Source organism: Drosophila innubila, assembly GCF_004354385.1.
Source record: "Drosophila innubila isolate TH190305 chromosome 3L unlocalized genomic scaffold, UK_Dinn_1.0 0_D_3L, whole genome shotgun sequence".
Classification (NCBI taxonomy): Eukaryota; Metazoa; Arthropoda; class Insecta; order Diptera; family Drosophilidae; genus Drosophila; species Drosophila innubila.
Window position 1 is genome coordinate 15,076,898 of NW_022995376.1, and position 67,815 is coordinate 15,144,712.

The following is a 67,815-nucleotide window of genomic DNA, read 5'->3' on the forward strand; positions in this document are numbered from 1 at the left end:
GTGGGCGGGACGGCAGCGCAGCGAGAAGGGACAAGGCCAGAGCCGCACCTCCGCTGTGTGGAAGGAGGCGGCCACCGAGATGGGTCTGACGCCAAGTAAGTAATATCAAGACTCTACAACATGGGTCGAATTCTACAAGTGACTTAGGCAACAACATCAGCAATTATTTGTTTTTGCAATTGCTATGAGCAGATTCATAAATTATAGTATTTGTGTTCAGCACCTCGACTCGAAGCAGCGCATTTGCTGTGTTTCTTTTTGTTAGGAGCATCATTTTATTTTAATTTTTAGTAGACACTTTTCGAATAGTCCAACTTCTTTATTAATTACCCGAGCAGCATAGATAGAAAGTCATTCATGGTATATAAAGGGCAGAGTATCTATCTATCCCTATGTATCTCAGACTTGTAATCTCTCCGTTGAAGTTACTAAAGAGAACTCTTTGAGTAGTCTAATACTCCTTTAGTACTCACTCCAGCTCATATATTTTATCTGCAGCTCTTATGCAGACTCGTTGGTCGATCATCAAGCAGCGTTATGTGGACGAGCTGCAGAAGGAGCGACATTCTCAATATGGACAGCAGGGATTTCGCTCCAATTGGGAGCACTTTGAGCGCATGTCCTTCATGCGGGAGATGCTGCTGAGAAAGGTGGACGAGCGGGAGCAGACACGGGAGCACATCCAGGAGATGGTCAGTGAGCAGCAGCAACAGCAGCAGCATCATCATCCACATCCACATCCTCATTCACATTCGCATTCGCATCCTCATCATCATCAACAGCAGCAGACGGGAGCTGGACACGGTCATGCCCAGCATTTGCAACTGTATCGACCTCCAGGGCTGGCGGAGCATGCGCAGGACATGCCAATTGGATTGGTGCAACATCAGCTGCCCCATCATGGCGCCCTACATACGCATCATCATCATCATCCGTTGCACGCAGGTGTTAGGCGACGTGTCAAGCAAGAATCGGATCTTGAATGGGATCCCTTCGAGATGATACTCCATGTGCAGGGAAATGGCGAACCGGCGGCCAACTGAAGCAAGACTGAGACCACTGTGAGAATGCAAAAGCGAATGGGTAGAGAGAGAAAGAGACAGCCTAGGTCTACACTATAAATATACACACATACATATACTTATATATTTATATAACAATATATCGCCAGATGTAAAACTAACTTTATTACAATCCAATTTGTAATTCCAATTTACCACTTTGCTATCGAAATAAACATCACATAAAATGCACTGGCAACTCTTTCACTGGGGATGTTCCAAAATCTATAAGCTCCAACATAAAGGGATGTTTCTTTTGACTGAAAAAAATTTTAATTTAAGCTTAAATTTTTTTTAGGATTCGATTTTAAATGATCGAATATGTAACTCATATTTATTTTAAGCGATTATGTAAATTTTAGGTCATTCTAAAATCGCCTTGTAAACACTTTTCTCCCATTTAAACGTTTCAAAGAATGCGTTTCAATATGGTAACTAAATGTATGCTATTTTTTGAACAGTGTGTGCAGCATTTGTCGATTGCCAAAATCAGAAACATGTTTTGCCTGCCACTTTGCACTTGCCACTACATTTCCTGCCTCTCCCACATTTACTTTCCCCAGCTTACCCCACATTCCCTCACTTGGCGGCCTCACATAATCGTAACTCGTGTAAAATTTCCACTTTTGTGGCGAGAATCTGGAGCTGAAGCTGATGCTGAAGCTGATGCTGATGCTGAGCTGTAGTTGACTGTGGCACGCGTTATTCCAATCACGTGCCACACAGCACAAAACTTTTGAAACTGTAAAGCGTTTATCAAAATACCCCCCATTCCCACCGTCACCATGAGCAGGCAAGGACTCCCTCCCTCCTCGTTACCCACTAAAGCACTCATCAGGCGAACATAATTGGTTGGCTTGTCAGCCGAAGGATTCCGCAGTCATTTGGCAGCAGCTTCTGCTTCAGCCTCAGCTTCGGAACTACCACTTGAAAAAGGGGGGTAATAGAGGAAAGGAAAATGGCGGTACTTTTCGGTATCTTCAATAATAAATGCATTTCACTGTCGAATTTGCCGCATTCTGCACAACACACGTGCCTTAAATAATTCACATCGCATTTAGCGGCGTTTTTGCCGGAGCTCTAATGGCCCCAGCGATTTGGTGGAAAGCAGCATGCGATTGGGTTTCGCTATGGTGGAAAGGGGGCGTGGCACAACGCCAGGTAAGTGGAAAGTAGTTGGCTACGTTTTTAGTTCTATGGCGAAAATTTGCCTAAAAACCCCAAAAGTAGTTTTGCCTCAACTTTTATGCTCTGTGCATTTATCAACGCCATCTCCCAAAAAACGAGATGCGACATGGAACGACTCCACGAAACACTACAGCAGCCCCTAAGGGGGGAAACGGTGAAGGGGTAAGTAAGGTGGGGGAAGGGAGGGTAGGTAAAACTTTACTATAGGTGTATGTGTGTATGTGGGTGTGCCCGATGATGGAGCGTTATTTAAATGGTATTCGGATGCGTGCGTGCGAAAATGTTAGTTGCGTTTCCTTAAAACTGCCAAGAAAAATGGCCAGAACCGAGATAAGCTAAGATTTCTTACCCCAACAGCATGCTTAATATGCGGAGCGTAAAGTAAAAGCCATGTTTTGCGCTCTAAGATGGCCTAAAAAATAGTTCACAGACTGGTTTAGCAGTGGTTCCATGGAAATGTCATTTGTAGATTTGCTTAAAGAGGATATAATATATGTAATGATATAATATATCTAGCTTTTAGTCTACATTCTTTGGCATTTATATAATATTTGGTTGATAATTTCACATGTAAGATACATTTATGGTAAGATTATTTCATAAAAAAAATTTAATTAATTTTCCTCAATTATCCATTAATAATATTTAATTAAATTAGAAGCTTTATAAGAAAATATGATTTTGAATCTATAATTAAAATCAAATTTAAATAATTTTAATTGTAGTCCAATCAAATATTAAATGCATAAATGCGAAATAAATTTGAGGTTTATCTAAATTATTATCTATGCTGAGGCCAATACTAACTTTTCTCTTTGGGGGCATCTTAATAGCTTTGTAGTGGAACGTGCCACAGTGAAAACTTTGCATGCCTAAATGCTTGGGAGGTGCTTTCTTTCCGCAGGAAATCCCAAACACACACACACACACACACACACACATACCTACACCCACATAGATACACACTCATACATATGATAAGACTGCTTATGTGAATTATCGCACATTTTCTGGTATTGCGAGCGAATCTCTTGCCATCCACGTGCTTCGCGTTCCACGCTCCACGTTAGCCCAAAAAACTAGGAAAACTTGTCTAAAAGTGAGCGCTACTCATATCTCTCAGGGGGGAAGGGGCCAGAGGGAAGGGGGGAGAACGATGGCGGCGCATGAAAAACTTTTAAATTTACTTTTGCCAAGAGTTTTTCCGGCACCGTGCGCCTTTGCCACGCCCTTGCGCCTATGCATATTCATTTCAAAAACCCACACATACACTTACAAGTTTTCTTTTAAAGTTTATACCTCCCCTCCTTCACCCTTTCCATGTCCTATCAACAATCAGCGTGTTGTGCGTTGCCCAAAACTCAGGTCGGTTCTCGGCTTCGGCTTCGGTTCGGTTCGATTCGGTTGAGTTTTTTGGGGTTAGATGTTTGGGAGTTTTTTTTCCTGGTGGCAACACTTAATAGAGCTTCCAAAAATTTGTGTGTACGTCTTTCAGGTTGCATTGCTGGCGTTACATGTGCTACAAATTTGCCACTCCCCCTCCCGCCCACATCTCCAGCACATCTCCCCCCAGGGACTTGCCGGGAGCAGTGTGCCTCGAACCCAGGACCTTAACCAAAACCAAAACCAAGCCAATTCCAATTCCCCCAGCTGCCAGACAACAAGGTTTTTTAGGCTCCCTCTATGTCTGTGTCTATGAGCTGACTACAGTGGGAAGCATCAAACAAAATTGTGTAAAAAAATCTTCTAGTTTTTTTTTAAGTTTGTAAATACATTTAAGACTTCTTTAAAATTAATTATTTATTGCTGTCATCCATAAAATAAACCATAATTCTTTATTTACATACATGATAATATCAAAGCTTTTATTATTTAATTTTTTTGTGATGTAGTACTTAAAAACTTATTAAAAACTTATTGCATTTTGGAAATGTTTTCTTTAAAAACTATACTGATTATTATAAGTATTAATCTATTTTCCAATTTAAGTATAAACCTTTTGGTTTCGAAAAATTTTTAAATATGGCAAATATGTTTGTTCCAAATTATTGAAAATGTTGTTGGTTATTTTGTCAATTTGTGCCACTGTGCAACTGACAGCGTCTTCTGGTTTTTGTCCTCGTCTCCTTTCCATTGCATTGGGAAATTGTTTGCTGTAAAATGTTGCTCCACGTATCCTGCAGCAATTCGTAAACTAATTCTACATACGTGCCCCTGTCAGTTGCGTCTCCCCTTCACCTTCCCCTTTCCCTCCCCCTCCACCGCCTATTACCTTTAACTGGCGTGTGTGCGTCATGTTTTGATTGCGTTTGCCGTTGTCGTGTATACGGATACATTTTCTTCATTTTCTTTTTTTTTTTTTTTGCTAATATATAATTGCATTTGCACCTCAAGAACTCACTGACAGATGGCCAGGGACGTCGTAGAGGGGAAAGGAGGTGGGCTAGTTGAGCGGGTAAGGGCTTAGACGGGGGACACAATTCAATTTGGCCGCGTATCCGTTTTGGGCAAACTGGGAAAGGGAAATTATGGAATGGGGCCTGTTGGGCCTGCCAGTGTCTGTTTTGTAATTCCATTTCTGATTTCATATTTCGCTGTCAGTGCGAAATGATTCAATTTTCTAGATTTTGTTGAGCCTCAACCAATTTGCGTGTCGGGAGCATTGCACGAATATTTGACGGATGCAACAATTTTGATATTGTGCAACAACAACATCGAAAGCTAAACAATTTGCAATTTGGCTAACGTAAATGATAGCCAAAAATGTATGATTGAGGCCAAAGGAAAAAAGTTTATTCTAAATGCAATTTCATATCTGATCAAAAATACGCCCTGATTATGATAAATGATTAGCAAAGGAGTATCTATACCAAATTTCAGCAGTCACACGAATGTGCATAATATATTAAAGTCCTGTTATGAGCGTTATATAAAAGAAATACTTTAGTCAACTCAATAAAATGATTTCCTGAAGACGACAAAAGACTCTATAGAGAATATCTATAATATATATATAACATTCAAGCTATAAAACCCAGTGACTGACAAGCATAAAAATAGAAAACTCACATTTACAGGCTTTTATGATCGTTAGGTAAAAGGAATAAACTAAATGCGCCCTGGTATACAAGACCTAATTCCAAATAACCACCGAATATGATAATAAATTAGCTACGCAGAAACTATAACAAATTTCAACAGTCTGACTGAAATGACAGACAGACGGACAGACGGACAAAGTGTCAGGTGAGAGATGACAGATAAATCTCATGTTATGTATTCATAATGCTCGTACATATTTGTAAATACAATGAAAGCGAGTATACAATGTATTCATTTGGCATGTGAATGGCATTCAGTGTAAGTCGTAAGTCGTAAACGCATTTTAAGTACCCGGCTAATTTCAACTATCCAATTCCCATGCAAATATGCACATTGCGCAGTCTTAAGTAGTTGCATTCAGCGAGAACGAGAGGAGGAGAGGAAGAAAACGAGTCTTGGTGGCTGTTTTCCCTGTTTTCGACATCCTTGAAGTCGTTAATGCCGGAAGTGTCCTTCGTCCTTCGTCCTCGGCCTCGTCGTTGTCCTCGCACGTGTGCCGGCATAAAATAATGCGACATTTTTATGGCCCAAACGAGTGTCAGACGAGGCAACTTAAAGCGCTGCCTTCAAATTTATGAATGAATTTCAGGGTAGTTTAGGAGTCGTCGCGAGTCGCAAGTCTGAAGTCTGAAGTCTGAATAGGGGAATCAAGAGCCAGGAGTCAGCAGTCGGTTGGGTAAGGTCATAATTCAGCCTCAGTGAGGTGTTTCTCTAATTTCTTTTTGGCCAAAAACTACACTTTTCGCTCTTTGCATAGTAAAAATGCCCAGGTAAAATTTATGGTTCAACGTGCGGCAAACGGTGCAGCTAATCCCAGAATGAATGAATTGCCCACTTGAATTGTAAATGGTGTTCTGTCCTCTCAGTACTGCAGTTCTGAAAATTTCGACTGCAATACCAAATCCATTAATATTTATGAATGACTCTATCAATATGCTAGATACTCGTAGCTACAGTAGAAGTGGGAGCACATTTCAAACCAAAGTGTACAAGATAATTTTAGGAAACTCTACACTGATAAAAAAATAATCTAAAATCAAGATTTTGGACTCATAACTAAGCAGTATTGTCTTAAAAAATGCGTCGAGAACATATAATTCTTAGATTAAGAAAACACATCTTGGTTTTGAGAACATTTTAAATAAGTCCAAGTTCTTATTTTAAGAATAAATGTTCTTAAAATTAAAAAATAAAAAAATTAAAAATGATTTTTTATATTTATAATTTTAATTTTGACTTCTATACATTTTATTCTGACTTTGATAGTTTTATTAATTTTATTTTTATTTGTTACGAGTGGGATTCGAGCCGGCGCCTACTGCTTCACAAATTAAGCGGTTTCTCTAACCAGAGCGCCACGGGTCAACATTTGTCTTATATGAAATAGTACATATTTATACTTTCCTAACAATTGAAAATTTGTATTCTTGTATTAAGAACTTTAATTTTTTAGATTTATATTCTTAGTAGTAGTAATATGGTCTTAAAATGTTCTTATTTTAAGAACAAAATTTTTTAAGATGAATGTTCCTGATTTTAGGAGTTGGTCTTTCTTTTCAGGGTATATTAAGATAGATATAGCAGATCTGATGAATACATATCTACAATTTCATACCTAACATATAGTACATGAAAACATAACTGAATAATTTCAGTTTCTTAGCTGATTGTAAATCTACCTTAATCTTTAATCTAAATACTACCAACCAAAGATAACAGTTATCGCAAATTTGACTTGAACTCTAAAAGTTTCCTTATTTGAGTTGGTCAAATAATAAATAAAAGAGTGGAAGAAAGCAGATAATCAACATTTTGTAGGCGTCGTCACAGTGTTTTGGTTTTACTCGGTTTCGGGTTGACTTAATTTGTAGGGATTGGGGGTTTGGGATTTTTGGTTTGGGCCTTGTCTAGGCAGCGTTTAGTTATTGGGTTCGTTTCTTTTCATTCTTTGCTTCTGTTTATTTGATTGTCATTATTTTGTGTAAATATTGACGCTCTTGTCATGCCCAGTAGCACTCAACGTTAATTGATTTCGAATTGGAAGCCACTCTTATTGTTATTATAGCAATACTCCCCCGCTTCAGCACTCTATAACGAATCCATATTCAATACAATGCCACACGCTAAAAACACACCTCGGCACTTGCATAAATAAACAACACGCAGACCAGCAGAAAAGTTGAAAAGCAGAAAAAGCATTCACAAATACACTCAAACTCGCACTCCACTCGCACTCACATTCAATTACCATAGATAAGCCACAGTTACAGTCAAAGCAGAAGTCTCTTCCGAGTCAGGTTCATCAATCTGTATACTATATAATACCCCTATCTATTTATATGTCTCTCTCACTGTCATTTATCAACAACTTTTAATTGTTGTCTACATTTAGTTCAGAAATTGAACAAATTATTTTTACATTATATACAAGATTTTTTACAATTTTATTATATGTAGTGATATTCGATTATCTATGAAAATATTTTTTTGAAAGCTCTAACTATTTTTATGAAACTTGGTACAATTATTTACTACAACGTTTACTATTTTTTTTTTTTACTACAAAATAAGCAAAAAATAATTGTTAATAAATTAAAAATGTTTAAAACCAAAGTCAAAAAAAGTTGTTTCAACACTTTAATTTATATTCTATCCACTGAATCTAGTAAAGAGCTCAATTTAACTTCTCTTATAAAGAAGCAAAATATAAAACCAAACGCAAACAAATCCTTAAGCCTTTTTATAAATAATAGCGGACAGCTGTAAATATGTGCAGATTGAGTTAAAGATACAGATACAGACTGGAGGTGAGGCTACAGATAGAGTTACACATAGGCAGCATTAAATGATTATACAAGTATAAATATTTGTCAATGTTTTCATATGTGTCTTATCAATGTGCAAACACTTTAACCATGGCCCATAGTGTCGGGGTTGAGGTTCCAGATGAGGTTTTCAGTGTGCTTACGGTATCAGACTTATTCTGGCTGCCTAGGGGGGATTTATCTTATCTAAACCAATGGGCCAGGTCTTGTCGCTGTGCTATCATTTCTTCTCCTCTTTGTTGTCTTTTCTGTTTGCTCAATTAATACGAACTTTAATTGAAAAACAATGCAATTAACTAAATCAGTTAAGCACGTCGCAGTCGTCGCATTCTTCTGGCGCCCCTAGATAAACTCGGTAGCACCTCAGCGGGTTCTCGCTTCCAAATACTGTTACGCATTCGGTAGCTGCAAATGGTATCATTTCGATATCACACCGACTAAGAAATGCTCTGTACTTAAACTTATCTGAAGCATAAAATATGTATAACAAAAAATGTTTTCTATTATACAGATTTAATTTAAGCAGCAGTTTTATTTATTTTTATTTAGCTAAGTATTATCAAAGATATATTTTGAAATTTTACATTAATTTCTAAGCATTTTTTGTCAAAATATCTCTGAAATATCAAAAAAACTTAAGTAAGCATTAAAAAATGTCCCAAATTAAATCCATGTATCTTAAACTAAAATAATCTGTTTAAGTTTAATTTATTAATTTCTACTATTTCTACTTCTGCTTAATAAGATTTTAAAGATTTTGGCAGCTCTCAAACGTTGAATGCTAGAGCATTTAAAAATTCTTATTCTTACCCGAGCGAGTAAACTGAGATACAGATACATTTTGTGTGTATTTCTCTGCTCTTGCTTCTTCTTCTACTTAACGTGCTTGTGCATATGTTGTTGTTGTTTGTCGTTGTTGTTGTTTTTGTTGTTGGCTATTTGCTTTCAGTGTTTTTATCTAAATTACTTTTAATCGCCATTTAATGTTTTTGTTTTTCTTGTTTTTCAGTTTCAGTTTCATGTTTTATGGTCGCGTCTTTTGGGCGGTTTCTAATCTAATTGCAAAATGTAAGCACCAAACGCACATATGTGTGTGTGTGTGTGTGTGTGTGTATGTGTGAGTGTAAGCTTGAATGTTTGTGCACATATCAAGGCCTACCTCCACATCCTCCCCCCGCAATCTTGCCTCCCTTGGTGCTGTAAATAGATTGCTCGCTATCTGAAAAAAAGTTGTTTTGCTCTGCAAATTGTATAAACAATTATAAACAAACAGGCAAAAGCGTTTTTATCTTGGCCTAGTTCAACTATAGATATCATTTGAAAATCCCGAAACAAAATAACAACAATTAGCAATCTCCTCCCCTCCCTTTATCATCAACATTTCCCTGCACACCGTTTCCCATTTGAAGTGTGCCAAATTCATTTAAAAGTTACTTATTATTTCTAGCTGTTTTTCTTTCGTTTTCCTGTAAACAAAGTCATACATTATGAACATTCGTCTTTAGTCCCCGCTCCTGATTCTTCCTCCTACGCCCTCTAACTATAATTGCGTCGACATTTTGTTAGCGACTTTTTTTTTAAGTTCTATTGACGCATTTGCGATTGTGGATCGCGCCTCATTCGTATCTGTAAATGGGCCATAATTATACATATACCAATAATTCACATCCGTTGACCAAATCTTTAAATTATTATGCACTTTTTACGTCAGATAGAATTTAACGAGAGAAATCAATCAAAATAATAATCTGTATTATTATCTCTGTTCCTAATTTTACTTTGTCATAACTGACAAACTATTTGAGTCTGTATCTGTCGTAATTTAACTTATTATTTTAGAAATTATTTCTCATTCAGCTTTACCTCCAAATATATCTTAAGCTAAAAGACTTTTTAAATCTCATTCTCATTTGAATTATGTTGTCTAAACAACGATATTAACCAGCTTAACCTTCACCATACCTAACCTTACTTTATTAAGCCATTGTCAGGGTCTTGTGTTTTTAATTACCTAACTTGATCTGATTTGATGGAATAAATTAAACGAATCTCATAATTTTAATTGCTCCGAAAAATAGATTAAAGATAAGATTTGATATAAATAGATTAAATGTAAGAGCTTATGCTAATTATAATCAATTAATATTCCATTAATGGATACTGACTAGAAAACAAGATCTTCACAATAAATATCATTATCTCTATTTAGGAATGATAATCCATTAATAATGTTATTAATACACATTCAACTGAAATTATAACAAACAATGAGACAATCTTTATTAACAAAACAAAATTACTTGATCATTAAAGTAGAGTTCGATGACACTTTTAAGTATTTACATATATAAAAAAATGAATTTTTAAAACCTTTATTTAAAATGTATTTTTAAATTTCACTTTTAGACCCGTTTGTTTTTCTGATGAAAACAAGAAAATTCAAAATCGATTGGCGCATGAAACTAATTAATTTACAGACAACGTATCTCTTTGTCTATGAAACCCAAAACAGTTCCCAAGAGTTTTAACAACAACAATAACAATAACAATGGGCTTTGCTGTTTGTTTAGTTAATCCAAAAGCTGGTTTACAAACCAGGCGCCAAACATGGCATACGAATTAATTGTCTCGATGTTTGTATTTAAATTTTAAAAAATTCAATTTTTTATTTTCTCTTATAAGCCCAGAGGCTTATACAAACAGGAACAGAGGCTATTGGGTTTGTGACATTATCTTTCCGCTCGCATTTACAACAAGATGAGGGACTAGAAGAGTTAAAGCAACCGAATTGAATGAAACATTATCCCAAAATTTTTTATTTAATTCTATTTAGTATTTATTTTTTAATTTTGTTATTTACTGTTAAGTGATTGAATTGAATGACATTTACTGGGCATTTAGAAGTTGAGCTTTATTTTTTATATCATTTTTTATTATTATAACATTGCAACAAACAAAACAAAAATTAAATTAACATACGCCCCGATGCGAACGTGAGGCAAAACAAAAGCCAATTTGTTGTTATTCTTGTGACATCAGCGGTAATCGAGACTGAACCACTGTGCATCCCTGTGTGGAGGTCGAGCGATAGAGATGGCATCTGCAAATGGGATCCACTGCTCTCCCATTTTTATGAATCGTTATGAAAGCTCAGCTGCTGTTGCTTTGTCTGCTAGTTATTGAGCCTGTCTCATTCTCTCTTCAATCTCAAAGAAAACGGATCGTAAACGACACTTGGAATCCACCCCCACTGCCCGCCTGTGTTACCTTCCACAGTATAAGCTCAGAAACAGGGCGCAGCTGTGTATTCTTTATGTGTGTGTGCGTGTGTTAGATAAGTAGGCTGTGCGGGTATTTAAATGTAAATTAGTTGGGGAGCAAAAATGCATAAGTAACAAAAACAACAACAAAGTGCACAGTGTTAAAACTAATCGAATTTTAGACAGTTAGGCAATAAAAAAAGGCCGCAGATACCCAGTATTTGTAACTGAAGTCCTTATGCCACAAACCCCATTTATTTTCTTGGAAATAAATAAGTTATATTAACAATAATGCTCAACATAGTAAAATTTTCTAAATTCAAATTATTCTAACTTGAGCACACATATAACCGAAGCTATCCGATTCCTTCTGACGATGCGTTACACACAAATCGCATTATAAACGCTGCTGCCTGAGAAATCATTCCCATTTTCAATTCCTTTTCAACTATTGTTTTTTTTTTGCTTTTGTTTCATCATGCGTCGACCAAGTGGCTGTGGCTGCTGTAAGCTTCATGTATAAAACTACTCACAGTGGCACTTAGCTTATTTGACCCCGTACACTTTGAATTTTTTTTTTTTATAATATATATAAAATAAATAAAATATGAAATTATATTTTCTCCCCATCAAAAGATTAATTCATTAAACATATGTAATATGTAAGTGTAGTGAGGGAAATAAGCCAAGAACCACTGTACATAGTATGTATGCACATGTGTACAGCTTTGGAAGCTTTAACAGATCGTTGCGTTGCGTCGCGTCGCAAAAACAATGCACGAGCACTCAACGAGTGGGTTGTGGATTGTGTGGACTGAGAACAGCGACGCGACGCGACAGCGCTGCTCGAGCGTAGGAGGTGTTGGCGCGTGTGTCAGCATATTGAATAGGTCGACCCCCAGCTTTGGGCATGACAACAATAACAATAGCAACAACAATGATGACAACAACAGCAACAGCCACAGCAAGTAGAAGATGAAGCATAGGCAACAAACAACGCGATCTGTTCGCAGACCCAAGACGAAAACGTAAAGCGATAAGTGACAGCCTGTCGACCCACCCGCTCCCACCCGCTCTCCATCTCCACCGCTCACACTCGCGCTCTTCGATCTCTGCCTTTTTCCATACGTCTCTGCCGGGCGTGACGAATTTAGCTGGGCGCGCATATTGCGTCGCTTTATGTTTTGTTTATAATTTCATCTAATATGCATAGACAGAGCGTACAAACAACAGCATGGAACATTTGGGCACTGTTATTTGTATACCCTGGAATCAATATTAATAGATTTAAAAGCTGTGGTACTCAATAAGTTTGGTAAGAGTTTCTCTTAAAAAATTAATATTTTTTTAATTATTTCTGGTTATTATTGAAGTCTTATTTAATTAAAACAAAGCAAATCAAATAATTGACTTCAAAATAATGATTTTTAAACCAAATAAGGTCTACAAAAATCCTTTTTATAAACACTTCATATTCTACCGATATTTCTTGTGCCAGGTATTTAAAATAGTCAGCAGATTCTCTTCTACTCGATGTACTTAAGATACAAAAACAGCTTAAGCAAGTTTTTTAAATATAACCTCGAAGTTTACAGAGCTGGTCTGACATACCCCATGCGAGGGTATAGAAAAACAATTCAAAATAATCGTAGATACACATACACTATAAGTGTATAGCTATGTTGTGCCATTTGCCCCATACCGCTATTAGTGGGTCTAAGGCCCCCCAATGCCTTCTCTAGCCTAACTTATGGGGAAAAGTGGAGAGGGTAGAGGGCTCTACTATTTGTAAACAAAACGCGCAGCGTACGCCGCTTGAATTTGAATTTTTGCCGAGTTTCGTGTTGAACGCGATTTCAAAATCGCTTTCAAAGTCGCTTCACTCGTTCAACCAGTCTATTTGTCCAAGTGTCCGATTTATTTGCGATTTCTGATGTCGTCCCACTTCGTTCCGAAAAGTATTCATAACAATATTGTACAATCCTCATATCATAAATATCATTTTATTACATTTTACATTTTCTATCGTCTCATTTGCATTCGAGCTTTGTTTGCATTTAATTAACCATAAGTATATTTTTTTAACTTTTTGATTTTTTTACCCAAAGCAAAACCAAATAAATATGGCTATTTCAGTAATATGCCCAAAAACGGTCAAAACGACATTGATTTAATATCTCGCACCTTCATATAAGGAAAGATTTTGTTTTTGCTTAACTTGCCAGACAGTGCTTTAACATCTGATTTTCAGGGATAGGTTTAGCTCAGATTTATGAAAATGCTACTAAATATACACTGTGATCCATAATATTCCTAATACAAATAAATCTTTATTTACGCCTTTTAATAACAATATGAAATAACTATCTCTATACTATATACATAAGTAGGTTGTTTTCGTGCCACAAATAACTGAATTGCTAAGTAAAATTAAACAAATAAACATATTTTTGTTTTGATACATTTTTAAGACTCGCATTTGTATTCCATGCTCAATCTTATTCATTCATTGATTCATTTGTTCATTCATATCGTGTTGTTTATTTTCCAAAACCAAAATCCCTTTTTTTTTACTTTTCAAGTTTTATTTATTTATGCAAAATTTTTGTTTTGCATGCCAACTAAAATTACAACCCAATGCAAAAATGCTAGAAAAGATCAAATTAAATAAAATAGTTACTAAAATTTAAATAATATTACGCGACTAGATTAACATGATTACATAAAAAAAATCATAATAAAGAACCTGAATGAATATTTTATTTATATATATTTCAAATTTTTTTATACTAACATTTTAATTTGTTCCACTGTCAGTCAATATGAAACTGCCAAAAGTGTGCCAAATCTATTAAATTTCAACTGTTGATAAACAAGAATGAATACAAAAAGGAAAAGAAGAAGCAAAATTAGAATTAGAAGAAAATGAGAAAGGGGGGAAGCAGGAGGAGGAGGCTGAGAGAAAAACAACACAAATTGCGCTTTATTTAAGTACAAAAACAACAAGAGATTCCTCACTGACCGCAGAGCAAGGGGCAAATCAACTTGGGGAATAAATTTAAAACCGCACTAAAATAATTCTCATTTGTCGGCGATTTGGCTAAAATCAACTTATTGTTCGGTAGTTGTGGCGCCACGTTTGTAGGAAGGGGGCAACAACTGCTGCACTACACATACACCCCCGTGCTCTCTGTTCAGTTGCCCAATTCAATATTTTCTACTAGCAATTTTCTGTTTACCCCAAACGACGTCCAACAAATTCTGCGTCGTCAAAATCGAAGAAAGCCACAGAAAAGTTTTGTTTTTATTGATTGCCGACCTCAAAATTAGTTCAGAACGCTATTTAAAAATCTCAGATCGTTGCCAAAACCAAAGAACCTATAAGATTCATATAAAAGACTATAGCCTACTATTTAAAACTTGGTACAATGCCTATTTCAATTTATATTTAAATAAAATAGTGAAATAAAAGGCAAGTGCAGTTCTTGTCAAGTTTATTGACATACAGGGCATCTGCAAGTCAATCAACTGCATACTTGTAACACATCCGATTATTTTAGTTTGTGTTTTCTTTATTTTCGGTACCAACCCACGGAAGTATCCACAATTCAGTGGGTGGTCGTTAATTTTCATCTATTTTTGAGCGCCATGCAAATCGCTTTTCTCACATTTGACATTTGTGTGAAAATTATTCGAAATCTGTTTACATTTTCTGCAACTCTGTGTGAATGCCACAATGTGTATGCGAAACGCAATGTTGGATGGAATAGCAAAGAAAATATGTTCTTCTATAACAAATAAGTCTTTTAATAAAATCTAAGAACAGGCAATAATTTAAATACTATTTATTAATTTCCTTTATACTTATATTAAATATGGTAAGGCTATAATTTATAATGAATTTATTATTTAGAAAACCATAGAGGTTATATAAAGATAATTATACTTAACAAGAAAATATCATCAAAAGGAAATCAAGAAACGGAAAATGAGCAAATTAAGTTATTGGATGATTGATTACATATATAGATCTTTACTTGAGTCAACTGGCGAATGAATTGGAATTTCAATTGCAAATCATATCACAATTATATTATTTACTCATATTCAATTTCATTGCACATTTCCTGTTGTCTTTTTCTCAAGTTTTTCAAAACAAACAATAGTATGCACTTGGTGATCGCATAGACAGATAATAGACTGAAGATCGCTTGAATGCAATTTCAAATGTCTATTGAATGATGGATCGAAAGAATAGACCATTATAGAGGAGTAAGAGAAATAGATGAGTAGAGGAAAAGAGATCGGCTTTCGTGTAGCTCACAAGTGTTTGGCAACCTGATCAAGGGCTTATCTCGCCGATCGGCAGGCACAGTCAGTCAGGCAGGAGTCAGGCCATTTGTCATGGGGGATCAGGGCTCTATAGGATACTAAGGCCTGTAAAACTCAACAATCATTGCATTGTTGTCATAAATTACACTTCAATTGTTAAACAGGTCTTGGGATAGGTACAGGGATTGGGATTGGAATTGGGATTCGGATTTGTTATGTGTAATCATCGTATTTTTTAATTTACAAGTCCCACATGGGCCAAGGAGAGAAGCGTCTGAAAAGTGTCAAAAATATCAAATGTCCTTTTGTGCCTTGAGTCCTGTAGTCGATTACTACACGCTCCTTGCATTTCTATAGAGTCTAGGTACAACTAGAGAAAGGTGGAGAAAGGCAGATAGAGAGAGGTAAAGATCTGTCTACCTGCCAGGCATAATTAATTTAATCATTGCTCATTGCACACACACAAAGAGCACGAAGAACCCGAGTGTGGCACAAGTGTACCCATTGTATGTGCAACCTTCTTCTGACGTGCCCCAGACCCACGACAAGAAAAAACAAAAAGGTACAAAAAAAAAAACAAAAACTACAATCTCTGGCTAACAAGCAAAGCAAAGAACCGGCTACAGTCCCTCCCTGTACCTGTACAGTATTCTTACAGACGTGGGCAAAATAATAAGAACATCTTCGCATAATAATAATAATTGCTAGAGCTTAATGCAATGGAGTATCCTGGAAGAAATGTTAAGAAACATGTAAATAATACTAGGAACAAAAACAATGCATTATGACAAGGAAAAGAGTAACCTGAAAAATATTCTTTTCAGAAGCCGCTTATATATAGCTTCTATTAAGTTCAGATTCGTCAAAATGATGGAAAATAATGAGGAAGTATCTTCATATTAAATATTAAAAATAATAAAGCTGTAGGTATCGATGATATGTTGATTTTTCTCTTTGATCTTAATTTTCCAACACCAAATGCTTAGATTACCCAACAAAACTATCTGTATTATGTTTAAGATATAGGCATTCATTATTATAAATACTAACGAATTTCATAAGCATACTTTAATAATAAAAGAGATTATATTAGAAAATATTTGTTTTATTAAAAATAATTGGGCATGCTGTTCTTATTATTTTGCACACGTCTGTATGTATAAGAAACCCTAACCCAGACTCTGACTTTGTCTTGGTCTCGAGCATCATGACAGGCAGGTTTCTTAAGCGAACCCTCTGATTGAGCGGCTGAGGTTTCGAGTTGGTCTTCATGATGATCGTCAACATCATCAACTCTTCATTTGTGTGTGACAAACAAAAAGAGAAGAGAGATCTGGAGTTGGAGTTGAGGAAGGGGAACCTTTAATACCCCGCTGCGAGGGTTCCTCTTCCCTCTTTCCACTCTCTTCGTTTGCGATCGATGCCTAACCAGAAACTGTTGGCGTATTTTGGTAGTTCAATTGTTGGCCCATTGTTTTAGCGCACGATCAGGGCTCAGACAACGCTTGGCCTGGCCCAGACACAGACACAGACGCAGACACAGACGCAGACCATTTGTACAAACAGTCAACATGCATAAATTGACGCTAATATCGGAGATCTGGCTGCGCCTCAGCTAGGGTCTGGCACCTCTGGGCACCGCATGTCTATAGCCATTATGACTCTGAAGCGAAGGAAAAAACAAATCAAAAAAATACAAGATTATTCCACAATCTCATGGCGCGCACTTTGCATATAAATCATGTTTATGACTTGTTATTTTTCACTATTTATTTTGCTTTTTCGCCTTTTGTTTATCGTTAGAAAAACAAATTTTTAGTTTTTTTTTTTTTTCGTTTCTGTAAATTACAACATTATTTGGATTTGGCCCTGGAACAACACAGTTGCGGTTGGCAGGGGAATGGAAAAGGGAAAATAATATGTATGTATAATCAAAGGGCTGAAAGAACATATTGGAGACGTCGAAATCATCGTAATTGGAATTGTTGGAACACTTCATGCCTTCATTCTATATGCTTAATTAACGCATTTCGACCTTGTCGAGTTCAAGTATAAACAAAACATTCTTACCTAAACTGAGTCTACAAATGGCCTGCCGATGATATCATTGCGATGGGTTAGATCTTTGATAATCAAGTGCGAGCTATAAAAATATGAGGTAAGGACCATTTTGAATTAGAAATTACTTGACCTTAGCTCAAATTTGTATAAGAAGTAGTACTGATTTTCAGTGCATTTTCTTAACACAAAGTAACATTAAAATGTAGGAATAAACTAGAAATACAAATATATGAAAAAATTATAAAACTCTTTGCCTTAATAGCTGCATGTCATTTTTAACATTTCATTAATTAAGTTTTTTCAGCTACGTGTTTCCCCAAACGTTTTATATATTTAACTTAAGCTGTACTTAATACCACTTATATGCCAGGTTTATCCACTCAAATTGAGTCCAATCCCAGGGCGAATTCATTGTCAATAATCTGCCACAAAGAGCCTAAAATTTTAATAAAAAGTAAATAGCAAAAAATATGCGAAATGCGTGTAATATAAACAATTTATTGCAGCGCACGGAAGGAGAAGAGAAATAAAAGAAAGAACACAAAAAATACGATTTAAAAAGGCAAAAAAATATATACGAAAACACGACTTGCTTAAATTGTGAAAAAGCCATTAAACGCAGCTGGGGCCCCTGAAATAAAAAGAAGAAGAGAAGAAAAAAAAATCAGAACCGCAATTATCATGAACGCAATTTTGAAATGGGAATGACTCCCGGCGTGTCCACATCCTCGGCTAGGGAGCAAAACTTGAATCGTTAAATATTTATAAACGAGCTGAAGAGTAAAAGGAATGAGGGGAAGAAGAAGGTGGAGCTTCCGCACATAAGGAATTAGATGGGGAGAGTATGGACAAGGGACAGCAGCTGAGTGCTGGTACCGGGCAGTGAGACGGCCTGCGGGTGGTACCTAAGGGGTGTTGCGGTAAATCAACACATCATAATCCCAAATGCATTTCCCTGGGCGGCTTATAAGGCCTAATCCTAAATAATATGGCTTTAATGAGCTGGTCAACAATCTGACAGCCAATTGGGTTGTCCACAATGCGATTGTGGTCAACACCCCAACTGAAAATCCAAAAAACAATTATAAACATAATAAGAAAGAGAGCTAAAAAGGTATTCTAAAATGTGTGAAATTAGTTTAATGCCAAGACCCTTAAAAACGAGTCATTCTTTACAACACTCTTAACTCAATTGCAAAGTGCTTTCAGTCAATTGCATACATATATCAACCTGGACAATCTCGTAACCAAATCCTTTTATACTAACTCTTAACTAAACTGCACACATTGCAAAAACCATTGAGTAAGTGATCCCAGTTTCTCGATTGGTTTTTTTTCTCTGGTATTTTGTCAGTATTCGATTTATGGCCCTAACCTCAAAGCTTTTTCGCAGCAACAAGCACTACAATAGTTTAATTAACATTAACGCTGACGCCAACTACTGATGGCAATAAAAAACCATTAAAAGGAATTTATTTTAAGGACCGAACAGGCTATAAATCACATTACACGCCGCTATAAAAACAAAAGCAACAAAAATCTGCACAGCGAGCTAAGAGAGGGTGTTATCAGGAGGGGAAGGAGCGGGACAAAGGGAGGCCGTTAAAAACGTACGCTGCTTGTGGGCAGGTGCCCTGTGCCCTTATTGGGGGCGTGGTACTCTTTTGTGAATAAAAATGTTTTGTATATCGAAAAAATCAATGCATCACTTGCGAGTTTCATGTGCCAGACTCAAAGGGCTATACGAACCGTAGATAAGCGACCCAGAGCAGCAAGGAAAGAGGCAAGAGACAGAAAGAGAGAGATAGAGAGAGGGGAAGAAGGGTAGAAAATACATAGTAGTAAAATTTTTTATATGCATAGTTTGTTGCCTCGACTTTATTGAGGCGGGGGTGTTGCGTTAAAAGCGTTGGCATTAAAAATTACGACGAAAAGTTAATGGGAATACCGGAGGCATAAAAATAACGAATACGCATATAGTCGATATGGAGAGCCAGTCGATGTGCGTGTCCTGCCAACGATAACTTATCGATAGAAATTAAAAAATAAATTATGAGAATGTAGAAGGGGCTATTTAAAAAATAAATCCAAAATCATAGCTACAGATCGTTGAAAAGCACAAGATTTTTAAAGCAGAGTTAGTTTTTGATTTTCAATTCTGCTTTATGCTGTATCCGTAAAGGTTTTACTGTCAGATCTATAGACTGCTATTTAATGCCGGAAATTTACAGATTTACCAATTCTTCTTTGTGCAGTATTCGTAAAGGTTTCGCTATTAGGTTGTAATTGCAATAAAACCATTCCTAATGATTACTAGAATATAATCTATGTTCATTCATTCGAAAGCACTCGATTGTCGTTCATTGCTTTAGCAACATTTCGAGTTTGTTCAACACTATTGTGGCTCCGGCTGGGGATAGTGGTGCTGTGGTGCTGTCACAGGATATGGGTAACAATACAACCATAAAATTGACTGGCAGAAGGAAACACATTGATTTGCCATTTGAGCGCAAATTCATGGCAATAAAATCAGCGTTCGCAAAGTATTTTTTCTCCCTTTCTTTCTGTTTTTCTCTTCTCTTTTTTTTTTAATGCCACTTTCAATATTTGTTTTAGCACCACCACCACAGCTCCTTTCTCCAAACAGTTAGTTGTGGTTGTTGTTGTTTGTTTTTTTTGCAAGGATTCGCGTTCCGCCCTATTCGATATCCATTCTGACGGCAATTGTAAAACGCGTTGTGTAATCGAAACTTTTAACGACTTGATGCGATTCGAAATTGTGTAATATTGAGGCACTAATACTCAACCAAATGGAAATCGAATGCTCACACACACACACACTCACACATATGTGCAAATAAATATCTGTGAGAGTGTATATGCTCATTGAGGGTCCTTCAGATACATTTCAGAGCGCCAAGTACACTACGTTTGATTGAGTCTGGCATATCGGTTGACTGCACACATTTGAGTCAATTAACGTTCAATCAATTTACGGCTACATGTGCTCTTTCTCCCATAAATAACTCTTAAGAATTTACATGATTAATATATAATACGAGGAAAGAAAAATCTTTGGCTTACAATTCGAATAAAACTTAAGAATTTAAAAAATTATCTGAGCCTATTTGAGATATGCACTGCTTAAAAAAAATACAAATAAAAATTTCATGTAGATAATTATTATTCATGCAATCATTCCTATAATAGCTTTATTATATTAAGATTTGGTTTAGAACATTTCATTGAAGTTTCTGATTCTACTTAATACATAAAACACATTTTCACACAAAAGTGCTTATACTAAATATTAATAGTAGGGGTTTTAGTGATTCGTTTTAATCGAACCGAAAATATTTGAAATGCCTTGGAGCTGCGAAAAAAGCAATCCATGTAATTCGACGACAAAGATGTGCTAATAAATTTCAACTTAATTTCCGAAATGTGCATCTAACACATAAAAAGCTGAACATGAACACAAACGGGCACTACTCCCCAGACTAAGACTCAGTTCCTGAATCAGAACCAGCAGCTTGTTCCGGAAATGAGCATGGTGTATGGGGGATTGGATTTGGGTTTTTCTTGTTGTTGTTTTTTTTTTTTTTTTTATTTGTGTGAAATTGAGAGGCACAAGAAGAAGCTGGAGAAGAAGCTGTGTCAGATTGAGTTGCCAGGCGGCGTATTGTTCTTGAGCGATTCAAGGATGTTGCACGATGACGCAGTGGAGGGAGAAATTCGAAGAGGAAGAGCGAAGCAAAGTTTCAAGTATGGTTTTTGCATAAAACTTCAATTTAAATTGACATTTGAGTGGAAAGTAATTGCATGATATGCAGAGAGCATAAAAAAGGCAGCCCCGTCGACGGGCTGTTACTTATGGCACTTCCTCATGGATGGACTGAGGAGCAGTTGAGTTCGGTCAGGGAGGGGATTCTTAATGCTGGGTGAGGTCTCAAGCTGGGCGTGTTTAATATATGTGTATCCCGTTTCGAGCTACTATTTTTAGGCATTTAATGCGATTTTCAAGCCATCATTCTGTTTCCTTTTCTTTCCTCTCATTCCCTTGCTTCCCACCGCATTCATCCAAGCATTCAACGTCTATCCATCCTACGGACGAGCTCATTATGCGCTCGTTTATATGCCGAATTTGTTGTTGTGGTACGCCCTGTTGTTATTGTAAAGTTTTGAGCCCATTATGGGGATCTCGGTCTGGTTTTCTTCCTCTCGACTACAAAATGCCATACGCGTTTGTTCTTTTATTTTCTTTTCTCCTCTCCCCCTCTCCCCCTCTTCCCCTCTCTCTCTCCCTCTCTTCTTTTGTTTCTCTTTTTCTCTCACTTTGAAATTAAATGCCAATAAATTTGCATTTTTCGAACCAGCGTTGCGACTAAAAATCTCATTTGTTTTGGGTAACTCGTGTCTTCGATTTGCTTCTCTGGCTTTCCCATTACTCTCTCCTCCTCCTTCTCTCTTATTTGCACAAGTTTTTCAATTCCCCACTAACGAATTCCACACGAATTGACCAAGTTTTAATGTTGCACATAAATGTTGTTAATTTGTTTTCATTTCCTGCCAAACAACTGAACTGAGTATATTTGAATTCACTTTACAAATATATAAAACACACTTATTTATTATTATTCTACTTAATATTTTGGTGCTAACATCAAATGCTTTTCTTCTTAAATAATAGTTTAATATTCGAATCTTTATCCATTCTCATCCAGAGTATCGCTCTCATCATCGAAATTGTCGAGAACGTGCAACTTTTCGACAGGCGGCGAGGACGAAACATCTTCAATTTGTGGCGAGGAACTGCGACAGAGTTGCGGCATCAATTGTTGCAGCTGGGAAACATGACGGGGCTGCAGTTGACCCATGCAACCGTAGTAAAGCACATCGGAGATGAGCTTTCGTGCCAGAAGCTTTTGACGCGGCGCAAGCTCGTCGAATTGACTGCGCCAAGTGTGAGCCAAAGCTTCTGATTCGGAGATCGTGTGCTGGCGATGGCGAGGGGAGGAGGAGAGCACGGTAGCAGGTGGTGCAGCAGCCGGAGATGCGGACAATTCATCTTTGATCGTAGTGCGACGTTTCTTTGCATGCTGAGAGAGAAAAGAGAGATACCAATTATTAAGAGCTTTAAAGCTTCTACTTAAAACGCTCTATTTACTTACGAAAGCTTTACTGTGCGCTTCCTGATCGGGACTGCTGGCCTTGTGGAAGGCCTGAACTGAACCGGAAGATTCCTGGCCCTCGAGAAATCCCAAGAGCTCGAAATACCAAAGCGTCGACTCAAATGGCTCCTCTCCCAACGCCTCCCCCTCTGTACGTTTGCGTAAATCACGTCGAAAATTCGTACGGAAAGAGTTGATTTTCTTAACCACCAAAGCGCGATCCGCATGTGGTTCAACTTCGCGCAACTTTATCACCAGCTGCTCGTATCCGGCGGACTTCAAGGCGCGGCTACTGTACTCTGGACTCTTGACCTTCCACACTGCAGGCAGCGATCGATAGAGCAGCAAGAACTCTGTCCAGAATTGTCTATCACGTGTGCTCATCATGCACTCCACACAAATACGATCCACTATCCACGATCCACAAGTTCTCCTCACTTCGAACTCACACGCACCACTGAAACAATCGTCGCAATGCTGAGCACAAGCTTGCATGCGCAAATGCAGGAGACAGAGCGACAGGCAGAAAGAGAGTGCGAGAGAGAGCGCAAGAGCAAGTGAGCGAGCGCAAGCTTAGTCAGCGTGCAAGCGAGACAGATTTAGTGCAAACAACTGCGTTTTGTTGTTTGTGCAAACATTTGCGCTTTGTGCCAACAATTCGCAACAGATTTTTACATTTTCAATTCTTTATTTAAAGGCATTCTTACTCATTTTATTTTAAAAATATAAATTACCATACGTCACTTGTTCTTATTAGACTTAAATAAATATAATAAAACTTAGTATAAAAATCTACCAAATGAAAAGTAACTGTAATAATTAAAAAAGAATCGTACATGTTTTTTATTTTCTAATTGGAAATTGTTTTTTTTTTTAACTTGTCAAAACATCCATCGGCAATTATAATAAAATAAAATAAACAACTTTAACGAGCAATTTTTTTTTTTTTATTGTCTTGTTTTAATTATTGATTTCTTTGATTTTTTTTGGCTTTTTGAATACGTTTGATCCCACTGCAATCCAAATAGAACTGGTTCCCCAGTGAACCAAGTTTTGTACTCAATAATAATGCAATTTATAAGTCAAAGATAAATTTCGACTAATTCAATTTCAAACTAAGAATAAACTTTGGTCAGCAGCTGGCACTGGGAAGACGGTGGAAAGGGGAAAAATGAGGGTCAAAAGGTTGAATTTCAATAATGCAACTGTCCTTTATTTTTATATGTACTTTATCTTTTTCTTTGGTCCTTGCCATAAGCCAGATAAAGTTCCAAATTGTTTGGCAAATGCAAACAGGCGATTCCTCAAATATTGCAATTCTTTTTGTTGCTTCTTTGATTCTATTTTTGTTTGTTTCCATTTTTTATTTTCTATTTTATTTTTCCCCCTTAATAAAGTAATTTAAATAAAGTTATTTACATGGCAAATGGCAAATATTTGCAAGGATACAAATATTGATGCCGCGAGGACATTTAACAGACAAACAAACGAAGCGAAAGGACCAACAGGATAAAGACATTTTGCACTTGTTTCAATTATGCGTTGAGAGGGGGAAAAGAAAAAATGATAAAGTCGAGGACAACTGGAAATGAAATTGAAGTGAAACTAAAGCCTTTTGCAAATAGTTGTTAAAATATGTCAATAACCTTCACACAGGACAACACCCCCGAACCATAAACCACGATCCTGAGACAGAGCAACCCACTTCCACATCCACACCACCAAACACACACCCACACACATCAGAGTATGTCCAGCCATTGGGGTCCGGGAATCAATGGGGTAAGCCAACCCCTGCCGAACGAAGATTAGAGACAGGAAGAGGGAAAAGAGAAGGAGAAAGGAGGAACTGGACTGGGGTTTAGGTGCCCGGGGTAAATGTATACACGAATAAGCGCAGAAAATGTTTAATTAAATTCCGGGACACATTTGGCATGTTACATTGCTTTGGTCCGTTCGGTCGGTGGGTCGAACCACAGCCCGAATGGTTGGATCTGGAACTGGGTCTGTGTTTGGGACAGGCAAAGGGATTGGGGTTTTTTTTTTGTAGAGGGATGGGACGTGAATGTGGACTCCTTGCTTGTTTGTTCTCGTCGCAGTGAACTAACTAACAGAAATTGCAATAAAAATACCAAAACGTAGCAAAAACTAAGCAAAGCAAATTATGTTCTTCGTCCTCCTTTCTCTCTTTCTCTCCCACTCTCTCTCTCGCTTTGGTTAAACTATTGACATTCACTTGGTCGCTTTATTTTAGCAGCTGCGTTTCCTTTTACATGAAATTGGGAGTGGAAATGGAACTAGTCTAACATCCCACAGCTTTCGCAAAAGCTTTGAAGAATTGCAGCGCTTTTAAGAGAAAGAGAGAGAGAGAGAGAGAGAGACAATAGTTTTAGTGCAACGTTATACAAAACGACCTCGACGGTTGCATTATCTAAGTGGGTCATTAAAGCAGTTGAGGAACAATGTTCCGGGTTTAAATACCAAATATTTGCAATTAATTAAATGATTAATTACATATGTAATTTGCTCCGGCTAAAAAATGCAATTGCATTTTTACAACCGAATTAAGAAATTATTTCCTCAAATATTCTGATAGCAATAAGAAAACTTAAACAAAATATTTAATACGATAACATTTAATAAAAAAAATATAGAATCCTAAAGATAAAAAACAAAGTAAATGAGCTAGCTCTTGGACAAGTTAAGTACCTCAAACTAAGTATTTTTACTTTCTTCCTTTTGCTGAAAATAAATATAGCCGAGAGCTTTGACGTAGTCCAATTAAATATTTTGATAATAATAAGACAACTTAAACAAAATATTTACTACGATAACATTTTACACAAAAAATATAGAATCCTAAAGATAAAAAACAAAGTAAAAGAGCTAGCTCTTGGACAAGTTAAGTACCTCAAACTAAGTATTTTTACTTTCTTCCTTTTACTGAAAATAAATATAGCCGAGAGCTTTGACATAGTCCAATCAAATAAGCCGGCAAATTGCACTTAGCTGGTCGTTTCTAACTCATCCGACAATAAGCTTCGGCGCATACTCGTAAAATGTTATGACCATACCAAAATTTCAGTATTTCAGTGCATTGTATTTTTATTTTGCTTTATGTTCGGCCATTTGTAAATCTGAAAGACGGCATCTGTATAATGCGATGGCCTTTTAGAGGCCAAGTTGGGCATTTCGACTATGGTTTTTATGAGTGTGGTGCCTGTTAATGATTGATAAACCGCACGGGACCTATCAACACCCAAAAGAGCTGTACTACTATGCAACACCAAAAAGAGGAATAGAAGATAGTGAGCGAAAGAGCGAGAGAGAGAGAGAGAGAGAGGGGTAAGATGGAGACGAGAAGATTTCTAACCATACGAGATGCACATCAAATTGGCTATATTGTCGTGAGGTTTGACTTGAGGCACTGTAAGTACGACGACGACCAAGTAGTTTGTATACCAGTTTCTTTATTACACACAACAACAACAGCAACAGCAACAACAATAAAAATAAAAGGGGCTTGGGTCAAAACCACAACAGCAACAGCAACAGCAACTTGAGCTGAAATCGCAGCCAGCAGCGCCGTCGTTAAAAGAAAACAATATTGTAAATAAAGTTTAGAGCTGAGGCCAAAACTGGTTCCAAACAAACGAAAACAACAACAACAACGACGGACCAAACAACCAAACAACACAACAACCAAACGTCTGACAGACCAACCCAACATCGTGACTTCATTGTTGTTGTTGTGGTTGTTGCTGTTGTTGCTGTTGCTGTTGGTGTTGTTATTGTTGTTGACGTCTTGGTCTTTGATGACTTTTTAACCAAAGTTGTTGCCTCTTGTTGTTGTCGATTTTTATTTTTTTATTAAAAAAAATATATTTTTATTTTTCTTTTTATATACCCTGTAGACAAAGTCGCATTATTAAAGGCTATGACAAGCATTCGCATAGTTAAAACTTATTAAAATCCAAAAATAAAATCAAGCAACAAATGTGTAAAACGAAAAACAATAGTTCTACAGGGTATAACCAATCCTAACTCAAGTAACTCAGCTAATATTCGCATTAGAGCTGTCAAATTTGCTTTGAACAATTGCTGGGTATCTGCCAGCTCAGCAGTCTCTTAAGCTGTTTTATTTTTTGTGTTACCATAAAAGCAGTTAAACCACAAACCACATCCATTGCCGCAAAACTTCTTGTTCGTAAACAACGCTTGGACAGAGAGTTTTTTTTTGGGACAGACTCTTTGTTGTTTGGCTGGCCCAACCACTTTGGGTTGTATCTTGGCCCAAACACCATAAACATGAAACGAATCTAAGTCAAGAAACAGGTCTCAGACCATGGCTCAGACTGAGATAAAGTCTCTCTGAGCCAAGAACTAACCTAGGTCTACCAACTAGTTTGACAGCGTTCTACTTGCAACTTGTTGATGTTGCTGTTCTTGTTGTTGTTGTTGCTGTTGTTGTTGTTAGTCGACTCTTTTTTTTATGCACATGCTTATGGCTTTTAAGATAAAGACTATTATGATTGGCGAAACGTGCAAAAACAACATTTCGAAAACATATTATTGACCGACAGATACTCCGTAATAAATGCAAATAAATGCTGTTGCTAATGTATTGCATATCTACTTTATTGCTGATTCGATTACTCGAGAAAATTCAGAATATACAGAATGAATTCTTCAGTACAGAGACATCAGTTGAAAAAATAATAAAAAAAATTACAACACATGCAAAATAAACTTTAATGTTTTATGGCTTATTAACATATTTCTTTATGATTACAGGGTATGCAGTGAATAAATAAAACCATTCGTTTGTCTGAGTGTGTGTGTGTGTGTGTGTGTGTGTGTGTGTGTGTGACCGAGACGTGAAATTTATGCCTGGGCATAATTAACTTCAAACATGATCTCATAAATTCATCTCGCGTTCGTATATGGACTTTGTTTACTTTGTGTTAAGCTCGGATCTTTTCTTGTTCTTCTTGTTGATGCTAAAGTGGAGCATACAGCTGAGTGCACTCCAGTTCTGGGAGTCACAGCACACGCACAACAACATCAACAACAACAGCAATAACACAAACAAGTTAGTACTTGTTGAATTGTAGAGCTGTAGGTTTACCTGTTTCCTTATTTCCTCTTCAAGCTAGAGGTGTGATCATTAAACTACAATCAGAAATCAATTTCAAATAGTAAATATTAAATCATATTTTTTTCGGAAAATTTGATAAAATATGTAAGACTTGTTTGTTGCATTTTAGAAAATAAAATGAAAAATAAGTTTAAAAAATGTATCTAAATAATACAATAAATTCAAAAACAAATAATGATTATTAATTAGTTATGAGTTATTAATGAAAATCAAAGTTAGTAGTCGCATTATTAAATTGAAATAAAATATATTTTGAACTAAAATTAAATTAAATTCAATACTTGAACCAAAATTGATTAAATTTTTATGACATGATTCCTTGTCTCGTTTCAAACTCACATTTTGTTAGCCCCTGCTACTAATATGTAATGAAACTACCTTAATAATTAAAACTACTTTAATGATCTTAATTCCAAAACCCTGCAGCGATGAACCGGAAAATGAAAATTGAGACGAAGGCGAAAACGAAGGCAAGGGGATAGCCATAAACTGCAACTTCCTGAATTTTAGAGGAAAAAAACAAAAGAAAACTACACATAAATAAAGGTCGATAGGTAGGCGCACACAGTGCATAAAGAGAATCATTGAACAAAAACGAATAGTCGAAAATTTATTGCACTTTTTCCGCTGCCCCGCAATCCTTTGTCATGTGCAGAGACCCAGACCGCCAGAAACAAACGAGATTGTGAAAACGAGAAAACCAGAAACAAAATACATGTACTATAAGGGGCAAATCCAAAGCTGACCCAAGCTAGAGGCCTCAGACCCAAATCCAGAGTCAGTGCCACTTTCGACTTGCGGCGCACAATGAAAACTCTTTCAAATGGTTTGGTGGCAAAAAAAACACAACAGAAAAAAAACCTGATGTATACCCATATAAACATAAATACATATACCTCTATATTGAGAAAAGAGAAATATATGTATATACAAAAAAAAAAACGAAATAAATACGTTTTTCACGAATTAACGTGCCCAGTGGAGCTGAACGGCAAAAGGTTTTTATAATTGATTTCCTGCGATTGCAGCGTCAAAAGAAAAACAACAACAACAATTGACAACAACAATACTAGCAAAATCTTAAACAGAAACAACGACAACAACCTGAATTGCAGGTCGACTATAAAACGGACTACCGTGCAAACCCATTTTATAGACAGAACACACATCTTTGAATATACCGACTTTAAACTACCCTAGTTAAATATGTGTTAATTCTAAACTATAGCAAAAACATAAATAACCTTGTTAAATGTATTCTTGACAGCTCATCAACTGTTCTTAGAATTTTAAGGTGTATCAATCCCCTTAACTAAATAATATTACTCTGAGTTAGAGTATTTAAAAATATTGCTGCAGCAGAAATCAAATTGCCTGGCGATGCATTCGCGCGAACAGCGCCAAAAAAAAAAGAGAAAACCAACAAATGGTGAAAATAAACTTGCCCAAAAAAGGTTAAAAATCAAGCACCCAATGTAAAGTACGAGTAGTTGCAATGGACTTAACCGGCATATCCGCACCATGAATGTCCTACAAAATAAATTTTTGTGAAATTGATTTGTGCATTATTTTTCACGCAATAACTGATAACCTTTTTAAATTTCTAAGATGGATTTGCAATATAATATTGTTCTCTAAAAAAAAAATCCATTCAAATTTTTCAAAATTATTGTTTATGATCATTTTACAGCTATCGCTTGTTATATCTAAAAGTTTTACTAAAATTAAATTCTAGTTATGGATTTATCTGACATTGCAATAAGAATGGCTAAATAAAAGGAAAAATATGGAATACTTACCTGATACGAGAGTTTGCTCAGCGAATCAAACAAATCTCCTGCACACACGCATTGCAGAGCATTTCACAAAGGTTACAAATCGACCATAAAAGACCAACAACAAACAGAAAAAAGAAAGAAAGAAAAGGGGGAAAAAAGAGACGACCATCAACACGATCATCAACGAGAACCATAAATAAGACTTAAATGGCATGAAAAAAGGCAACAACAGCAACAACAACAACGACTGCAATCAAAACGCATGCTGTGGCCATTACAACAACAACGATAACAACACCAACAACAACAACAACGAGTGCAGGCCAAGTTTGTTGGTTGAAGCCAACGTTAACCACAACAACAAAACAACGAAGAAAAAGTAGCAAAAAATAAAACACAAAAAAAAAATAAATGAAATAAAAAAACAGCAACAACAAAGGCTCAAAACAGCAACCAAAACGAAGTCAACGAAGTTATATCGACTATAAAAACAACAAAAACAACAACAACAAACACAGAAACAACAACAACAATCAGCCGCACCTTCAAAACAGACAAAAAGACAGACGGACAGACAGCTGAACTGATATATCTGTGTGTGTGTATGTGTGTGTGTTGTGTGTGTGCGTGCGTCTCTCATTTCATGTTGCTGTTGCCTGCAGACCAAGTTGCCAAGTTGTTGCCTGCAACACAGCAGCCGTTGATCAAGCGACCCCAAGAGACAAACCTAAAAGAGTTAAGGAAATAAAACCAAGAAACAGAGAGAGAGAAAAAAACATGGGTGATATCTTTGAGTCGATCTTTAGGCGTTTGTTGCATGCAACCAGCCTCAGCTTTATAACCATATCCGTACTTGCAACTGCCCCAAAGACGTGTGGCACTGACACGAGGGCGTCAATCAAGGGGTGTGGCAGAATGGAGGTCGTATGGGATTAAAATTAATGACCCTTATACTAATTTTTTAAATCACGAGTATAACTAGAAGGTAGACACCAAAGAAAAAGGAAGAAAAAAAAATAATCTTTTTAAATATTTATCTGCTTCCGTATTATATCTAGAGGAAAAGTTATTACTTAGCTTCGAGACATTTTAAACTATTTCTAGTTGAAAGAAGGAAAGAATCATTTAGACAAGTGCATTTTCAAAATTACATATATCAGCTTATTTTTTTTTTGTTTTTGAAAATAATGCTATGTCGATATATAAAAACTAGCTTATAAATTTTCGGAGCTGAATACTTCTTAACCAATTTCTTCTCACATGTCTACTTTTAATCGTACTATCTGATTTTTGAAGCTGTAAATCTCAAATCACAATCGCTCCACTGACACTTTACCCAAAATGAAACCAAACTTAGCGCCCAAAGCAGAATAAATAAATAATCAAAGAAATATCTTGTTAAGCTTGGGGTGTACAATACTTGTTTGTTAGCTCGACTTGAAGATTTCTGTAGACATAAATCTCAAGAGCAACTGACAAGTCAGATCACTAAGAGAAGAGAAGAGAAGTGGAGTGGAGAGGGTTCGACCCAGACAGCCCACGGGTTAAAACAATAAATTTACTTCTATCAAGAAAGAACTTTTGTATTAAGCGAGCCCAAAAACTGTTTTTCCAGTTTTAGACGGAGAATTGCAACTGTAAGGCATGAGCTGAGCTATAGATCTTATCGATATCTAAAATTTACATTAATGTAAAGCCCAATGATCCATGAGTTACTTTATTTAATGGTTAGTTCTTAGGAAATCTATAGACTAAACATGATTAAAAACTGCGCAAGCTCATTTTTTATATCCATAACATTGGAAAAATAATTATATCATCTTAATCTTGTTCTTCTTCTTCTACTTTATCAAGTTTCGAAGCGTACAATTCTATTTTTTTTTAAGTTTATTTTTATGTAATTCTTTGCTGTCTGTCACTCAATAAATGTGTTCATTTGCCTTTGGCTGCTCCAAAACCAGAAACGAGTATCAGCATCTAGAATTCTTATTCTTCCTTCTCTCCTTATCCCCTTCCTTCCCCCCTACATTCCTTACAGTACCCTCCCAGTTGAAGCTCTATCGTAATTTCGTATAACTTGAAGTACAATCGCAATACATTAAAATCTAATTGACAGTTGGACTGGCAGTCAGAGTCAGTGAAACAAAGCCAAAGCCAGAGGCACAGTGGGTCTAGATGGCAACGGGGCGGGGAGGGGTGCACAGTGGAGCAAACAGACAGCTCAGTTTCGCATTTGAAAGATGTTGCTGGAATTATTATATGTACTTATATCTAGCACATTAAGAGTGCCAAAATTACGTAAGCACTTGTCGACCAGATGCCGAGTATTCTAATACCCCGTAACTTTTAAAAACTGAAAAGGGTATCATCAACTTGGGCCTAAGTAATTAAAAGAATGACAAAATCATAAGTAAGTATGATTCAGTAAATATATAAATAAATAAAAACGAAGTACAGGGTATCTTTAAGTTGTGTTCTTTCAGCTCAAACATTTGATGTTGGCTTAGACATAAGCAGCAATGGTTTCGTCTTTACCAAATGGCTCAAATATTAATTTCTGATGTACTACAGGGTATCTTTTAGTACTGCTTTTTCAACTGAAACATTTAATCTAGAATTGGATGGATTGCTAGTTTGTCCTTCGCCAAATGGCTGATATTTATATTTCTAATGCCACAGATGTTGCATTAACTGATGTTGAGGTAGAGGACCTTCAGATGAGAAGACAGTTAGTCGGAGTGTCTCTGAGAGTTATTTAGTCTCCGAGTTAATTCCCAAAGTTTCAGCTGGGGCACATTCATCTCCCAGGGCTTATGACAACAGCAACGTATCAAATTTCAAGCCAGACATTGGCTCAAACAGATCCTTTGCTACCTGCTACCCTCTACCCTCCTCTTTCTCTTTCTCTTTCTCTTCCTCTGCCAACTGCCCACTGGCAAAGGGCAGCAAAGAGTTAAAATTTATGTGAGCTGAAAACAAGAGAAAAGTTAATTAAACTTGAAAATAATAAGAGCAAAAGCAAAGGCAAATGGCAAAGGCAAAAAGAGATGTGGAGAAATAATAAAACACAAAAAGTGTACAACGCTGCCCGCGGCCCATCAAATTGTGGGCTGGTGGGCTGAGTGGGCATGGCCCATCATTAGCATATCGCCCTCGGCGCGAAAAAAGGGTTGCATTGCACAGTTAATCGCCAGCTGATGCCGATGACACGACAGCAGAATGAGTATGAGATTGGGGCTAGAGATTGAAATAAAATACTGAAGTTTCGGGAACGGTTGTGGGTCTGTGTTGATATTGACATTGACAGGGAACCGAACCCATGCCCATTCGCGGACATTATCTGCAATCGGGGACTGCAATAAAAGCGGACAATAATTAAAACTGGTAACTGGCAAACAACAGCATAGCAAGTTTTAGAGATGGATCTATGTATGTGTTACCAGAGCTTTTGGGGCTAAATCATTCACACTCGCGCTAAAAGAAAGATCACAACGAGACTTAGTGAAACTAGATGCTAAGTCTTGACGTTAATGTTGTGTACAGGAAGGTGTATTTTGAATAGCGACATATATTATATTAAAATCATTAAAATAAGAGTTTTAATATGACTTCGAAATAAATATTGAAAATATTGAATTTTCGAAATTTTAATAGAGGTCCATTACCACCAAAATCGAAAAAAAATTATTTTTTAACGAGATTAATAAAACTTAAATGCAGAATGAATAAAGAGGCCAAACCATGATCAAAAAGACATTCCGCTTGAAAATCGGTTTAGTTTTGACAAAGTTATGACGGATTGAAGTTGGTCAGACATTGGATCTAGTAACTTTACAAGTCAAAATTTTTGTTCAATTTCCCATGATTTTTGACAAGAAAATGAAACGTCTCAGAATCAAGTTTTAAGTGTTGTTTTATACTAATTATGATGTAAGGAGTTGATTAAAAGTGAAAACTTGAGATTTAAAATTTTCAATTTTTAAAATTTCAAAGGGGGTACCCTTAGCATCAAAATCGGATTTTAGCAAAAATAATTTTTTTTTAAAAGTTAATAAAGTTTAAATGCAGAATGAATAAAGATGCCAAACCATGATCAAAATGACATTCCGCTTGAAAATCGGTTTAGTTTCGACAAAGTTATGGCGGATTGAAGTTGGTCAGATATTGGATCTAGTAACTTTACAAGTCAAAATTTTTGTTCAATTTCCCATGATTTTTGACAAGAAAATGAAACGTCTCAGAATCAAGTTTTAAGTGTTGTTTTATACTAATTATGATGTAAGGAGTTGATTAAAAGTGAAAACTTGAGATTTAAAATTTTCAATTTTAAAATTTCAAAGGACCCTTATAGCATCAAAATCGGATTTTAGCAAAAAATAATTTTTTTTTAAAAGTTAATAAAGTTTAAATGCAGAATGAATAAAGATGCCAAACCATGATCAAAATGACATTCCGCTTGAAAATCGGTTTAGTTTCGACAAAGTTATGACGGATTGAAGTTGGTCAGACTTTGGATCTAGTAACTTTACAAGTCAAAATTTTTGTTCAATTTCCCATGATTTTTGACAAGAAAATGAAACGTCTCAGAATCAAGTTTTAAGTGTTGTTTTATACTAATTATGATATAGGGAGTTGATTAAAAGTGAAAGCTTTAGATTTAAAATTTTCAATTTTCAAAATTTCAAAGGGGGTACCCTTAGCATCAAAATCGGATTTTAGCAAAAAATAATTTTTTTTTAAAAGTTAATAAAGTTTAAATGCAGAATGAATAAAGATGCCAAACCATGATCAAAATGACATTCCTTGAAAATCGGTTTAGTTTCGACAAAGTTATGACGAATCGAAGTTGGTCAGATATTGGATCTAGTAACTTTACAAGTCAAATTTTTGTTCAATTTCCATGATTTTTGACAAGAAAATGAAACGTCTCAGAATCAAGTTTTAAGTGTTGTTTTATACTAATTATGATGTAAGGAGTTGATTAAAAGTGAAAACTTGAGATTTAAAATTTTCAATTTTTAAAATTTCAAAGGGGGTACCCTTAGCATCAAAATCGGATTTTAGCAAAAAATAATTTTTTTTTTAAAGTTAATAAAGTTTAAATGCAGAATGAATAAAGATGCCAAACCATAATCAAAATGACATTCCGCTTGAAAATCGGTTTAGTTTCGACAAAGTTATGACGGATTGAAGTTGGTCAGATATTGGATCTAGTAACTTTACAAGTCAAAATTTTTGTTCAATTTCCATGATTTTGACAAGAAAATGAAACGTCTCAGAATCAAGTTTTAAGTGTTGTTTTATACTAATTATGATGTAAGAGTTGATTAAAAGTGAAAACTTGAGATTTAAAATTTTCAATTTTAAAATTTCAAAGGGGTACCCTTAGCATCAAAATCGGATTTTAGCAAAAATAATTTTTTTTAAAAGTTAATAAAGTTTAAATGCAGAATGAATAAAGATGCCAAACCATGATCAAAATGACATTCCGCTTGAAAATCGGTTTAGTTTCGACAAAGTTATGACAGTTGAAGTTGGTCAGACTTTGGATCTAGTAACTTTACAAGTCAAAATTTTTTCAATTTCCCATGATTTTGACAAGAAAATGAAACGTCTCAGAATCAAGTTTTAAGTGTTGTTTTATACTAATTATGATGTAAGGAGTTGATTAAAGTGAAAACTTGAGATTTAAAATTTTCAATTTTTAAAATTTCAAAGGGGGTACCCTTAGCATCAAAATCGGATTTTAGCAAAAATAATTTTTTTTTAAAAGTTAATAAAGTTTAAATGCAGAATGAATAAAGATGCCAAACCATGATCAAAATGACATTCCGCTTGAAAATCGGTTTAGTTTCGACAAAGTTATGACGGATTGAAGTTGGTCAGACTTTGGATCTAGTAACTTTACAAGTCAAAATTTTGTTCAATTTCCCATGATTTTGACAAGAAAATGAAACGTCTCAGAATCAAGTTTTAAGTGTTGTTTTATACTAATTATGATGTAAGGAGTTGATTAAAAGTGAAAACTTGAGATTTAAAATTTTCAATTTTAAAATTTCAAAGGGTACCCTTAGCATCAAAATCAGTTTAAGCAAAAATAATTTTTTTTAAAAGTTAATAAAGTTTAAATGCAGAATGAATAAGATGCCAAACCATGATCAAAATGACATTCCGCTTGAAAATCGGTTTAGTTTCGACAAAGTTATGACGGATTGAAGTTGGTCAGATATTGGATCTAGTAACTTTACAAGTCAAAATTTTTGTTCAATTTCCCATGATTTTTGACAAGAAAATGAAACGTCTCAGAATCAAGTTTTAAGTGTTGTTTTATACTAATTATGATGTAAGGAGTTGATTAAAAGTGAAAACTTGAGATTTAAAATTTTCAATTTTTAAAATTTCAAAGGGGTACCCTTAGCATCAAAATCAGGATTTTAGCAAAAAATAATTTTTTTTAAAAGTTAATAAAGTTTAAATGCAGAATGAATAAAGATGCCAAACCATGATCAAAATGACATTCCGCTTGAAAATCGGTTTAGTTTCGACAAAGTTATGACGGATTGAAGTTGGTCGGACTTTGGATCTAGTAACTTTACAAGTCAAAATTTTGTTCAATTTCCATGATTTTGACAAGAAAATGAAACGTCTCAGAATCAAGTTTTAAGTGTTGTTTTATACTAATTATGATGTAAGGAGTTGATAAAAAGTGAAAACTTGAGATTTAAAATTTTCAATTTTTAAAATTTCAAAGGGGGTACCCTTAGCATCAAAATCGGATTTTAGCAAAAAATAATTTTTTTTTAAAAGTTAATAAAGTTTAAATGCAGAATGAATAAAGATGCCAAACCATGATCAAAATGACATTCCGCTTGAAAATCGGTTTAGTTTCGACAAAGTTATGACGGATTGAAGTTGGTCAGATATTGGATCTAGTAACTTTACAAGTCAAAATTTTTGTTCAATTTCCCATGATTTTTGACAAGAAAATGAAACGTCTCAGAATCAAGTTTTAAGTGTTGTTTTATACTAATTATGATGTAAGGAGTTGATTAAAAGTGAAAACTTGAGATTTAAAATTTTCAATTTTTAAAATTTCAAAGGGGGTACCCTTAGCATCAAAATCGGATTTTAGCAAAAAATAATTTTTTTTTAAAAGTTAATAAAGCTTAAATGCAGAATGAATAAAGATGCCAAACCATGATCAAAATGACATTCCGCTTGAAAATCGGTTTAGTTTCGACAAAGTTATGACGGATTGAAGTTGGTCAGATATTGGATCTAGTAACTTTACAAGTCAAAATTTTTGTTCAATTTCCCATGATTTTTGACAAGAAAATGAAACGTCTCAGAATCAAGTTTTAAGTGTTGTTTTATACTAATTATGATGTAAGGAGTTGATTAAAAGTGAAAACTTGAGATTTAAAATTTTCAATTTTTAAAATTTCAAAGGGGGTACCCTTAGCATCAAAATCGGATATTAGCAAAAAATAATTTTTTTTTAAAAGTTAATAAAGTTTAAATGCAGAATGAATAAAGATGCCAAACCATGATCAAAATGACATTCCGCTTGAAAATCAGTTTAGTTTCGACAAAGTTATGACGGATTGAAGTTGGTCAGACTTTGGATCTAGTAACTTTACATGTCAAAATTTTGTTCAATTTCCATGATTTTTGACAAGAAAATGAAACGTCTCAGAATCAAGTTTTAAGTGTTGTTTTATACTAATTATGATGTAAGGAGTTGATAAAAGTGAAAACTTGAGATTTAAAATTTTCAATTTTAAAATTTCAAAGGGGTACCCTTAGCATCAAAATCGGATTTTAGCAAAAATAATTTTTTTTAAAAGTTAATAAAGTTTAAATGCAGAATGAATAAAGATGCCAAACCATGATCAAAATGACATTCCGCTTGAAAATCGGTTTAGTTTCGACAAAGTTATGACGGATTGAAGTTGGTCAGATATTGGATCTAGTAACTTTACAAGTCAAAATTTTGTTCAATTTCCCATGATTTTTGACAAGAAAATGAAACGTCTCAGAATCAAGTTTTAAGTGTTGTTTTATACTAATTATGATGTAAGGAGTTGATAAAAGTGAAAACTTGAGATTTAAAATTTTCAATTTTAAAATTTCAAAGGGGTACCCTTAGCATCAAAATCAGATTTTAGCAAAAATAATTTTTTTTTAAAAGTTAATAAAGTTTAAATGCAGAATGAATAAAGATGCCAAACCATGATCAAAATGACATTCCGCTTGAAAATCGGTTTAGTTTCGACAAAGTTATGGCGGATTGAAGTTGGTCAGATATTGGATCTAGTAACTTTACAAGTCAAAATTTTTGTTCAATTTCCCATGATTTTGACAAGAAAATGAAACGTCTCAGAATCAAGTTTTAAGTGTTGTTTTATACTAATTATGATGTAAGGAGTTGATTAAAAGTGAAAACTTGAGATTTAAAATTTTCAATTTTAAAATTTCAAAGGGTACCCTTAGCATCAAAATCGGATATTAGCAAAAAATAATTTTTTTTAAAAGTTAATAAAGTTTAAATGCAGAATGAATAAAGATGCCAAACCATGATCAAAATGACATTCCGCTTGAAAATCAGTTTAGTTTCGACAAAGTTATGACGGATTGAAGTTGGTCAGACTTTGGATCTAGTAACTTTACATGTCAAAATTTTTGTTCAATTTCCCATGATTTTTGACAAGAAAATGAAACGTCTCAGAATCAAGTTTTAAGTGTTGTTTTATACTAATTATGATGTAAGGAGTTGATAAAAAGTGAAAACTTGAGATTTAAAATTTTCAATTTTAAAATTTCAAAGGGTACCCTTAGCATCAAAATCAATTTTAGCAAAAATAATTTTTTTTTAAAAGTTAATAAAGTTTAAATGCAGAATGAATAAAGATGCCAAACCATGATCAAAATGACATTCCGCTTGAAAATCGGTTTAGTTTCGACAAAGTTATGACGGATTGAAGTTGGTCAGATATTGGATCTAGTAACTTTACAAGTCAAAATTTTTGTTCAATTTCCCATGATTTTTGACAAGAAAATGAAACGTCTCAGAATCAAGTTTTAAGTGTTGTTTTATACTAATTATGATGTAAGGAGTTGATTAAAAGTGAAAACTTGAGATTTAAAATTTTCAATTTTTAAAATTTCAAAGGGGGTACCCTTAGCATCAAAATCGTATTTTAGCAAAATATAATTTTTTTTTAAAAGTTAAAAAAGTTTAAATGCAGAATGAATAAAAATGCCAAACCATGATCAAAATGACATTCCGCTTGAAAATCGGTTTAGTTTCGACAAAGTTATGATAGTTCGAAGTTACTCAAGTCTCTCTTAGTTTTGATATGCAATAAAAAATAATTTAAAATTGTTTTAAATCATATATAAGTAGTGTGGTTCCTGGTATTTACTATTTTATTTGCCCAAATCTATAAAAGTAATTAAAATAATACATCCTGCTTTTGAATTCCTCTTTTTAGCATCTGCTAATCCACTTTAGTTTTACTGCACTGAAAGCTTACTGTTCTCTTATTGAAAAAAAGTTATAAATTATATTATTACAATTATCGTACCTCGCTTTCAACACAGCGACTGGCGGGAATACTTTGCTCTATAGAAATAAATCAGCTGTTAAGCCTTTAAGCCTCGTGGTTCGTCCAATTTTCATTTACTTTTGAGAACCCTTTTCGGTTCATTTTTAATGTTGACCAAAAGCAAGAGAAAATTGTACAGCGAAACGAAAAAATTGATATAAAAATTTATCACAATTTTTGATTGTCGTTGTTGTTGTTGTGTTTTTTCGTTAGGTTTGTTTAATTTGTGCAGGTTCGCAACGCATTCAACAAATAAGCGTTAAAAAAATCAGTCGTAAAAAGGATTTTATTTTAATTACATGCGAGTTTTATTTTGGGCTCCGACTGTGAGCGGATTTTCATTCAGTTGATGACAATAAGTCGGTGGTAACTCTGCCCCGCCACTCCCCAAACTCTGCACAGTTAAACCCCTTCTACAGACCATACCCCTGGTATTGTTGACTTTTATAATTAAGGTCTTTGTATATGCGCGTTTCCAGCTGATGGAACACGAAAACCCCGTAACAGGAACAGAACCAAAAAGCAAAGGGGTAAAAGTTGTAAGGAGCAAAAGCTGTGAAGGGTGAGGGGGGTTAAGTCTCGACTTACCTGAGTGAAATCAGTGTGGAAACGAAAGCGAAAACGTAAGCGAGAACTCTCATAAAAAGGATTAATTGTGCGCAATTGAAGAAAATATATTACAGAACCTTTCTTTCGTATGGAGCAGAGCATAAAAGTTTTTTCTCAAATGTTTTTCCAGCTTTTCCATTGAATTATGCAAAATCTTTTAAATGCGAAGTAACTGCAAAACTCGACTTAACCACTTTGCATGTGTCTACGGATCTTAATGTTCTTGTTGTTGTTGGTTATACCCTATCGAAGGGTTTTTCCCGAAAAGCTTAAAGAATAAACAGGTTGAGTAACAGCAAAATATGTTCTTGTCTATATAACCTGACTAAATTTATTTAATATTAGACTACTCTTACTTATATGAATGGAAACAAAGGAACAATTTATCTAAATTCTATTTATTATACGAAAAAATATTTTTTTATATTTTAATATATTTTAAATAAATTAAATAAATATGTTATTTAATATTTATATTATTACAAATTGACAGAGATTCGAAAAGGGTATTAATATAACGTCATAGTGAAAAAACTTTTCTTAGTTGTTGTTGTTGTTGATGTTGTTGGGGTAACAGCTTAAGTTCATAATGCGCATACAAAGTTGCTGTGGCAATGCCTAAATTGTATATGTGGGTCGATGTTGGTCCACCCACCTACCCCCCTCTCAATTGTCATAACCCGCAACAACATCCCTTCCCATCCTACACTTTGCCACAATCTTCACATGCGTTCTTGGGTTAATTGCTCAAGTTCAAAATTAAAATATTTATTACAATGAAAAACTTTGGCACTTTGACGACGCCACCAAGACGACAGGAATATGAACAAGAAGAAGAATTGGAAGAGTGAGAAGTGAATACAGAAGAAGAAGAAGAAGAAGAAATAAGCACAAGTTTGAAGACAAAAGAAAGTTTACGTGTAATTTGCAAGTGCGTATCTCGTTGGAAATTTGGTTAGTTCCGTAGCTTTTAGTAGATTAGGTGTTATCAGTGTATTCGTCTCCTTTTTGGTAAAGGAATTGGGCTTAAGAGGTAGCTTACCTAGTTTAAGCAAACAAATAACTTGGCTAATCCTTTCATTACAGAAACATCAAATATAATCACACAAAAATGTATGAAAGTTTTAGAAATAATCAAATTTATTATATGAACTTTATCAAGCGTGTAAGCAAACAAAATATAATACCTGAAATTAGTTACAAATTATTTCAAGACTACAAGTCTAAAACAATTATATAATTAAAAAATTAATATTAAAGTCTCAATAAATTAAATACGCTTTTTCACTGTTGTAGATTCGTAGTGTGTCAGTTTTATTGTATTCTTTTGAATGTACACATTAAGATCTTCAATAAATGTTGATTGAATTAATTCCGAGTTCAGAATAGATATAGGTATAATATAAATTATAAATATTTTTTTTAAGGAAATTGATTAATCTCTCGGCCTAAACTTAGCTATTTTGGACAAGTTACTTAAAATATTTAAGAGTTTGGTCAATAGGAAAGCATGCGAGCTTAGTGGTAAGGCTTACACTACAAATGCCTATAATTCTTTCGAGATGAGAAATAATATCAAAGCCCATGTCAAAGATCCCCTAGAGCTATTAGAACAGGTAGATTTAAATGGCACGGTGGGCGGGGGTAGCGAAAAGCGGTGTCCCCTTTAATCTGTTGAAAAGATAAGAAAGAAAAGGGAGAGAGAAAAACTTGTTTGCCAAAGCTTTAACGTAAAATGTAACGTGCGGCGCTTTTCATCATCTTTTTTTGCTTTTCTTTTACCCATTTTCTTTTAGGGGGTGTATTGCAAATTTTAAACGCATGAATAGTCAGTTAGATCGCCCTGGGGCTCTCTCTATGCTTGTATGGTGAGTGTGTGTGTGTGTGGGTCGAGTTTATCTACAAGATACAGCTGGGTGGAAAATGCAGTGGATGAGCGTATGGCCAGGCATATCCGTAGCCAGATGTTTTTCACACAACAACCAGTTACATTTACATGCACTACCTTGAGGCATATTCATATATTTACTCTCCAAGTACCTGTATGCAAATGCTAGGAAGCTAAAAGATCTAGAATTGATCTGAAACTGAAAGACTTCAAGATTTGTTGTTGAAATAAGTGTTAGAAAAAATATTATTATAAAAAAAGATAATTTTACATTTTTTTATATATATTAAAATAAAGTGTATCATTATTTAATTGACATTGAATTTTTAACAAATAGTTCTCAGACTTATAAAAGTTTCAAGTTTCTTCTTTATAAGTAAATGAGTATTTAATTATTTATTTATACTTAAATTATTAAATTTTTTAAAATTATATATTTATAATTTATTAATTAATAAGTGAAATACTGACTTATTTTCATTTTATATAATAGGTAAAAATTTTTATATAATAGGTAAAAAATAATATAATGATAACTTTCAGCCAAGAATGGTTATCATTATAGTTTAATGTAGGGTATCTTACGAGTCGTTGTGCCTAGTTTCTCAAGTGTCAGCAGCCATTAACTTTGACGTTCTTCAGAAACAAAACAACATGAGTAAGAACACAAAACAACAACAACAAAGTGAATAAGCAAGTGTTGCGGAAATGATTTGACGCTGACTGCAACAAGAAGAAGGGAAAGAAGAAGAAGAAGTAGAGAGCTCCATCTCAACTTTAGTTTCAGCCTTCATCTCAGTCTTAGTCCCATTTTTAGTCTGGATATCGCTCTGGGTATTGGTAAGGTTTTTTTTTTGGGGGGACTTTCGGGTTGCGGGTTTGTGCCACACGTTTTGGTTGCATGATTGAAAAGTGTTTTGCTATAAATTCAACTTTTCTATTATCTTTATCTTATGAGCAACACGCGCTGCGCTGCGCTGCGTTGTGGCACGGCGGGTGTGGCAAAAAGTAGCTGCAACGAGCAGCGTCCATTACAGTCTCATAGAGTGGGCCGGAGTTGGAGTCTGGGGGGGATTGGGATGATTGGGGAAACTGGCAGCTGGCAACACTGCATTTGGTAGCTAAAACTGAAGCTCGAGTTGAATGTGCTGCCAGCCGCTTTCATAATTGTTTCCTCTTGCTGCTGTGGCAGGAAACACGTTGAATGGTTGCTAGCAACGGCATGGGGCACCGAATAGTGTGGCAGGAGGCAGGAGGCAGGAGTCTCAAAGCACACTTGAGGGTGCCACAACCTTTGAAGATGATGATGAACGCGCGTACACCGAAAAAAAACATATTTTAACTCTTTGAATTAATATAAATGCTCTGTATAAAATAAATAAATAAACTGCTTTTGGCTGATAAACCAGAACTGTTCACCTGAGATATTTCTAATTTAACCACTACAACATTTTTGAATTATATAAACACTGATAATAAACACACATACTTTCTAAAATTAAATTCATAGCTTTTTAACTAATAACTCCTTGTAGTTCTACAAGTATTAATGCTGATAAACTACAGTGCTACAGACCATAAAAAAATAATCTAATAAATTAAAAGATACAATATCTATATATACATTTTTATGGGATATTTATTTTAATATTTTTTCTTAATTATTTTGAAAAAATTTTACTAAGCCAATTTGATAAGCTAAATATTTTTTGGGGAATTTAAATAAGAATATGTCACTTTAGATTTTGATCAGAGTTTTTTTTTCTATTTTAACACAACTCTATTTTTAAACGTCAATTAAAATATTAATACTCTATTAAAATAATTTAGTAATTGTTGCATGCAAAATAATTATGGTAACTAAGAGAGAGAGAGAGAGAAAGAGAACTTTCATAAGTTGTTGGACTATTTTGTGCAGTGTATGCCGCAGCAGCGCCAGCTTCTTATACTTGACTACTTTAGCTACTTTTTTGCACTTGTTCGCTCTCATTCTGCTGCCCATTCCAGCTGCCTAGTCTTCGCCCAAGCCGCTCCCTCTCTCTCTCTCGCTGACTCTCTCTTACCTCTCCCCTATGCCTGCCTGCCTCCTCTTCCCTCAAAAGCATCATTCTCGTTCGTCATTATCGAGCGAACGAAACGCAGGCAAGTGAAATGTTTGCTGTCATTACTTTTTATGATCCAACAACATGATGCAGTTGCCGCTGTCGCTGCTGCCGCATGTGGCAGCTACCAGTGGGTGGTGGTGACGGGGTGGAGTGGGTCGATGGGAGCCTTACCCACTGGCAGTTAAAATATAATTTCAGGGAAAATCATCTGGCGAAGGAGACGCGAGGCGCTTGTTAAAGCGAAACATCAAAGTGAATGCCACTCCGTCTGAGAGCCAAAAGGAAACTCGGAGTAAGCCAACAGATCTACCCCTCCCATTCTTCACCCCACCCCCTACTCGCCCCTGCGACTTTTCCAAGTGGCAACCACAAGCTCAGCTGCCGTTGCGGCAGTTGTTGAAAATTAAAAACGCATTTTTCGTCCTGACAACTTCACTTAGCTACATGAGAAACTCGCCCTCCTTTATCCGATTTCCCCTTGCCCTTAACCCCTTCTTCCACTGCCCTTTTGAGCTTTTTCTTTTCCCACTTTTGCCTCTTTCCCTCCCTCTCCTTTGCCCCTTTTTTTCTGGCAATTTGTCAACCGTTTTATTGTATAATTGATTTAGCAACCGAGAAACCGTTCTTACCCCCTACCCCTATGAACTACTTCTCATTTTCTCTTAGGTCCTTTTGACAATCCGTTTAAAGTCGTTAGCTAATTAAATCGTAGTCTAAAAAAAGAAATGGATGGTTATTATTTAGCCAATCTCCTCTTATATTCTTACACTATTTAATATGATAAATGAATGCTCAACTCAAGGATACCCCGTGTTAAGGCTATGAATATATCAGAGAAAGGAGTTAAAAGTTGGATATGGTATTGAATTTTTATATACAGAAAACAAAACCAACAAAAAATCTCTCAAATCTCCATACATTTTTGGGAGATTTTCGGTTGGTTTCGATTTCTGTGGCACCCCTGAATATCTGAAAATATATAAAATTAAAAAAAACATATTACTTGTTAAGAGTATAACTTCTTTATTTATTAATTATTCATTGTGATAGTTTAAAAAAATAATAATGATAAGGAAAGGATAGCATCTAAAAAAAAACAATTTGATTTCACATATGACTAATAAGATTGTCAAATTTTAGTACAGCTAGCTCTTATATTCTTATTTTAAATAAGACTATAAGATATTTTCATTACAAATGTAACTTAAGCAGCATAAGCTCTGACATATCCGCATTAAGCACGGCAAATTTATAAAGGGTATTCAAAATTATCCACCGCATGAAAGAACTATTGGGTTCGTTTCGAGGGACGGGCGAAGAGGCGTGTCAGCGGCTTGTTTTGTGTGAGTTTTAATTAAATTAAAATTAAAACACAGCGCTAAAGTTTTAACAAGTTCGTGTCCAAAAAGTTGCCACCTTCCGCCACTCCGCTCCTTTCCTCCTTCAATCCCTCTGTTCTGGCCTGTCATGTTCAAACTGTGTGTGTGGCATGTGGCAAAAAAACCGAAATCCATTTTTAATTATTTTCACATTTATGACACCGACCAAAATTAAACAAACACTGAAATAATAATAATAAATTCATTTACCGCTTGACGTGTTCCCATTTTTTTTTGACTTTTTTACACTGTACAGCAAAAATTTGAATGCATAAAAATGGTTTACTTTGATTTTACTGTCAAATTTTTTATGGAAATATGAAATATTTTGATGATTTAAAAATATGAGCCCAAATAACAGGTTTACAGATACCCAGCAAATATATTGCAGGTATATGAGTTAAGATTTATGTTAATAGATTTCAATTCATTCATAATGTTATTAAAAAAAATATTTTTATTTATTTATTTGATATGTAGATACCCTGGACTTTAAATATCAATTACTTTATATTACTATAATAAGATGCGAAATTTTGAAACTGTTAGATTATACATGTTTTTTTTAGTTAGAATCTTTAATACAACCCTCGCTCTTAGTGCACTGTAGTGTTTGTTGTTTGTTCTAGAGATTTGAACTTTTTACGCTCGACATATCAATAAAAGCGCTGAAGCATTACCCAGCGAGTGGAAAGGGTGGAGGGGTGTGGAGGGGTTAGAGAGGATGTTGGGATTTGTTGAGGGGTCTTTGACTGCGCGGAGTTCAACGCCATTTTGTTTGCCATTGCCCAATCAGGCGCCCACACAAAGTTACTGCCACCCAAAAGACCCCCTATCCCCTCCTCCCCTAGCCCACGCCCCGTGCTCCCCATTAAACACACACACACACACACACTCACACACACACACACATAAATACATATATAGAGCGAGAACGAGAGCCACATACAAAAGCGCGAGCATTCCACTCGACGTCTCTAATTAGTAGAATTTAATCTTCACACTATGGCAACGTCAAAGAAGCCCCCCTCCTGCCACCTTCCCCTTCCACACGCTGCCACTGCTCATTATGAAAAATTTCAAATTAAAAAGGGGCAGGCAGCGGGGTAGTGAGCAGGGGAGGAAGGGGGCATATAGGGGCTGCTGCCAAGTAAAAGTTTCTCAGAAGAAGCAACGTCAGGATTTGCATAAATGCCACAACACGAATCTGCAACGTGGTGGCAGTGTGTGTGTGTGTGTATGTGTGTATATCACACATCATGATTACATAATTTAGCTATTAAAACAGCGCCAAGTTGAAGCAAGGGAGTTGAGAATCAAGCGGGAACAGAGATGGGAGATGAGAGGGAGGTAGAGGGAAAGAGAAAGGGCGTAGTTCGCGGCTTATTTATGCTTCAACACGCCAACTGGCGCAGCTTCAAAGGCTGCGATGAAGCAGTAATAAGAAAAGGGGGGGGAGGGGGAGTGAAAGATCCAAGGGGATTCAGGGATTCCAGTTGAACGGCCCACACATGTGCACTTGATTTACTCATTAGCGTTACTTTTCTCTTCATAATAGACGCTTACGAGTAACAAGAACTGCCACTGCCAGTAAACCGCAATCCCCTCCCCTCCCCTCCCCTCTCCACTCCACTCCACTCCTCTCCTTCCACTCACACCACTTGTTCCGCTTTACCTCCGCTACAGTCCCTCAACCTAATCCCCATACCTTTGCCTTTGCCTTTGCCTTTGCCTCTGCTTCTATTATCCTACTTCCTGGCGATGCGTACACATAAGCTGCTTAGGCGTATCCTTTATGAAAATGTAATTGTGCAGGCACATGTGTGTGTGTGTGTGTGCGAGTGTGTGTGTGTATATATGGGTAACCATCTAAACCCTAATAATCAAGACTATTGGATAAAATTGAATATTAGTAATATTTAGATGCGTATTTGTTATAAGCCTTCCCTTTCCCCAGCAAAGTCAACAAAATTTAACTCTTACATTTGACATACTTACAATGATATCGATAATTCCATGCCATACTTTTCACTACCATACATTGCATAGTATACTTTTTTTTATTTATTTGTTTATTTATTTGATTGCAAAAATTTTCGGTGGAAGGAATTTGTATACAATAGATTTTCTACAACTTTTTCAAATTTATTGCAATATCTCAAACTATATCAACAAATAATTATTATTTAAAAATCACGTTAAAACAGCGCCATGTTGTTAATTTACTTATGCAAGAAGTTGATGATTTTATGGTATCCTAAAAATTACGAAATTTAATTTTTATTATATTGTCAGATTCATTCTTAACCTCCAAATTGGGAGTTGTAACATTCAGTTTTTAATTTTATTTTTTCTGCTGAGCAGTTAATAAGTAAAGCCCGGTACTCTTCTAAGCAAAGTTGTGTATTGTTGATAATCTTGTCATTGAGACTTTTAATTTCCAAATCCCTCTCAATGAGAGTGGAGCTAAGTGATTTTAAATGATCTTCGTACACTTCTGTATTATTCTGTGTTATTTTGCAAGATAATAACTTATTCTGACTTTCTTTAATTTCTGTTGAGTTGTTTTTAGCTCGTCAGTTTTATTTTTAGCTTTCACACTCAGGTTTATAATTTCAGAATCCTTCTTAATGAGAGTGGAATTTAGTGTCATTATCTCATTTTGGCAACTTATTAGTTTTTGCGTATTATCAACTAAGTCCATTTTAAATTTATCACAATTCTCTGTTGTTTTCGAAATTGAAAGTAGGCTAAGCGTAAGATTTTGTTGAAAATCTTGAAGATTTTGTTGAAAATCTTGAAGATTTTTGTTCTGAGATCTCAATTCTTTGATGACAGCTTCATGTTGAGCCAATTTCTCTTTTAAATCCAATATTTCTTTTCCTTAATTCACTTTTCATTAATTCATCCTTAATTTGTCGAATATAGTCTAGCAATGGCTTGAGAACCTTATGTGTATACAATCCGCATTGTTGTTCTAGTTCCCGATTCAATATACAAGTCTGATAAGAAGGAAATGTATTCACTATTAGCAAACAGATTATAAGTTTTCCACAAGATATCTTCATTCTTACCTCAATTTCATTAGGGGGAGTTGCTAATGAAGTTCCATTTCGCTGAATAGCCAAAATAAAAATTATATAAAATATATTTCTTCTCATTTTAATTTCCAATACTGGATTCAAGCCCGATGAAAGATAGACTGACAATAGAGTGTCAATCACAGCGGTGCTCAGCTCAAAATTGACCAAATAGCATACAGCAGATAAGACTGACAAATGAGGTCAGTTCAAAATTCGCATGTGTACACGTATTGTGCAAGAGGTAGATTATTTTCATTTTAAATTTTGCATTGAATGATAAGAAATGTATGCGTACACATAAGCTGCTTAGGCGTATCCTTTATGAAAATGTAATTGTGCAGGCACATGTGTGTGTGTGTGTGTGTGCGAGTGTGTGTGTGTATATGGGTAACCATCTAAACCCTAATAATCAAGACTATTGGATAAAATTGAATATTAGTAATATTTAGATGCGTATTTGTTATAAGCCTTCCCTTTCCCCAGCAAAAGTCAACAAAATTTAACTCTTACATTTGACATACTTACAATGATATCGATAATTCCATGCCATACTTTTCACTACCATACATTGCATAGTATACTTTTTTTTATTTATTTGTTTATTTATTTGATTGCAAAAATTTTCGGTGGAAGGAATTTGTATACAATAGATTTTCTACAACTTTTTCAAATTTATTGCAATATCTCAAACTATATCAACAAATAATTATTATTTAAAAATCACGTTAAAACAGCGCCATGTTGTTAATTTACTTATGCAAGAAGTTGATGATTTTATGGTATCCTAAAAATTACGAAATTTAATTTTTATTATATTGTCAGATTCATTCTTAACCTCCAAATTGGGAGTTGTAACATTCAGTTTTAATTTTATTTTTCTGCTGAGCAGTTAATAAGTAAAGCCCGGTACTCTTCTAAGCAAAGTTGTGTATTGTTGATAATCTTGTCATTGAGACTTTTAATTTCCAAATCCCTCTCAATGAGAGTGGAGCTAAGTGATTTTAAATGATCTTCGTACACTTCTGTATTATTCTGTGTTATTTTGCAAGATAATAACTTATTCTGACTTTCTTTAATTTCTGTTGAGTTGTTTTTAGCTCGTCAGTTTTATTTTTAGCTTTCACACTCAGGTTTATAATTTCAGAATCCTTCTTAATGAGAGTGGAATTTAGTGTCATTATCTCATTTTGGCAACTTATTAGTTTTTGCGTATTATCAACTAAGTCCATTTTAAATTTATCACAATTCTCTGTTGTTTTCGAAATTGAAAGTAGGCTAAGCGTAAGATTTTGTTGAAAATCTTGAAGATTTTGTTGAAAATCTTGAAGATTTTTGTTCTGAGATCTCAATTCTTTGATGACAGCTTCATGTTGAGCCAATTTCTCTTTTAAATCCAATATTTCTTTTTCCCTTAATTCACTTTTCATTAATTCATCCTTAATTTGTCGAATATAGTCTAGCAATGGCTTGAGAACCTTATGTGTATACAATCCGCATTGTTGTTCTAGTTCCCGATTCAATATACAAGTCTGATAAGAAGGAAATGTATTCACTATTAGCAGACAGATTATAGGTTTTCCACAAGATATCTTCATTCTTACCTCAATTTCATTAGGGGGAGTTGCTAATGAAGTTCCATTTCGCTGAATAGCCAAAATAAAAATTATATAAAATATATTTCTTCTCATTTTAATTTCCAATACTGGATTCAAGCCCGATGAAAGATAGACTGACAATAGAGTGTCAATCACAGCGGTGCTCAGCTCAAAATTGACCAAATAGCATACAGCAGATAAGACTGACAAATGAGGTCAGTTCAAAATTCGCATGTGTACACGTATTGTGCAAGAGGTAGATTATTTTCATTTTAAATTTTGCATTGAATGATAAGAAATGTATGCGTACACATAAGCTGCTTAGGCGTATCCTTTATGAAAATGTAATTGTGCAGGCACATGTGTGTGTGTGTGTGTGTGCGAGTGTGTGTGTGTATATGGGTAACCATCTAAACCCTAATAATCAAGACTATTGGATAAAATTGAATATTAGTAATATTTAGATGCGTATTTGTTATAAGCCTTCCCTTTCCCCAGCAAAAGTCAACAACATTTAACTCTTACATTTGACATACTTACAATAATATCGATAATTCCATGCCATACTTTTCACTACCATACATAGCATAGTATACTTTATTTTATATATTTATTTATTTATTTGATTGCAAAAATTTTCGGTGGAAGAAATTTGTATACAATAGATTTTCTACAACTTTTTCAAATTTATTGCAATATCTCAAAATATATCAACAAAAAATTTACTTATGCAAGAAGTTGAAGATTTTATGGTATCCTAAAAATTACGAAATTAAATTTTTATTATGTTGTCAGTTTCATTATTAACCTCCAAATTGAGAGTTGTAACATTCAGTTTTTAATTTTGTTTTTTCTGCTGAGCAGTTAATAAGTAAAGCCCGGTACTCTTCTAAGCAAAGTTGTGTATTGCTGATAATCTTGTCATTGAGACTTTTAATTTCCAAATCCCTCTTAATGAGAGTGGAGCTAAGTGATTTTAAATGATCTTCGTACGGTTCTGTATTATTCTGTGTTATTTTGCAAGATAATAACTTATCCTGAGTCTCTTCTAATTTCTGTTGAGTTGTTTTCAGCTCGTCAGTTGCATTTTTAGCTTTCACACTCAGATTTATAATTTCAGAATCCTTCTTAATGAGAGTGGAATTTAGTGTCATTATCTCATTTTGGCAACTAATTAGTTTTTGCGTATTATCAACTAAGTCCATTTTAAATTTATCACAATTCTCTGTTGTTTTCGAAATTGAAAGAAGGCTAAGCGTAAAAGTTTGTTGAAAATCTTGAAGATTTTTGTTCTGAGATCTCAATTCTTTGATGACAGCTTCATTGGCTTCATGTTGAACCAATTTCTCTTTTCAATCCAGTATTTCTTTTTCCCTTAATTCACTTTTCATTAATTCATCCTTAATTTGTCCAATATAGTCTAGCAATGGCTTGAGAGCCTTATATGTATACAATCCGCATTGTTGTTCTAGTTCCCGATTCAATATACAAGTCTGATAAGAAGGAAATGTATTCACTATTAGCAGACAGATTATAGGTTTTCCACAAGATATCTTCATTCTTACCTCAATTTCATTAGGGGGAGTTGCTAATGAGGTTCCATTTCGCAGAATAGCCAAAATAAAAATTATATAAAATATATATCTTCTCATTTTAATTTCCAATACTGGATTCAAGTCCGATGAAAGATAGACTGACAACAAAGTGTCAATCACAGCGGTGCTCAGCTCAAAATTAACCAAGTAGCATACAGCAGATAAGACTGACAAATGAGGTCAGTTCAAAATTCGCATTTCTTCTTTCTCCGCTATATCAACCAATGCATGTGTACACGTATTGTGCAAGAGGTAGATTATTTTCAGTTTAAATTTTGCGTTAAATGATAAGAAATGTATGCTGTTTTAATATTAATTACATTCTGAATCAAGAGAATTCAACAAAGCTTATTACAATGTCCACGAAGTATTTACAAGTCGATCAGTCTCTCTTGCACACTCTTTATTTGTTGATTCGCTTGTTTTTTCATGATAATGTCACAATTTCATACGATGCGATTCGACTAATTTTTTTACGCCTCCAAGAAAAGAAATTAATTAACTCCCTGTATAATCTGAATAATATTTGTGTCTGCCATGAACATACGAAAGAATTGAACTGATAACAAACAAAAGGTTGGTAAGGGGAAGACTGGGGGAATGAGGGGGAGAAGGTTCCACCAGATGTTTGTAATTGAACTGAGGCGTTGTGTCTTTCACCTCACGCGCCTCGTGCTGAGGAAAATCGTTGGAAAATTGCTCAATTTTCCGTGCGAACTAAGTGAAAAAAATGAATAAATGAGAATGAGAAAAAGCATAAAGAAATTTATGCTAATTTTGAACAACTATCACAATTTAGCATCAGCTCCGCTCCGCTTCTCTTCCACTCGCGTTTCCCTTCCCCTGTCTCCCCCTTCCGTTGAATAGCTTATAACGTCAGCGTAACGAAGTAACCTAATTAATTTGTTGCACTCATTAGCAACAATTGAAAATGCCACAACCAAAAGCAGCAACAACAACAACTACTTTTCCCCCCCTTCCCATAAGACCGTCAGTCATCAGAGCTGTCAACTTAGCCCCAAAAGTTGGAAATGTTTGTTACAAATGTGGATTATTGGATGGCTTTGTATGGCCACTCAGTCCAAAACACTCCCGAAAATATGAAATGTGTGTGTAACTATGTGTGTGTGAGGCAAGGAAAATGGGCAGAAGGAGGGGGAAGGGCAGGGAAAAAACTTATTGTTATACTTTGGAGAAAAGTTGGGTACAACAGTTGTATTCGAAATACTCTACAAAAAGAAAGAAAATTAAATAAGCTAATTTACAAAGTCCTAAAATCTGTAGAAATTAAGTTCAATTATAAGATTAAAACTTTATTTGCAGAACAAAAATATTTATAAAGTATTCCAATGAATCTTCATACATCAAATAACATTTATTTAGATTAAAAGTAAGACAAAGATAGGAAAAAATGGTTTTCAAACTAAATTAAGATACATTCGAAAGAATAATCTACATTTAATTGATCTTTATGATATTATTTTGCAGAGGAAATAAATTATTATGATAAATTCGTTTGGCATTTAAAATGATATATTAGAAGTTTCTCTCTTTGATTAACACAATTTGTTAAGATTAAGAGGCTGGTACTTTACGATTAATTAAGAGACTTCCGGACAACCAATAAGCACATCAATTAAGATGAATGTATAGAATATAGAATCAATTGCAAATGTCAGCGTTTCTTTTGAGACGGATCAATTTACTGAAAGACAACTTCACTTTCGAGATTATAAAGACTGAGAATATCCGTAATGAGTGTAATACAATCGAAGCATCAATCAATCAATCAATCAATTTGCAGGCCTCAAATATTTTGTAAACCGATTGTATTGCAACTTCCTTTTCAGTGATCTGTATTTAATGATCTAAGGGTGGCAGACAGAGAAAATTTTGTAGACGGTCGAAGACAGCCGTTATTTTTCCCATCGCATTGCCAATGGACTCTATTAGGCACAAGGTGCAGGTGTAGGGCAAATGTAAATATTTATGAAAATACCAAAGAAAAAAAAAAAAGTTAACTAATTTTCGGCTTTGTTGCCGTTGACGTGTGAACCGGCGCAGGAGGGAGTGAAAGAGAAAAAGAAAATTGACCACCTCCAGCACACCTCAAACACCCTCAGCGGCCCATCACCTGCTAGTTAGCCACAGGTCACAGGTCAGCTTTGAGCTATGCGTGAGTTGGGCCTATTCAAGGCGCTGTCAGTCGTCACTCAACCGGTCCCCGTTCGGACGCATGACATTTTCGTTTTCTTCTATTTTTGTGTTATTTTATTTTTTTTTGTTTTTGTCGGTTCGTTCAAACATTACCCGATATGCAAAATCATGTGACCCGGCCACTGGAATGCCCCTGATCGCTATCTAAGCGCTAATATATGCGTGGGCCGCCGCAAAATACCTTTAGTAATGCATAATTCGAGGCACTTTTCCGGCGAGTTGCGAGCGAAGCAACCACCGGACACTGGCCACATTTCAGGGGTTTCTTTATATATATTATTGCTTTTATTTTGTTGGTAAGCCCTGGCTGGGAATATCATTTAATTAACATTTTTTCCCGCTTTCGAGGCGCAAAATAATCACGCATAGGCGTATATGTGGCACTTTGCTATATAAGGGGCATGTTGCGTCGGTACACTGTGGCCAGTTGTATTTGAAATGAAATGAAATATAAAATGGAAAAATACAATTTTATCATTTTAAATAAAAATCAAATTTAAAGTTGAGACACGCTGTTTATAATGTGATATTTTAAAGAATTAAACATACAATTTATGATTTAACATTTTGGAATTAAAATACTAAAATCATTATAGATTTTGAGTAGTATGGAAATGACTACCTAAATAGTATAGCTCACAAATTAAGGATTTTAAATTTTCGAATTGTTTTGTAGTATTAAATAAGTTACATTTTATTTTTTTAATATTTCGAATAGCTCAAGGAATTGACTGAGCTTGCAATTCCTGAAAGCCCTCTCTATTTTTAAAACAATTTTTAAATCAAAAAAGGTTTGAACATCTTTTGTTAATTTGATTGTCTATTTGTCTAGTTAATTTTAAATTAATGAAACAGGGATTAATTTAAAACCGGAACTTGTGTTTCTTGACGATTTAACAAAAAAATCTTTATCTTTATCTCAACTTACATTTTCAGACTAATTTCGTCTGTAACATTGCATATTTGCCCCAATGTGCGGCTTTTTAAGTCAGCTGTTTTACTCTATGCGTATGAGTGACCTTTCGGCGTAAGTTATGATTATGAGAACTGGAAACATTGACATTACTTAGCTCTGTTTCGGTTTGGGGCTACATAATATATATAATTGTATAGTTTTCAGCTGCTTCAAACGTCTGAGACACGCACATTCAAGCGGTAAAATTCTGGCAGAGTCAGTTGAGAGAATTTCGAAAAGTAAGGGTAACATTTGCATTTGTTAGTCGATTCTTAGGGCCAGTTGAGTTTTGCGTATCTCACGGATACGCATACGAATTATGAACCAAATTTGCATTGGAGCATTTGATTAATTGGAATGTCGTGTTATTGTTCTCTATTGTTCTCTTTCTTATGCTCATTTTCGGTCGAGTTCTTTTTAAGTGTGATATTTGTAACACTTTGCTGAGCTGAAGAACAGCGGATGCTTCTGCCCCTATGACTGCGATAAGGCTAATTAACCCATTACGCCATTATTGTGTTGCTCTCGGTGGGAGGAAGTTGGTTTTAAATCTCTTTCGCCGCTTTTTCGCTTCTTTTTTCTATGCGTTTTGGGCCGTCGCACACGTGTTTCGCATTGTCGACTTACAAATCTACGCAATAAATTTCAATTTTGTGCCCTAATGGATCCTCCAAAAGTGGCCAATTAATTTGGCCAACTGAATAGGCCGCAATTAGCGCAACATACCCAACCCAAAATTTGGGGCCCTTCATGTATCTTAGGTAGTAGCGAAAAAAAAGTTAAATATACATTTTATACTCATTCCTATGACAGCATATAAAATATAATCAGCAGCGTGACCAAATCCGGTATTTTTAATGGTATTGTTGTTGTTTTTGTGTAAGATTTTTTAGTTAAATAAATCTTAAAGGTTGTCTTTTAAGAAGAATATGATCTTTCTTGCTTATGGTTTTGCGCTATTACTTTAAGTAAATTTTTAGAAAAGCAAGACATTTAAATATCTGAAGCCTTTAAATAGAAATTCTCTCCTTGATTCAATCTCCATTAACAGTGTCGCAATGAAAACAATTAAATGTTGCTAAAACTTTTGCTAACTGTGCGACAATTTGCAAGTTAATTTCTTGAGCTTACTTCCTGCATCATTCCCGGCACCTGTCCCATCTTCCAGACCAAATGAAGCTACTGGGAATTTATGTATCTAATACTTGGACCAAGGGACAAGGCATTACTTTCAATTCGCATGTTAGTCTGGTGTGGGATGGAGAAATGCTTTTTGGTCTCTTTGGTTAACAAGACAAATGCAATTTTAACAGCGACAAGGACAACATTTGTAAGCCCATTGATTAATTTGAAATTTATGAAGCGGTCGTTACTTTTGCTCTCCTGTCACGCAGTTTTCGCTGTTCCACGGCTCATATACATTTTAATTAAACGCCGCACCGGAATAACCATGGCGGGAGGAGAGCTACTGAGATGCATACTTGACAATTTCATGTTAATCCCGGTCACGGAGTCAGCCCGATCCTATAGACCACATTTTGGCCGAGTCCCATAATCGTAAACATTGAGCGTGCGCAAAACTGGCATAAATATCATTTGAATAACGAGAAGAGGGAGAAGAGGGAGGGGAAAAGCAGCTGCCATTCTAGCTATTTTATAGCTAGACTTAGATACTTTAAGGAAGGAAATTAACTAAGAATCTGAATTAAAATGAATAGACTAATTTTTCAGACTGCCCGACTTTTTCAAATACTTAAGAAAGTCAATAAATTTACTAATAAAAATAGAATTATTTAATGTCATTATTTAATGTATAGTTACTCTAAATTCCATTTTGTTAGTTGTGAAAATTTTAGCGATACAGCCAAATTTTTATATACATTTTTGAAATATTTTTGGAATCCAGAAAATATTATTAACGAATAACAGTTTTTTTTAATTACTTACCAAAAAGCATAAACTACCTTTTTTTTATCATAAACCAAATATAAAATTTTTAAAATACTAAACTTATTTAAAAATTTTTTTATACATTATTAGATATTTTCAAATTAATAATTTTAGCCTAAAATTTTAGGCCTTCAACTTTGCTCAACACTGACTAGTAGGCCGGATGTTACGCTTCCGCATACCAAAAACTCTGTCCAGGATTTCAGTATTTGAACTTGCGATTCTCTCTCTCTCTCTCTCTCTATCTTTTGGTCGCTGTCTCTGTCTTTTGGCCACATTCGAACATGCGACTTAATTACGCGTGCCAAGCCGAGCGGCTTTTGTTATTATCATTCAGTCAGACGGTGCTACCCTGTAGCGTAGCATACCGACTATACCCGGTACTATGCTACCACAGTCCTACCTCCGTTTGGTTGATGATAATGTTTTGGACGAGGCATTGGCTGCGCTTAATGAATTTATTTGTTACGCATGGCGTAGTTTGAATTGGCGTCCACACACACACACACACACACCACACACACACACATACAGACAAAGAGAATCAGCATCAGTACCACCGAGTCCTTCATTGTCCTGCATGGCCTTAATGAAATCCATTATTACGAAAGCCATTTTCATTCCTTTCACACACACTCTCGCACAAAGTAAATACACTTATTACGCAAAAGTGTTGTGCGCCCGCCCGAACAAGGACCAAGGACATGAACTCTCCCCTTCCATGAGGCATTAAACGCAGCAGGACCTGAATATTACGCACAATGCGTTGAGGGTTAGCGTGAAAACAGAAAACAGAAAGCAGAAAACAGAAAACAGAGAAGAGAAATTATTTCTCGTACGATAGCCATGCGATAATGATACCCAAGTATGAACTGGTCTAAAGCGGCGTCAATTGCCCCGTTTTAGAGATGCAAATAGCACGCCCTTTGTTACCGAATGTATCTGGTAACGAAGAGGTGGGGAAGTTAACACTCGGATCGCATTCAATTAACAGGAAACGTAACCCGCATAAAGCCCATCTGACTTTTATCCCATGTGCAATCAATAGGAAAAGTACTTCAAATTTGCAAATCAAAGGAGTGAGCATTCGGTTCAAAATATGGGTTATTCCAGAGTCAATAGCTACACATGGATAGCAGTATCGGAAAGCTAATAGCAAGCACGATTAAAATTTTTATTATAACAATTATATGTTGATATTTACTAAGAAATTTTTAAAAAATGAATACTGATATCTTTTGATATTTTTTAACTTTTGTTAAGACTATTAAAAAATATTCAAATAAGAAAAAAAATTGTTGTTTGTAAATTAAATATTTTATTTTAGGTTTCTATTATTAAAATAAAAATTTAAGTAATTAAAAGTGGAAATTGAATTTTATTTTATAATTTGTATAATAAAAAATCAAAGTTAGAGTTTTGGCTAGTTCTTAAAGTAAAAATTGATTCTATTTCTTTGATTTTGAAATAAAAGTTAAAATTAAATTAAAGTATTATTAATAATATGCATTACAAAAATCAAGAATTTTTTAAGCACAAATGTATCCTGTTTCAGGACACGCCATAAACAAAAGTATAAAAGTAAAAATAATAAGACCAGACCTTCCCTAAAAGTTTTCTGACGCATCCCAAAAGTATTCCAGTCACATTGCCTGCTATCTGTAAAGTATTGTTTCTCTACAATCTAAAATGGTTGTATACTGAATTGGACTCAATGATGTCCAAGTTGAAGGGATCGTTACTCTTTTTTCGCAGTTTTCCCCTATTTCACTTGGTTTACTCATCAAAGTTTCAATTTAGAACTCAAGACTCGATGTTTACTTTGCTACTTTAGTACTTAAAGCAATCTTTGGACTGTGAATGGGCGCGAGAGCTACCCCCTTAGATGAATAAGGAACCGCAAGTTCGCAAGGGGAGGGTCGCAACTTTTTCATTACCCATGGCGCATCCTTCCTTCCTATTCACTGGCACAACTCTATCATTAAAACTTAAATGACCTTCCTGTCGACACAGGACAGAATGACGATGACTTTTACGATGTTGCTGCTTTTTGGGCTGCCTTCAAAAGTTTGACTCCTGATATCACACCAAGACCATTGAAGCATTGAAGCATTCAACCATTCATTCATTCATTCATTCCTTCATTCAGTCCTTCATTCAATCTCGCACCCTCTTGTGCAGTCGCAGGCTCCCGTCGTGTCAGCTGCTCATGACATTATATTACCGGCCAGGCAGGATTGTATCTATAACTATCTCAAGCTGTATCTTGATACGCAATAAATGCTTTCTATTTAATGAGTTTGCTCTCACTCCCACTCTCTCTCTCCCTCTCTCTCTCTCTCTCTCTCTCTCTCTCTATCGCTTTGTGCGGAAGTTACGGAGAAGAAGAAAACAGTTTCTTCTAACCGACGAAATTTACATGTTCCCAGCTTATAGATACTATTTATGGGTTACCAAAGCGCCTTGCGTGGCTCTTTAATTGCCAAAAGGAGCAGGATTCATAGATGGAACTGGAACTAGCTCTAGTTATGGAGTAGGGGAGCAGTACTCAACATATGTCTGACCTAATGGAGGGTTGTCGGTTTCCTACGACTCATTTATCATGTGTCAAAATGTTTAACTAAATGGCACTTTGCCGAAAAAGTTTCGACCGGTTGCTAGTGGGGAAACAGGGTGTCGGTGTTTGCTAAGTAGTTACTTTTAATAGTTATCCTACTGCTGTCCAACATAAATAACTCGTCTCGTCTTGTCCTGCCTTCCTCTATCCCGTTTCAACCCAAGTGCTAACCATCTTTGAGAGACTTTTCGGTACGCCTGTTGGCAGCGTGATGAATGAGCCGCCTAGAAGCCTTCGGACATAATTATATGCAGACCCCCAAATGGTTAACACATGAAGATGACCGCAAAATGTCTTAATCGGGCGTGTTTCGACTTAATACCGCCCTCTCTTCGCCCCATCTACTATCTGACCTCGTCCTAGCATTGCGTGTGAGAAGGTTTCCTTTACTACTGATAATCTAACTTTATCAAATGCGGCTAAATGCAGGACCAACAAACAGAGCTACGAACACTTCCAAAAGGTTCAATTTGATGTAAATTTATGGACTTGAGGTTTGCTAATCGCTAAAAAGAGATTTAATTACTGTGTAGGCTTCCACATGGTTAGAGATTTTACACTTGTTATAAGATAATTTATGTCTAAATTTTGCTTGGCCTAAACATATTCCATACATAGATACTCAATCTTTCTAGTTTATTTTTCCCAATCCATAAAATCTTTAAATGCTTACTTGACATAAGATATCTATTTAATCAGGTTAACATTCTATTTAATTACCGAACTCTTTCAACCTTTCTTATTATTTTTTAAATAATTTAGATTATAAAAAATTAATGTCCCATAGTTATTAACAACAACAAAAAAATAGATAAAACAATAAAACATATAACAATAAGGAAGACTTAATACACTTAAGAACAAACTATTTTCATAATAAAGAAATTATTCTTAGGGACTTCTAAGCACGTTTGATAACCATGAAAAAATAAACAAATGTGAGTGTAAAAAATAAAAAGTAAAGCAACGAAGCTAATTATAGTAAGTAAATCGCAAGAGGTTTAGGTATCGGTTTCGGGGTCGGGAGCTGTCTATGGGTATTATGTTTATCAGATGTGCATTCATTCGAATGCACTTCCTTCGGGCGCACTCAACGGCGACTTCCCGTTAGCAGAGCAACTGCATCAGATACGCATCAGTTGAAAAACTAAATAAGTAAATAAATAAACACTCGCTCGAGCGATTGCAATTGCCAATTTCCTCCCCAACTCCCCCTTCCCCCTCTTGACCCGGCTTAAGGAAGTGCATTTTGAAAAGCGCGACAGCTGCGTTTCTTATCCGACAGGCCAAACAATCGGATGGCTGGAGAGCGATAAACGATAAACGATAGACGAAAGACTATGCATAATTGAAATGTACAAAAACAACAAAGCTCCTTCAAACAGCAGGCGAGTGGGCGGTCGGCAAGCAACAACAAAGATAATGTGGATAATGTGGATGCTGTTGATGATGATGTTGACGTTGGCGACGCAGTGACGTTGAAATTGAATAAAAATAAAAAAATATGTATTCCATAGACAACGTCAACAGCAATTTCAACTAAAGTGCACGCAACAACAACAACAGCAACAACAACAACAACAACAACAATAGAGAGCCAACAACACCTCTAAGTTGATTGATAAAAACCGTTCAACTGAGAATTGTACGTAAAGTGCAAGGCAAGAAGAGAGAAGAGAGCAAAGTAAAGTGCAAGCAAAGCGCCAACAACACTATGCCTGTGGAGAGTGGAACGCAAGGAGAGCGAAAGAGTGAGAGAGGGGAAACTGGCATATCGAGTTGCTTCTCTAATGTGACAGCTCAATGCAATTTAGTTGGCAATGACAACCAACAACAACAACACAACAACAGGAACAAAAGCAATGACAACGGCAGCTCATTCTATTAAACACACAGTGCTTGACAGAATTATGATGTCACTGTAATATCAATGCATCAATGTTAGAAATACAATTTTACTTTATATTAGATTATGAATTAATTAATTTTAAATTTTGCAAATATATCATATCTTAACAATTTTTTTATATCATAGCAGTATGCTAACATATATTGCTCAGTGTAATTTGCTAGCATATCCCCCAGCACACACAATACATGCACACACTTTTGAATACACTCACACACACACACACTCACATACAGTTGCATTTTAAGGTAGCGAAATGACGTGAAGATTGTGAACAAAATCATAAAAATAATAAGGAAACAGAACTGACAAAGGCAGCGATATGGGGAAATAATGAGGTGCACATGCAGGAGAGCGAGGAGGAGGGTGGAGAGGGAGATGGCAGCCAGCAAAACTGAAACTGTAACTGAAATGCTGCGCAAACAACTTTGAACGTCAATTTGTCAACTTGAAACGAAAATTGAATGCAAAGCTTTGCGCCACGACGCGACGCGACGTTACGTTAACGGCAGCAGCGTCAGTGGCAGCAGCAACTTAGCGTCGCGTCGGCAGCGCAGCTAACGTTAGCGCCTGACGGAGTCAGAGCCAATTTTGAATTCAATTTTTGTTGCATTTTTGGTTGCTTTCACTGGAATTGTTGTTAATGTTGATAGGGCTGAAAGTCAAGTCAGAGTTAATGCCGTTATCGTAGGTGCGGCACAGTCGACGACAACTGAGGCAGAGACAGTGGCAGAGGCGCTTGATAATGAGCAGTTACAGCAAGAAGCAGAGACAGACACGAAAAGCTTCCGCAATGCTAAAATGTGCTCATATTAATGCTGTTTGCGAGTGTCAGACAGAGAGAGCTTGAGAGAGGGCGAGATAGTGGAAGAGAAATTGCACTATTAATGCATGTGTGTGTGTGTGTGTAAGTTTGTCTTGAAATGACAAATTTCGGCAAAATTTGAAAACTGCACGTGTTGAGGACTTGCATGCGAAAGGTGTGAGAGAGTCCAAGCGAGAGAGAGCGACTCAATGTCGATCAACGACAAAGTTGTCAACTCAAAATGCAAAAACAAAACTGCCTACGTGAGCGACGGCAACGTCGCGGTCGACGTCGGCGTCTACGTTGATGTCATTCTCCCCGCTTATCCCCTCAGCAATCGACTAACCTAACAACCGCCCCTTGATTAACAAAAACAACCAAATTTGCCGTGAAATGCAATTCCTTTTTTGATTCTTTTTGCGTTTCTGCTGACTGGCAAAAATATGTTACCGCTGTTTGTGGAGCTTTTCGAGAATTTTGTTTTTGTATTTGCTTTTTTGTTTTTTTTTTTGCTTCGTCCAACAGCAGCGGCGGCAACGATAACAACTTCTCAACGACGGCAACAATATTTACAGCTGTAGCTGTCGTTGCACAGTGGTACAAGGCAACACCTTTAAAGCCAAACTTAAAAATTATATAGAAATGATTAAAAAACGAAGGATGTTTGCCTATTGATTTAACTTATCTCAAACAATTTGATTTACTTAGTATGTATTTATAAAAAATATTTTTTAACAATTTAAAACTTAAACATCAAGAAAAATAATTTATTTTATTTTGTAAATAATAACTTCAGTTTTTGGTTCCATTTGCATATGTAGTTGATGTCGTAAATTAATAATACAAATTAGATGTTGAAATCATTTAGAAAAATTAAATTAAGCTTATCATATTAGGGGAATCTTTTGTATTTATTATATTAATTTACTTATTTATTTTTTCTTATTTTACTTTAGTGGCTTAGAAGTTTAAAAAGTTATAATGGGATAGGTTTAACTATTTTTAACAGCAAAACAGCATCTAAAAAATAAATATGTGAACTTTTCTCATTGTTAAACAATTTTTGTGACAAACTATATTTTATAGAGCTTTGTCATTTAGTTTTAATGGTTTCTGGTGCCACCAATGACAGATAGATAAGTATGTTAACGAGCACACGCCACTTCTAGTCTATCTTCTAGTCTATACTATATGTACATATATCCAGCGTCATGGCCGCCACTTTGCTACACGAATAGCCAGCTAATTTTTTTTTTTTGGCAATGCTCGTCACATGCGCAGAAAAAGAAAATGAAACACGGCCCACTGTGCAACGTGTTGCCGTTGACGGTTGCGACAGCAGCAGCAGCAGAAATGAACAACAACAACCAGCAGCAGCAACGATCGCCACACGAGCAAAATTGAGCAAAACAAAAAACGAAAAAAAACCAGAGAGAGTGTAAATTTTTTGATTAACGCGCCGAAATTTATATACCCTTACGATGGCCCATTGTACAGATAACAGGTTTGGTTTGAGGAACTTCCAATGGCGTGGGAGCAACGAAGAGAGTGGGGGGAGAGAGAGAGAGACACGGAGAGAGAAAGATTGAAACGTTTTGACTGAGCTTTGACACAATGTAAAGAGAGATTAAAAACGCATGATGCAAATTGTGTGTGTGAATAGTTCTCGTTCTAAGCTTTGGGCAAAGCTTATGCTAAAGCTAAAGTGCTTAAGCCACAACAACAACAGCAATAACAACAAATAGGTTGGTAGGTGTTTTGCAAGGTGGTGGCGGGGGCGTGGGGCGAGTAGAAATCCAAGTGACGAACTTACTGCCAACAGCAGCAGCAGCAACAGCAACCGCGGCAACAACAGCAGCAGCAGCAACAACAACAACAGCAACTGGCCCGTTTGGAGCAGCGCGCATGCCACACACAGTTTAAATATGTGAAATTAGTACAAATCGTGATTTCAACAGCGAACGACCGACGACGAACGACGAAGCGGCGAAAACAACAACGAACGTGTCGGGGGATCGTAACGTCAACGTCGAGTGGCAACAGCAACAGCAACGGCAACGGCAACAACAACGGCAGCAACAACGTCACGTCGCACGTATGTATTGTGTGGCAACAACAACATGCAATAAAACAGCTGATAGCAGCAACAAATAGAAAACCCAAAACAGTCAGCAACCAAGCAGCAGCAACAACAACAACGCCAACAACAAAGCGTCGCATTATCAAGCGAGCAACCAACAGGTCTCCGGCAGAGCAGCAGCAGCAGCAACAATAACAGAGTCGTTGAGTGAGCGAAAAAAGCCCCCGCGTGCCGCTGCAACCAGCACACTCACACACACACGCAGACAAACACTCTCGCATATGTGTGTGCACACACACACACCAATACAAACAGCAAACACAGAGTCGCACACCTTTGCGTTGATTTTGGACGAAGCGACGTCGCACAGTGGTACAATTAACTAGCAAAAACTGATCGCACGTGTTAAGCAAACTATTGACTTAAACGAATATCAGCAAATCTCATTATTTACTATGGACAAATTCTTACAATTATTATTATATTTTAAAGAGAGTTTCCACAAGGCGAAACAATTGTACAAACAAAGTAGAGAATATGAAAGTTCAAAGCAAATTAAATTTTAATATAAAATTTTTGTAATACTCATATAACATAGAGAATCTTGTTTGTCAACATATTATCGAGCACAATTGTTAGTAATTCAATTTACAGTTTGATTGCATTTGAATAATTGAAAGTTATCAGTAATTTGGCGTGTTGCATTTGAATATTGTACCACTGTGCATCGCTCACTCGCGCGCTCTCTCGCACAAAGTGCAGCTGAGCTGCCGTTTGGCCGTCGTCGTCGTCGTCGCCACACTTGCCGCTGCCGTTACTGCTGCTGCTGCTGCTACGCTTCCTCTGCCACACAACCGCTAGCCGCGGCCGCCGCCGCCTCAGTCGAAAGTCAAAAGCAACGTGTTGTGGACGCTTTTTTTTTACGTCGCGTTGCGTTTTGCGTTGCGTTGCGTTTACCTTCCACTCTCTCTCTTTCTCTCTCTCTCCGGCAGCCGCTTGCGCGCGCGCGCACTCAACCAACCCCCAAAACACTATCCACAACATCCACACCACCCACAATTGCACCACACAAGCCGGGATAGCAGAGCACCACACAAGAGCACCACCGCCTCCTCCTCCTCCTCCGCCTCCTTCTGCCCAGTCAACTTTCTCCACACGATGTCCAGCAGCGCCGCAGCAGCGCAGTACAAACTCGACGCCAACTCCAATGCCATCGCTTTGATTACGGACGTCGCAGCGCTGCCGATGTCGCTGCCGCTGCCGCCGTCACCGTCGGCGCTGACATCGCCTGCGGACCGCATTGAATGGTCGCGCTCCACTATCTTGGGCTTCATCGAGGACTATCGGCGACAGCGCGTGCTGTGGGATCCAAACACCAAAGGCTACCACATCAAGCAGACCAAATACGAGGCGCTCAAGCTGCTCAGCGAGAAATATGGCACTGAAATACGTTCCATACGATCCAAAATCAAATCGCTGCGTTCCTCATTCCATCGCGAGCACGGCAAGGTGATCAACGGACGCAACCGCGGCGTTCATTATCAGCCCATGTGGTTTGCCTATGAGGCCATACGCTTCATATTGGATGGCGAACGCGACGGCGATGCCGACGTCTCAGTCGCTGCTTTGGATGCTGCTGGCGTGGATGTTGAGCCGGCGTCATTGGCGTTGACTGCATCGGAAGCGGCTGATAAACTGGCGCTGATGCATAGCCTAGATTTGGAACAGCTGACAGCTGCTGGCAAGCAACAGGTTGTTGAGCAGCAGCAGCAGCAACATGAAGAGTTTGCTGCTCGCGTCGCTGCTGCCGTTGCTGCTGTGGCAGCCGCTGCGGCGGCGAACGTCAGGGAACGGGACCACAATCTGGACACTGACGCAGCCAACTCTGATGCCGATGCCAACTCAAATGGCTGTGCGGGCGTCGGCAGCGACGCGACAGCAGCAGAAGCAGCAGCAGCAGAGTCCGCAGCCGCTGCAGCAGCCGTGGTAAGCGCCTATTGCCTATTGCTTATTGGTTTCTTTTCTTTTGTTGTTGTGCATATTTCTCTCATTTCTTATGATCCACACACTGCAAAGCTCTCGGGGTATTTATGCATGCATATAAAACAGAATGAATGAGAACAGTTACATCTGTATATGTATAGAATTGTACGAACAGTTGGTGTTGAAAGTATTTTGACAACATGAAGCAAACATATTTTTCATGGATTTTCATTGTATCTTTTACTTAATGAATCTTATCTGTGGTTCTTAGAACAAGTTTAAATTAATTTATATAATTTTCATTTTCAAATAATTATGTAAATTTTTATTTTGTTAAACTTTCCTGATCAGCTGTATGGTTTTCCTTTTCAGTTAACTTTTAAATGCTTAATGCTGCTGTTATGTTGCTGCTATTTAACATTAACTCTGTTATGCAGAGTATTTAGTTAACATGTGGACTCAACTGCAGTATTCTTGTTGTTTTGTTTGTTTGTTATTGTCGTTCCGGTGGAGCTTTTTACTTTGCATGTGAGTGCTCCGAGTGTGAGTGTGTGTGTGTGTTTGTGTGTACGTGTGATTATGTGTGCGTGAGTGGTTTGACTTGTTTTGCGGCAGCAGCAGCGGTAGCAGCACACGCGTCGACGCTGCTAGCTTTGTGTCTAGCGGTTCGTCAGCAACAGCAAAAATTGTGGCGCACAGTGGCACGAGCTTATTATTGTGTATTCACTGCTTTCAACTAGCATTCGTGTTAGATTAATTGAGGTTAAACAAGTGATTGTTTTGACAAAATAATGCGAAAATATATTACAATTTAAACTATTGGGACTTAATAATTTTTAAAAATAAAAATAAAATAAATACCCATTATAAAATACAAACATTTTGTCCTGTCAAAACAATTACTTAAATTTCAGTAGTTTTGAGTTTATACCGTATGTCTATAAAATATATTCTATGGTAAGTTATTTTATTTAAAAATTGTAAGTACATTTTTATGTATTATTATTTTTTTCTTTAATAAGCTTTGAGAATTTGATCAAAATAATATTTTTACCTGTATTAAGAAACATAGAGATAAAAAAATCCTACATATATTTGTGAAAAAAATTGTGTAAATTTTTAATATTATCAAAATATTCTTTTTGACTATGTGCAAACATAGCTGTATGTTTTTTAAGCTCGAGAATTATATTTTTGTGTGTTATAATTTCTGAAATTAATTGGAGATACAGATATTTTATTCAAATTTCTTATGCTGTGCTATTATTATTGTTATTATTAATAGTTTGTAGTCACTGTGCTGTCGCTGCTATTGCGTCGCATGCGCTTGATAAGCGTTGTTATAATGTTGTGCAAGTAAGTGTGTGTGCGTGTGTGTGTGTGTGTCAACTGGCTTTGATTCGCCTGCTGCTACCATATATATATGTACGTGTACATACATACATACATATGTATGTATGTGTTTGTTGCATCAGCCGTAGAAATCGGCAGCTACACGTTT

At 35.9% G+C, this 67,815-nt stretch overlaps 3 protein-coding genes and 3 long non-coding RNA genes across 9 annotated transcripts in view; 2 read left to right on the top strand and 4 right to left on the bottom strand.

Moving 5' to 3' along the window:
* The window catches only part of LOC117788687, a 2,790-nt gene extending 1,687 nt beyond the window's left edge, over positions 1-1,103 (top strand). Inside the window, exons 2-3 of the mRNA XM_034627521.1 lie at positions 1-95; positions 499-1,103. The exon at positions 1-95 is cut by the window's left edge and continues 538 nt beyond it. Of these exons, the coding sequence (XP_034483412.1) occupies positions 1-95; positions 499-1,043 (640 nt within the window). The 3' untranslated portion in view covers positions 1,044-1,103. The remainder of the gene's footprint in view (positions 96-498) is intronic.
* A 21,061-nt stretch (positions 1,104-22,164) lies between these two features.
* On the bottom strand, positions 22,165-23,457 carry LOC117787435. The gene is made up of 2 exons (XM_034625959.1): positions 23,001-23,457; positions 22,165-22,928 (listed from the first exon to the last, which is right to left on the bottom strand). The coding sequence occupies exons 1-2, from the start codon at positions 23,385-23,387 to the stop codon at positions 22,536-22,538; spliced, it is 780 nt and encodes a 259-aa protein (XP_034481850.1). The 5' UTR covers positions 23,388-23,457; the 3' UTR covers positions 22,165-22,535.
* Positions 23,458-48,423: 24,966 nt separating this feature from the next.
* LOC117788826 lies at positions 48,424-48,687 on the bottom strand. The gene is made up of 2 exons (XR_004617799.1): positions 48,600-48,687; positions 48,424-48,527 (listed from the first exon to the last, which is right to left on the bottom strand). It is a non-coding gene; the product is annotated as an uncharacterized LOC117788826 (long non-coding RNA).
* A 1,346-nt stretch (positions 48,688-50,033) lies between these two features.
* Positions 50,034-50,297, bottom strand: LOC117788211. Its single transcript, XR_004617743.1, has 2 exons — positions 50,210-50,297; positions 50,034-50,137 (listed from the first exon to the last, which is right to left on the bottom strand). It is a non-coding gene; the product is annotated as an uncharacterized LOC117788211 (long non-coding RNA).
* Positions 50,298-50,967: 670 nt separating this feature from the next.
* LOC117788082 lies at positions 50,968-51,890 on the bottom strand. The gene is made up of 2 exons (XR_004617721.1): positions 51,769-51,890; positions 50,968-51,696 (listed from the first exon to the last, which is right to left on the bottom strand). It is a non-coding gene; the product is annotated as an uncharacterized LOC117788082 (long non-coding RNA).
* A 12,303-nt stretch (positions 51,891-64,193) lies between these two features.
* LOC117787672 (probable basic-leucine zipper transcription factor E) overlaps positions 64,194-67,815 on the top strand; it is a 6,802-nt gene continuing 3,180 nt past the window's right edge. The window contains exons 1-2 of one of the 4 annotated variants that reach the window (XM_034626254.1): positions 64,194-64,346; positions 65,324-66,317. In XM_034626254.1, coding sequence (XP_034482145.1) covers positions 65,490-66,317 — 828 coding nt within the window. In that variant the 5' untranslated portion in view covers positions 64,194-64,346; positions 65,324-65,489. Of the gene's footprint in view, positions 64,347-65,034; positions 66,318-66,801; positions 66,843-67,230; positions 67,272-67,815 lie in introns of those variants that run through there. The other 3 variants (XM_034626253.1, XM_034626257.1, XM_034626255.1) reach the window with 3 other exon arrangements.

What these genes read in the sequence shown, in the direction of transcription:
- LOC117787435 (XM_034625959.1), bottom strand. Translation starts at nt 23,387, where the DNA reads ATGATGAGCACACGTGATAGACAATTCTGGACAGAGTTCTTGCTGCTC. An exon ending in AAGCGCACAGTAAAGCTTTC is followed by an intron (nt 22,929 to 23,000) that starts GTAAGTAAATAG and finishes TTTCTCTCTCAG; the next exon opens with CATGCAAAGAAACGTCGCAC.